Source organism: Bemisia tabaci, chromosome 6 (genome assembly GCF_918797505.1).
Source record: "Bemisia tabaci chromosome 6, PGI_BMITA_v3".
NCBI lineage: Eukaryota > Metazoa > Arthropoda > Insecta > Hemiptera > Aleyrodidae > Bemisia > Bemisia tabaci.
In genome coordinates this window covers 13,906,940-13,979,028 of record NC_092798.1, presented here as the reverse complement: position 1 = coordinate 13,979,028, position 72,089 = coordinate 13,906,940, and the positions used below count along the sequence as shown (strand labels likewise).

Here is a 72,089-nt window from a genome sequence, read left to right as displayed (position 1 = left end):
GTAACTTTTTTCGGTGTACCTTTCAGGTGTTTATCTGCGTTTCTTGATTTCTGCGCATCTCTCGAGTGGCAAACGAGGAACGGACGATGGGGATCTGGCTTCGTGCTGCTTTTTCTCCACTGCCGTGTCAAGGAGGAACGCCGTATGAACATTCGAGAGTTGCCAAATTTCCCCGAATAAAACATGTATTTCTGAAGAAAGTTATGAAAATTTTGCTTTGAAAGTTTCAGGAGCTCTAGGTGACATTACGAACAAAATTATCTAAAAAATTGGAAGAAAAGCATTCACAACCAGTGTTCGAAACTCACCTTTGAGTTTAAGGAGCCATGTGGCGCATCAAGCCCGATTTTTAGGCGCCATTGAAGATTTTTTAGGGGCAAAATTGACTGTTTGCCTATATATTACGGCGCATTTGGTGAAAAGTTAGACGCAAGATGTTTTCATAACAGAACTAGTAAGTAGCTGTAACTTTGGGAAGACAAAAGCACTAAGAGTGATATCGTGAAGAATAGAAAAACCTTTCATTTGTAGTGCTGGAAATTCTGAGTTTTTTTTAATTCAAATAGATTTGTCTTTCTTTCTTTATGTGACTTCCTACGAAAATCCAGATTTTTAGGGGCCGCGTTGGCGCAGAGCCTTCATTTTTTAGGCGCCATGGCCGATTTTCAGGCGCATTCTGGTGCGTTGACGCCTGTGAGTTTCGAACACTGTTCACAAGTTTTCCAAGAATTTCGTGTTTTATCGAAGGAAATTTGGCAACGCCTAAAGGCTTATACGGCGTTTTTTCCTTAGCACGGCAGTCCACATGTCCACGAAGCTGGAAACGAAATAGGTCATCGCGGATGATTAATGGAAGCGAGGTGGCGCGCCAGCCCGTCAATCCGCGGCTGCATCCAGCGTTTCCCAGACTCCCGAACGTGTGCATAATGACATTATCCACCGTAATGTGCATAATTCCCGGAGACGCTCCGTCCCGAAGGCTGCATCGGCCCGAGTCTCTGCACCTTCTCAAAACGCTCGCATCCGAATGCATAATCATTGTCCGCGGAGAACACGCTGAGATCCTCGTTCCCCGCTCAGTGTCAATGCGGTAACCTTATTTATCGGTTTTCAGCCGGGTTTTTTTTCCCCCGAGCGTGAGTGGGCTCGAACGTCGTGCGGAGCAAAGGTCGCTTCCAAATTGAGTTTCCATGTAAACACCGAGAAATGAAGGATAATCCATCGCTCGTCCCACTGGGAAAAGTCAATGGTAAAATGTACACGAGACGCTTACTTTGGAGGTTATTATCATACGTACGTGCAGGGGAGAGGGACTGAAGGACCGAAAATCTCAAGATTTTTTTTTTTTTTTTTTTTTTTTTTTTTTTTTTTTTTTTTTTTTTTTTAAAAAGTGTGCACATAACATCTCCCCAGAAAATCCATTACAGAAGTCTTATATTAATATGATCGAAAGTAAATTTTCTCACAAGAAATTGGTGTCAAAAAAATTTAGATTAAGTTACATTAATGATGAATATGTTCATATGTAAATTATTAAAAAAAAACTTGGTCTAAAGGTTTGGGCTAAACGGTGATTAAACATAATAATGGTCAGGATTGATTTTGGTCTAAATTATTTGGTCGCATCTATATCATGGAATACTAGAGGCTCGTGGCCACTGAAAAAAGAGCGACACGTATAAAAAATAGCAGTACAATTATGTTCAAGTTATTTCAGAGTTAAATGAATTCAAAAGCCGATGGGTGCATGCGAAAGAAGGCGTATTTATCTCTAATTGCAACTTTATGCACCACTTTTAATGTTTCATTTTTGATCACCGTTTTTAAACAGCTACACACAGTTCTTCTGAAGAGTTTCCTCGCAGTTTCCTGAATGATCTCAAATATAAGCATCGGAAATATCGACGCGCTTTTTTCGTTCCTTCTGTTTTCTTTTTATTAAACCAAAATTCATTTTACGCAAATGAAGTTTCAGAATCCTGCATCGTTTAAACATCGTCCGCGTTTCTGAATCGTTGCAATTAAGATACGATTAAGTGACCTTTAAGTGAGGTAAAAACTGGACAGGAACCGTCAAAAGATAGACGCGTTTTCCTAGTTTTGCGGCGATTTCAGCGTTGCGCAAGCCAGGGAAGGAAGCACGGTTGAGTGTCGAGTCATCTTCATAGTGTGATGCGACTTCAATCCAATTGGCGGCAATGTGCCTATACCCGTAGTCGAAAAGTTATGGCAAATAACTCTCGCAGTCTCGCATTGCGTTTGGTGAAATGCGAGAAGTATTCATGCAATCTTGTAGGCGCTAATATGCGTTTGACGGTGACCGCACTGTTTGGCGCAATGCGTGAAGTATTCCTATAGTCTTGCAGGCGCTGCTATGAGTTTGATGCCGACCACACTGTGTTTGACGCGATTATTCGATACTAGTACGATTATTAGATACATTTTGATACTCTTTTGTCAATTCGCGATTTATGCCGATCAAAAAAGAGGTATGCTTTGAGATTTTGATGGGCAATAATCAACAGCTGCATGATATCCCGTTTTGATCTTGGAAATGCAGCTGAAGCATGGCGGAATTATCCTTGTCCAGGGTGGCAAAATTTCATGAAAAATAAAATCTTGAACTTTCACGTGATATATCTCATGAAATTTCAGAAATTTATGAAAGATATTGAAAAATACCTGTTCCTTTTCATGTTTCGCAAAATGTAAACATTGTGACTTTCTTCTTTTTTGTGTGTTTGAGTGCGGATTGCATACTCTGGCCCCTAAAAAATATGAAATATTTCACAGCATCTTGAAATTTCTTGAAATATTTCCCTGAAATTTCATGAAACTCATCATCATTCATCATCGTGAAATTTCATGAAATATTTCCCTGAAATTTCCAATCTTTATCTCTTTCTTACGTTTCATGCCACCATGTCCTTGCCGTCCACTCGTGTCACAAAACCACTCCTCGATAATGATACGTTCACGCGAAGATTCTCAGTCGAAAATTAAATCCGGCTCCATTTGAAGTTTGCTCTGCCTCAGATCGTTTTTCCAATTCGAGGACGTTATAATAATTATGGGCCCGTGCAGTGATGAAGTGTCTCGACGCGCCTGCGTTTCGCCCACCGGACACCGTAACAACTGTTATCCGATCCACCTCGGCGAGGCGTCAACAGTTTAATTTTGTCGAGTAAAAATCAATTCCTGAAATCAATTTCCAACGGAACGGGCTCAGTGGGATCCGGAGTTCAAGGTGTCTTATTATCGATTGCGAAATGCATCCCGGGAAGCTACGAAAAAAGCTGTGTGAATCATGGACTTACAAGCTTCATCGCTCCTCTGGCGTAAGGACGCATTCCACGTGAGCCCCGTGTTACATATGAATCCATACTCTTTGGGGCTCATGCACAAATCGAGATACGTCCTTACGTGAGAGGAGCGACGGTTTCAGCATCTGGGGATGTGGGTGACTCTCCAAGGCGTTGAGCATGGGTCCTGCATCTATGAGACATTTGAACTTGAACTACTAACTGTGGCTTCAAAACGCGAGATTCGCTGGAAAAAGGTAGAAAACATGAAACGAAACGTCGTATCCTGGACGAAAGAACGTCGTTCAAATTGAGGCGTCTACTTCCAAAAGCGGCAATTTCCAAAGCCCTGTCTACAAATTGTGCAATCATTATAATTATAAAAGTGAAAGAACGGGAAAACCGATATGCTTATGTTTTCTAGTGGATTTTCTGTTATTAAGCGAGAAAATTTGAAAAATTTAAAAACAGCTGGACGTTTTGGTCGCTCCTCACAGAAATTAATATGATTACACAATTTTTAGACAGGGCAATGGAGATTGCCTGGTTTGGAACTAGGGGCCTCAATTAACTAGATGGATCTCTACTTAAGTAGATGGATCTCTATTTAACTAGATAATCGTGATTAGACCAATTTTCAGGATTTGTCTACAGCACGTATTCGACAATTGTGCTATGACGACGTCCAATTTACAGATTAGCGGAAAAAAGGACTCGGATAAAATTCTTGACTCCATCCCAGACTTACCTGGTATTTCCTCGATGGTCGCCTCTCCTAACTTATTTCTATTAACATTCCTGAAAGCAGCGATGACAGCCAAGAGATAAGATGACCGGCAAGGATGCATGACGGCGAAGAAAAATGACTACTCCGCCATCAAAGCAAAGACACAGAACGAATCACGATTTTTCCAGGGGAGTGCATGTTACGATTGTCCATAATGCATCAACCTTGAGCGGGCGACTGTAAAGATCAACTGTTAATTCACGAATCACCAAGTGTACGTACATACTTACAAATATACGTACATTCAATAACAATCTTGCATGCCTTCCAACTAAATGGCTGAACTGGTAGTGAAAAGAATCGGCTGCTCTTTATCCATTAGTTTAATTGCACTGCGTTTAACAGAGAGGAACTAAGCCCCATCAGCTATTGTCAAATCTAGCTGGACAATTTAATTTGTTTCAAGAGAACGTTTAGGCAGATTCCATTGAAAATTTTTAGGAACTTGCTTCGAACTTTGCAAAAAATTCACTGAAATTTGCATGAAAATTCACACAACCGTTTTCATGTAAAAAATTAAAGTGCCCATTTACATTAGGCAATAGCTGATGTGGCTTGGTTCCTTTCTGCTTAACGCGGTCCAATTCCAGACCCAAAACCGTCCTCAAATTGTGCAATGTATTTTTCACATGCATACGCATTTAATGAATCTTTCATGTTGGGAACTGGTTTATAGTGCGTAAAGCGTTACCTCCTTTTAGCTCTCTGTTCATTTCTATGGTGCTGAGAGAGAACACAGAAGGAGCATTTCCATGTTGTGAAGCTCCCTCTTCTGGGCCTAAAAATTGGGTTTGGGAGCGGATTCTTCACAGAATATGCATTAAGACTAGTTTAACTTGAAATCATTGATATCCCAATCATCGAATATCAAAAATGTGCAGTTTTTTTTCAAAAACTGCACTTCTCTGCCTTGTCCTCCAAGCTCCTCATTTGAATCAGTGAGTTCGAAAACACACCAACTCAGAAAAAAAATTGTTCAGGAAACACCTAAAACTGGGCAGCGGGCGAAGAAGTTAGTTTAAGAAAAACCTTTTTGGTACCTAAGAAAAAGTACTTAGAGACATTGAAAAGCATTAAGTTGAAATCGATACACCATATGCTTGATGATAGAGAATTAAGCGTTTAAAAATTTCCGAGTTGGTGTGTTTTCGTTCTCACTGACTGCTACTTTCAGATACTGATTTTTCATTGTCTATCTGCCCTGAAAAATGTATATTTTTCGACCTGAATATTTATATAACTTATTGGTACAAGGTATACTGAACCGAAAAAGAAAACCGCAAAGTCGGATGGTCACCCGTTTTCGTTGAAAAGGCCAAAAATTGGTATTTCCAATGAAATACCTCGATTCTTCCCTTTTCCCGTCGCTGTTTCGAGCACTTCCGATTACAATTTCGAAATTTCCTTTTGCGTGCAGATACTTCTATCCATAATTGTTTCGAAACCGTAAAAAAGTGAAAATCGAAAAAAACCCGAGTTGGTGTGTTTTCGAACTCACTGATTCATTTGAAGAAGAATAACGAGCAAATTGTCACACTCGTGGAAGAGCGTCGATTCAAATAATATTGACTTCTCCAAAAACTTATGACCCTTCTCCAGCATTCAATCAGTATCAGCTCACACCGAACTTGAAAGAATGTTCCGACGTGTCCGAGACACGCACTCATACATAGTAATTACCTCAACCCAACAACGTTACATGTGGTAATATCGGCTCCCTGTCATTATGATGATACGATTGATTCATTACTGATTTATGCCTCAATTTTCAAAACCTGATCCAACGTTCGAAACTAGCCGTGACCGCTTATCGGTCGTGCCGCGGAAAGGGCCAACTTTGAGTTCGGTGTGGGCGACCTTTCGCGCGGATGACGAAATTGTGGAAATCTCCGAACCTATCATTAAAACGCACTCATCTCCGCCGCGGAGGTCGCAGAGAATCGAGCTTTGCGACCGAAAAACACCTAGGTCCGTTTTGAAATAAAACCACGGCCACGCAAACGGACGCTGAAAACAGGCCTCGGCTGATAATGCAGTTAGGTTTTTTTCCCGGTTCGAATGGTGACAAAATATAGCTGTCTCGGAATTGATGTGAAAAAATGTGGGATTTTTTGTGGGTGAAACGACGCGTTTTTTTGTCGGATTCATAATTGCACTTGCTGATTGTTCTCAGACCTACGCTGTCGTGCTAAAGAGGAGCGCCGCACACTGGACCGGGTCAATAGAAGTCGGACAAAATCTTGAAGCTTTGAAATCTTATACTTTCGAAAACATGAAACAAAAATGTTTAAGAGCGGTTCCGTTGGTTTTTTGGTAAACTTTCCTTGCAAAAACACGTCTTAAAATTTAATTTGTGACAAAATAAACGTGGAAATTTGAAATTTTAGTCACAAATTTCCTGTCCGATCTCTTTTATAAGCTCGTGCCACTGTGCGCCGCATAAGCCTACACACTTAGCCAAACTCTCTTTGATAAACTACGAACTTTAAGGGAAACTTGTGAATGTTTTTCTTCCAGTTTTATGTAGAGATTTTAATTTGCGCTTTAATTTAGATAATCTGCATATATTAATGGATGATATTCGTTAATTTCCTCCAAAACAAATACTATGTCAGGGAAAATTTGACAACTGTCGAATCTTTTACAGTTTTGTTCTTCCAACAGAGGTAATTCTAAAAATCTAACGCTAAATAGAAAACCGAAGAATGTCAGTACAATATTTGTCAGTTAAAACTGCAAATTCAGAGATAAGTCCTCTTTTTTTTCATTTTTTGTTTCCTCCTGTCAATTGTTTTTGTATTCGTTCATTTTTTGCACCATCTTGGATATCGTTTTATTGCAAGATCTTTAATTAGTCGAGTTCACACCGGTATTTATCAGTTTAAATACCTCAACTCGACCGCATACATGCATAATAAAAAAAACTTCATCTGGACGAATAAAAAATATTCATAAGCGGTACTCAGTGGGTCGTTATATCGTCCGGTGATTCATTTTTTCCTCGTGTGCTATGTTACAATATCACAGGCAGTGTTGCCAAATTTGCGTTTTCCCAGTTTGCACTCTTATACTAGAAGATAAGAAAACCCTTCAAGTGGCAACAACCCTCTTAAGTGCCGCGTGGATTGCACAATAAATTGAGACGTTCAACATCCGAATTTTTTAACACTCTCGCTTTATCTCAAAGCATGCCTTCAAGCTTGAATGTGTTTATTTTTTCTCTCCGAAGCATCGGCACCCTCTCTTTTCTTCTATCGACCGGCTTGAGCTAGCACCAATCCCCTCTCACGGTCGAATATAATGTGTGTGTTTTCTATTAACCTACTTCGTTGGATAGATCAAAAATGGAAAGGAAGGAATCTTTAAAAGTCGGATACTTTGATTTTATGAATGACTGAAATGACAAACACTGAAAAAATTGGTGTTCTGCACCAATGATATGCCTGATTTTGACTCCAACGCACCGAGAAGATTGGTGATTTATACCAACTGAATTGGTGCGCATTACATTAAGTACATTCGCGGTGTGGTGGTCATGGGTGTAAAGAACTAACTAGTTGGTGTAAAAATCTATTTTTTTTCTCACAAAAATTCCTCGATATCATGTCATCATTTACTAGAGTCAGCTGGAGTAGACTCTGATTTTTTTTTCTTTTTACCTTCAGCCATGAAAATCCTTGGCTGACTTCAAGACCGACCGAAAATTTTTTGAGACGGATAACGATCCAATTTGCATTCGCGTGCACTTCGGCTCGTTTTACTGCATTATTGTACTACCGCACTGAAAAAAAATTCTCGGCGTTTTTACCAAGGTCCGTTGGTACCTTTACCATCTCACTTTTTTTACCAATTACTGGTAATTTTACAAAGACAGACTGGTAAGCTTACCTAAAAACCGGTATTTTTACTGTTTTTTCAGGTAAGAATACCACTTTTATTGGTAATCAATTCCCGGTAACTTTGCCATTTTATCTCGGTAATTCTACCACAGTCGATAAAAAATATTGGCGTTTTTACCGGGGTCCAGTAAAATTACCGAGAAAGTCAATAATTTAACCGAGATTTCTCGGTAATATTACCAATTCCATAAATGGTAATACCAAGAAAAAACTGGGATCAAATAGAACCCTGAATTTTTAGTAATTTTACCCTTTCCTTAGTAAACACACCGAGATTTTTTTTTCAGTGCGTACAAAGGAAAAACGCCGCATGAATATTCCACATTTCCACGGATAAAACATGTGTTTTTTAGGAAAGCTATGCATATCGTTCCTTGAAATTCTCAGACACTTTAGATCAAAGGACGAATCTTCGAATTCTCCGAAAAATTCGAGGAAAAATATCCACAATTATTTCCGAAGAGTCGCGAATTTTTTAAGAGAACTTTAGCAATTTCTGAAGGCTCATACAGCGTTTTTTCTTACACTGAAAAAAAATCTCGGTGTAATTACTAAGAAAAGGGTAAAATTACTAAGAATTTAGGGTTCTATTTGATCCCAGTTTTTTGCTGGTAAAATTACCGTTTATGGAATTGGTAATTTTACCGAGAAATTTCGGTAAAATTATTGACTTTCTCGGTAATTTTACTGGACCCCGGTTAAAAAGCCAATATTTTTTATCGACTGTGGTAGAATTACCGAGATAAAATGGCAAAGTTACCAGGAGTTGATTACCAATAAAAGTGGTATTCTTACCTGAAAAAAACAGTAAAAATACCGGTTTTAGGTAAGCTTACCAGTCTGTCTTGGTAAAGTTACCAATAATTGGTAAAAAAGTGAGATGGTAAAGGTACCAACGGACCTTGGTAAAAACGCCGAGAATTTTTTTTCAGTGTAGCACGGCAGTGTAGATGCCCACGCGCACAGTCTCGGATCACACTTAACGGGCTAATTAAAGCCGCGCCATGTAGGATTATCGACAGGTCGCCGATCATCATCATCAACAACAACAACAACAACAACAACGCAAGCGCGCTTCATTAGCAAAAGCTCCGACTCGCGACTCGCGCGGCCAGTTTTTCTAGGACTTGACCATCCTTTGTCCGGGAGTCGCACCCAAAGGACGTGGAAGGGGGGGGGAGGGGGTGCGTGGATTAACCGTCGGATGGCGCAAGTCGATGCGCCACGTCCGACGTCCGGACGGACGAACGGGAGGTTGACCGGCGGGACGGCGACCAGGACGGCACCTTGACCTGCTACATCACGCGCCACCATGAGCAGAAGCGTGCTGGCGACAAAAATCGCATATGTCCGTCGTTGCCAGCTCCGGCGAGGCTCGAGCTCAAACGGACGCCTCTACCCGGAAAAATGAGTGGTTTTCGGATCGTGGATGAATGCGGTCCATTTTTGAAAGTCTGAGAGCGAAAGGGCCGCACTGGAAAAAAAAAGAAAGAAAGAAAAAAACACATTGGATCTAGAGTCCAGACTCTTGAAAACATTGACGAGAAAAAGGACTCTTGATTCGATCAGATTTAAGCTTAAATTAAAAGGAAATGCGCTCAAATTAAGAGGCTTGGCTCTTGAATTAAGCTTAAATCTGATCGAATCAAGAGAATTTTTTCTTGTCGATTTCTTTAAGAGTCCGGACTCTAGATCCAATGTGTTTTTCTTTCCAGTGTGGTTTTCTGATCGTGGATGAATGCGTCCATTTTTAAAAGTCTGAGGGCGAAAGGGCCATGATTGGTAAGGATACAGGAGGGTGTGGATTTGATCGACATGAATCGATAGGGGAAAAAACGTGACCTGATCGACGGATGATTAAAAAGCCCGTGTCGATCTCAATTCGATCGACATGAAATGATCGAAAAATAAAATCGGGAACCGATCCACGGCGATTCGATCGAAAAAATCCTATGGATACTCAGGAGACTTTAACGCACGGTTAAAAAAGTGAGCATTTTGGAGGGCATGGATTTGTCCGACATGAATCGATCGAAGAACAAAAACGTAAACCGATCGGCAGCAACTCGATCGACAAAATACCTACAGTGCTTTGGAGACTTTAACGCACGGTTAAGAAAGTGAGCGTATTTGGACTGCTTTCATTAGAAAGGAGCCAAGCCACATCAGTTATTGCCTAAAATTACTGGGAAATTCAATTTTTGACATGAAAACGGTTGTGAGGATATTTGTGCAAATTTCAGTGAATTTTCTGCATAATTCGGAGCAAATTCTTCAAAATTTTCAAAGGAATCCGCTCAAATGTTCTCTTGTAAAAAATTAAATTGCCCAGAATTTGGCAAAAGGTGATGTTGCTTGGCTCCTTTGTAGCAAACGCGGTCCAATTGTAGTCGTTCCTTAAATTACTGAGAGAAAAACGTTGTGCATGGGACTTGAGGTCCAGGCCATATGGATCTCTCAAATTTTCGGATCGTGTATCCCTTGAGGTTCAGCCTCTAAAGGTTGGGTCACAAATTTGAAGTACACTTCGATACTTTGACCGAAATTTCGTTAAAACGGGCTTTTTTTTGGCGAACAAACTGCGTAACACGCCACCAATCATTTATCAGCCGACGAAAATTAGTGCGCTAATCTCCGAGAAGAATATTTTTTTAAAGCTATCGGTCTTTAAAGGTCTTTATAGGTCTTCTAAATCCCCAAACCTGGTGACATTTGGACGGTATTACGCAAAGAAGACTCAAAATTTTCGGCACATTTCAGAGACGGTATATTTCTCGTCGATTTTCTTATGCACATAAGTACTTTCATTAATAGACTAAAAAGTCAGTCCCTTTTTGCGTAGTACGCAATAACAAAAGCTCGGCTTTTCCCGTAAGTCTGGCGGCCCCGCGGCGAAGTTTCGTTGCAACAACGGCACCTTGACCAAGATGGCGATGAATTTTTTCTCTCTTTATATTCGATTCCTGAGGAATTTGGCGCGCGCGACCTTGCTATTCAGACGCCGGCCGCGGCGGTGGTGGTGGATGTGGGGACGCGGACCAGAAAAAAATTGGACCGCTCGGAGTGGACGCCACGGCGCGTCGCGACGCGGCGACCCGCCACTAATGGCCCGGTCGACACTGAATCGAAAATTGCCGACGCGTCTAGCATTCCCAGCGAAAGTGACCGAGGATCCACAACTTTACAGCAGAAGCGGATCCAGCAATTGAGATGTTGCATGTGTGAGGAATTTGCGATTTGACTACTGATTCTTATGTAAAAGTTCGAGAGAAACACGATGGTGCCACTGGTTTCCTCTGAAATCAACTCCCAAGCTCAAGAAAGCTCTCAAGTTGAGGCCAAAATGGAGGGGATATCCCACGCTCTCCTCAAGGGCCAACTTTGAGTTCGGCGCGCGGCGTGGGCGACCTTTCGCGCGGATGACGAAATTGTGGAAATCTCCAAACCTATCATTAAAAACGCACTCATCTCCGCCGCGGAGGTCGCATGCAGGAATCGAGCTTTGCGACCGAAAAACACCTGGGTCCGTTTTGAAATAAAACCATGGCCACGCGGACGGACGCTGAAAACAGGCCTCGGCTGAAAAAGCAGTTAAGTTTTTCTTTCGGTTTGAATGGTGACAAAATATAGCTGTCTCGGAATTGATGTGAAAAAATGTGGGATTTTTTGTGGGTGAAACGACGCGTTTTTTTGTTGGATTCATAATGGAGATGAGAGGAGAGTGAGGGATTTGCGATTTGACTGTTAATTCTTATGTAAAAGTTCGCGAAAAACACGATGGTGCCACTGGTTTTCTCTGAAATCATCTCCCAAGCTCAAAAAAAGCTCTCGAGTTGAGGCCAAAATAGAGGGGATATCCCACGCTATCCAGAGAGTCCACCTCTACATCAAGACAAACTCTCCATGCAAAGATAGGGAGCAAATACATTGTCAGGACTGCCACTTTATTTGGGGACTCCAACTCTGAAAACACGGCAACTCTGCTAATGTATTTGCTCCCTATCTTTGCATGGAGAGTTTGTCTTGATGTAGAGGTGGACTCTCAGGGTAGGGTGGGATATCCCCTCCATTTTGGCCTCAACTTGAGAGCTTTTTTTGAGCTTGGGAGTTGATTTCAGAGAAAACCAGTGGCACCACCGTGTTTCTCTCGAACTTTTACATAACAATCAACAGTCAAATCGCAAATTCCCCACACATGCAACATCTCCATTTGCTAACACCAGATTTCCTCCATTTAAACCTATGCTAAATAATCGATTCTAGTCAGGGTACCTGGCCCCTCAAAGAATCGATACATCTCCAAAGATTTAAATAGAGAAAAGACAATGTTGACCATTTGCTAGATCCGCCTGTGCTTTACGGATTCTTGGATTATGTGAGGAGTTATCGAATTGAATACTCAAATTCCTCCAGAAAGAAATGAGTGATACAGCTATGTGCTTTGAATTTCAGTCGACAGCCTATTGGTATGCAGAAGCAGAAAATATACGACTCTGATTCAAAGTGCAACCTTCTTATAACGGAACCTGCCTACGGTGGAAAACAGTTCTTACAGATAATTTGTTCAGATTTTTGCGAATTTTCTCTGGCGGTCGCATATAAGTGGATCAACTCAAAATGAGAACCTGCTGCAAAAAGAAAAATTCCTCCATTTCCCGAAATTTCCACATGACCTGGTGTCAGTGGACTTTCATTTTAAAAAAACAAACTTATAGCAAATTTATAGACTTGTAGAAAATCAGCCGCCCTTGTAATGATTGAAATCATAACTCGATTGTTAGTATCACCGCATCGGTTTCAACTTTCTTCAGGCTAAAAGGTCCCGTATTTTCTCACGAATATTCTACCACTGAAATGAGTTGATAAGTGGAACTGACTTATCTCTTCCCCCTCAGGACCATTTGATAGTTGAGTTGATCCATGGTCCATTCTCTCGGACCTTTTCAAAGTAAAGTTTTTATTGTTCCTATCAAAGTAATCAACGCTTGCATCATTAACGAAATGAGCATAAACAACTGGAATCACTACATTATTTACGGTCGAACCATATTTATCACTGAGCAATAGTTTGGTGTGGGTTGAGTAGTAAATCTTGAGTCTACATCTAAAGGATTGAGTCTCGTCTAAAGTGACAGATGTGCTTAAAAATTTCTTAGAGTCTACTCAATTATTTTAGCCGCTGCTACACGTAACTTAATGCTCATAAATTAATAAAATCAATAATCGAAAATCGGAAATAATTTGGATGACCTCAGACACTTGTGGGCGACCCGAGGAGCGTGCTCAAAGTCAGACGCCCGATGTAGAAGTTAGGGCGAGACGTGTGCACTTGAACTTCGAAGTCCGGTGCGGTGACGTCATAAGTAGCTTTTTCGATCGCTGCAGTGCAAGTGACGCAATCAAACGATTCTGAACTTTGCGGATCCTCTGTTCTCATCGCGTCGCTCAATTGGCTTAAAATGTATGTTTCATAGTTATAACTTTATACATAAATCGACTCCAAATTTTTCTCCACGGCGTAATCATTTTTTTTAAAAATGTTGATGTTCAAGTTTGGCATTACTACAATGGAGAATTCGCATGCAAGTTTTTTATTATTTCATCTGAAAGTGGTTGAAGAGCTGATTTCACAGTATTTTGTATACTTTTTTCTGATTTAGGAAATAGTATAAAAATTGATTTAAGAATGAGAAAATGCATCGCCTAGTCATCTGGCGGCATTTCCCATTTGAACACACGCATTTTAGCAGATTAGATCATTTTGTCATACCTTCTCCAATAATTGTTCAATTCATGAACCAAGGGTATCCTCGTGTTTAGTTCACTCAGTAGTTTCCACCTAACGCACGAAATTCATCGAATTTCAGACACCTGCAAATTCTCTATTACTCAATTTTTTATTTTATTGCAGTGCGTGCGGTAATCGACTCTCTTAGATTTCCTCGAGTTACATAAGTAATTATTGAAACAATTCTTGAAGAGCCTTCTCCTGTTGCCAAATTGGGCTCGTTAGGGAAAAAAATACGTCCCCTATAATATGCTATTTGAGGCTAAGCACGAATACTTTTGGAGTTGGCTAGGATTTTTCAACTTTTCACCAGGATTTTTCTGGTAAACATTACGTTTTTTCGCGTAGAATTCTGTTCTCATTCATCATTTCAAGTGTTTGCCTCTATATTCTCAAAAAATTCTATTCACGGAGATTTGTTTCCTGCTTATTTTTACCCTTTTTCTCCAGAAAATTTACGACACGAAATGTGTTTTAGGCCACTTATAGCGTGGACATCAATTTTCTTAGGGCTAGTTTCCCCCTTGAAAGCGCATTGCTATTGCCTAGCATAACGTTAAACATTATGGTCTGACAACCGTGGATAGGAATTACAGACGGAAGTGGTTCTAACGGTGATGAACCAGAACGGTGGCAACAGAAGTTGGATCCCAAGAGAACGCTCATGACCTCGACTCAGTCTTTCAGTAATTAGGTTGGGAATAAAGCGACGCAATAATAATAATTGATGTATTCATCGGAAGAGAATAAGAAAAAGAAATTTCCATTTTCATTCGGAAATTTTCTTTGGGATGCAAAAGAAGTGAAGTGGCTGAATCAGGTCAATCAGAATTCAATGAGTGTTGTATATTTATTACCTTCAATTCTTTTTTATTAAAATAAAAATCATCTGAAGTTTTGATTGTTCTTGATAACATTAAACACGCAGCCGCATTTAAAAAATAGCCACACCTGGCAATATTCATTCCATTTCGATTGCTAAGGAACAATATCGCCTGTCTGCAAACTGACAATTTTACAAGACAAAAAGAAAAGTTTGCCATTTTTGTAATTTTAAGATTCGGTTTGCAATTTTATGTACATTATATAGCGCCATACAGCTCTATTAGTGGAATTGGAAAAACTAAAAACATTAACTTCCGTATTTTATACTGTAAAATGCGGCAATGTTGATAACTCATTTTCGCCAAACAAGAATACATTTTTAAAAAGTTGTATCGCTCCACGGAACATTTCTAACATCATAGAGGGAGAAAAAAAGGTAAATATAGTTAATGTTACAGTGATTAGTGACGACAGTAAGGATGAACGTTGAAAGAAAATAAAAATATTAGGTATGACACTCTACTTGGAGGTTGATATTCCTATTTAAATTGACTAATCGTTATTGTTCCTAGAACTAAACAACACGAGGCAACTTTTTCTCCGAACTACACGTACAATTTGAATGTCCGAAGGTAAGGTAAGAATTTTTATCTCATTATCTGGAACTTGGAATTTACCGCTTGATGAGTCGGTTCAGGGCAAATGAATTTATAGTTTCCGATACACTCATTCAGAGCAGTAGAATGTATGCAAATGGCCACATGAGTTTTGAGCCATACCGACGGTTTTTTTCATTATCGGCCTTTATCTTGCCGGAAATTTTTCGGTATGCCTTCAAGTTATCCTTGTAAAAATGCGAAGTTCCAGGAATGCTGATAGCACATCAATTGGTTTGAGCCACATTCTCCGTTTTATTATCAACCTTTGTTTTTGCAATTTGTTGATCGAATTTACAATTTCATTGCCTGTGCACCTAACAAATAAATAAAATCCTCTGCGAGTTACTCATTAGTCTGAAGGACTCAAAGTGCTGTTTCACATTTCTGCCTAGTGGTGCATGTATGTTCCCCGGTAATTTTTGCACGATGTTTATGAGTATGCACGGTTTTAAATGTAAAATATTCCCGTACTGGATTGACGCATATTTATTGATAAAGAAAAATTAAATGTCAAATCTAAAGCGTAAAACGTAAACTCAGAAACAAAAACAATTCTATCCTAAAAATTCTAGTAATCTCAATAATTACACTTATAATCTTGACTTTCTCAACAAAAAAGAAGAGAAAAATCACTTGTTTAGGGGAAAATATTCATAGGTTAGCGTTATTCTTCGTTGCGGCATTGTCAAATGAAACGTTATTCATCGGCACTGTATCCCTAACTAGAAAATCTTCGAAGTATCGCTGAGGTGACTCTACGTGATGACTTCGGCGGTAGAAAGTTTTCCAGTCCGCGGTCAAAAATTCATCCGGCAAAGTCACCATGGCGGTGGAAAGTTTTCTGGTTAGCGTCAAAAAGTCATCACGTAAGGTCACCTTAGTGGTATGAAATTTCCCGGTCAACAGGAAAAAGTTCATGCGTTGATGTCACCTTTGCGGTACTTCCGGTTTGGTTACCCAATCAGCCAAACAACTCTTCGACCCTCAAATCCTGCAAATTTCAAAAAGGAAATCCCGTTAGTTTACAGACAAATGAATGATGAGTTTTAATAATTCACTTCTTTCTGATTATATTGATCTCATTTTCCTATCAGCTAATATTTTGGGATGAAGATACATTACTTTTCCCAGCCCTATTTTCATTTTTCTGAGATATGTATGAGATGTTCGTGTTGATTTTCAGTTGTTAGATACTAGGGGGCTACGTCACCTGGCTGCTACGTGGTTCAGCCCCTAGAGGGCACTCCGCGCCCTCTTAACCTTCCCTCCCCCTCCAGCACGAGCCCCGTGAGTTGATCTCTACTTTTCTATCTTTGCGTTAAAGTCTCCAAATTCATGTTTTGAATCCATTTGTTTGCGGTGGATTTGGTCAAGGAAATATGATTCCGCACGGTTTTCAAAGCAGTTTTCATATAGTCATATAACTGGGATAATACAAATCTTAGACAACTAGGTACTTTAATCCCCTGCCCACTACGCAGCCCATCCCCTAAAAGACCTCCTTGTAGATCTTCGGTCCCCGTTAGTAAATCTAAATAGAGCGGGTTCATGTTGTGGACCTTCCTATCGATAGCTGCAAAAAATCATGAAAATTGGCTCGATAGATTTTTAGAAAATGAATATTACCATTGTTTAAATGGGTGAATTCACAGCTTCATCACGCAATCCTTGAAAACATTCGGTCATATTTAAAGAATTTCCATGTTACTTTTGCAGTGTTCTTACATTGGGATCGTTGGTTTGCGAAGCATCATCGGTGAAATCGTCCGTTGAGACTATGTCCGATTCAAATATTAAGCAACCCTCACAGAGGCCATCGATTTCGACCAGAAGAGGCTGAGTTTTATTTAAAATTTCTGAAAAATTGAAAACTTGAATGAAGCGAAGATTAGGAGCTCTGTTGATACTTTAGGTGTAGGTTGTATTCTATTTGTATGTGTCGCAGGCAATTAGCAATCGCCGGCAATTTACAAGCCAGTGGTGAATAAATATAGAAAATAATAAAATTCAAAAATAAAAGAACAAAATTAGAGTGCTGATTATGTTGCCTATAATGTGAATAGACCCTTTTCCATCCTTAAAAACATGGTAGAAATGTGCACACTCAGAAGAGCGTGCAGTGAACTCCGTGACTTCAGTTGGGTTGAGATCGGACAGGCAACTAAACTAACATCTTGACAAAGCGTAGAGTATCACAAAAAATGAAGGCGCTTCAAGCCGAGCTGATACTTTTGAAGACTACAACCCTTAAAAATTGCATTATCCCGATGCGTATTATTGCGATTTATTGAAACAACATGTGAACCGCTTGCAAACTGCCGGCGATTACTAATTGCCTTGATGATCACTTAAATTGACATCTTCTATGACTTTGATTCGAAGTTGTTTGACAATCAATTTGTTTTGACGTAAAATGTATGATTACCTAGGAACATTAAAGATGCACCGCTTATTAGAAGCTCTTCGGTCAGAGTCAGCTGGAAAATGATTAAAAACACGATTATTATTAAAGAAATGGAAAAATGATTACTTATGCCTAAAGGAACTAAAAAACACCAGATTTTAGAGATGAACAGGTTTCACTTAATTTAATTTGACGAGTCAATTTTCAACTCGATTTTCAGGCGCTCCTTCATGGGACGGAGGGAAAACTGTCCCCAGTGTCCCCCTCTTTCGCACACACATAACACATAATAACACTCTCTCTAACACATAGTAATTTTGACCGTGTTTTATGCAATTTTGACACATTTCTATACAGTTTTTGGGGTACTTTTCAGTTCAACCATCCTTCTTCTTGCTATAAGCAAAAAATCCTTCAATTTATGTCTGCTTTTTTCCTTGGGCTCGCTTCAATGATATCGCTTCGGATATTTTACACCGTGAGTTTCAAGTTCTCGTTATGAATGATAAAAAGCATTTGACATCCTTGTACCCAAAGTGATATGAAATTCATTTTCATGGGAAATATGAGATTGGCCTTTTCAATCTAACTTGGTCAAATAGTTTAAGTGTCATGAGATTATTTTTAAAATGTAACTTAACTTCATTTTAAAAGTAAGTTACAACTCGCAATTTCTAGTAAATTCTAAGATACAATCAAACTGACCTGAAAAATTAGTCAAAAGTCCGGATTCTTTGAAAAAAAAAGTTCAATTTTTTGGGGAAAAGCCTCGCAAAACATATTATAAGTGACAGAAACTATAAATAACTTACATTCCTAATTCAATTGCATTTATCAATTAAATATCGTGACCGTACTTAGGTTACTTAAGAGACTGATTTTAACTTACGTTCACGGAAAAAACAAGACTAGTGTTGAGCACTACTGGCCGTTTAGTGGGGAGTAGTTGAGGGCTGGCGTCTAAGCGCTGTACAGCTCAACACCGGAAGGCAGTGCAGGTGGGCACTGAACATGAGTAGTGCTAATCAGATGCCGCGAGACGTAGTTGCGCTTAACAGGTGTAAATTCACCCACGATACGTCGGAGTCATGATAGCCTGGTGGTAACGCGCTGGTCTTCCACCGGCGCAACCTGAATTCGATCCCAGGCGGAGACGTTTCATATTTTACGCTCGCTCCAAAGTCACTTTAGGGCTTGACACTACTTCTTCCTTAGTGACCCAGCCTCGAGCTGTTTAGTGCCCAGCACTCCTCTGACTTGCTGGCTCCATTTGACCTAACCCTCGTTAGTGCCCAGCACTAACATGTAGGTCCCAACCCTAAACTCGTTTTTTCCGTGTTAGAGGTGACGTCATTATCATCAAGAATAAAATATCTCGTAGGTACTGCGGTCACAATTGAAATATAGGAAATACCTAAAAAATTATTACACAAAGAAGTGAGTGAGGAAAAGAGTAGGATAGCTACACAATATTTGAAATGACTCCAAAATCACGATGATCACAATGAAAAAGTCTAAAATTCTCTTCAAATGCACAGTTTCCGTTAGAAATTTACGCATTTTTGCAGCATGTCAAAGAACATAGATGGGTTTTTTTGGTTTCACAACTCCATACAAAGTTCAAAATGACCGCCGTCATTTGTCGCTGTTTTTCAAATAAAAACAAATAATGTGGCAATGACACGGATCTGTTATTTTTACTTTCCTGCGTTTCGAGTTGAATCTAATTAGTAGAAGTATACCTCTATCCTCTATTGTTTTACTTGAGGAACTATGTCACGTGACGGCGACCATTTTTATCCAAGACGGAGTGACTCATCTGTATCTCATTGTGTCTTTGGTGAATGTTAATGCAGATTGTGAAGTCACAGGTGCATGTCAGACGTTCTTGATGCACTTATTGTGACTTTTACGCCATTTCCTTGAAAAAAATTACTCCTTTTTTGACTCTAAGAAAATTTTAAAACAGACTAATTGCCGAAGCTTTCGACTAATTTGAAGGGACAGAGAACAAGTGCATTGTAAAAAATGTAAACAATCATTAGCGCACTTACTTAAATGAAGAAAGCAGATTGGAACTACTACAAATTTTCTAAATCTGGTTGCATTTTCCATTTTACAATATCGCTGCAAAAACATTTGTCAGTTTACCCGTATAAAGCGACGAACAATAATGTTTCTTTGATTTACCTCCTCACAAAATACGAGTACAAAACAATCCACTTGTGACAGTGCAGTGTACAGCAAGTGTGAAATAATGTTCAACATTGCTGACCACCTCTTACGTTCTTCATAGACCCTATTAGTGGTGACGTCACCATAAGGATTCTCCATTTTACCGGAGTGAATCCAAAAAAGAACAATGGCATAACCTCTTTCAATGCTACGTATAAGAAAAAATCGATATGTATCGCTTTTCTGTGACGTGGCACAAATAGCGTCCATAGGTCCATTAGTCCCCGATTTTTCAATTAGCAAATCCACCTCGCATTGAGTTACACAATGGAGCAATTTTTTAAAGCAAAATAGGATTTTAATTTAAGTCTTTAAAGACCCTCTGTGATACAAGGATTCAACGAAATCAACGATAAACTATTCCATGAACACGTGCAGTTTGAACCACGTCTACGTCTCTTTCGTAATTAGCTAAGAACAATATGATTTAAGAGTTTTTTATTTCCCATTGTATGTATGCAAGCAACCAATTTCCCGTCCCGATTTTTTCCGTCTTTTAGTTTTTCTCCACAATATAGAAAAGTATAGTTACTCGCGACTAATGAGGTCTGAGGAATTTTTGGACGGGATTTTTTTTAGAGGAATCGATTATTAATTGAGTTATATTCGCATAGTCACTCAAACACCAGTGGTCAAGCAAATTCGAAAGGTGAATATTTCCGCTGGCTTCTGCGTTGAGAGGATATATTTTGAAGGCAGCCAGTACACGCAAAACTTCCATAGTACATAGTGAGTCTTATACCGTGGTACAAAATAGTGTCTCATAATACTCTAATTCGAACTTGGTCATTCCCCCCTTTTTCTGAGATTTTGCTCGCAGAACGTGTGGGCAATTTTTATTTTTGCAAGTTAATGATAATATTTGAATAATTGCTCTCATTGACAGCTATGAATTTATTAATTTCACAGATGCTAAATCTATCGTGTTCTTGTGCGTTTGATTCCTTATACTTGCAATAGTTCTCCGGTCTGTCCCTGCCCTTTCAAAAATGCCTGAATATCTCCGTGCATTCTTATACTTTATTTATTTAATTCTTGTTTACGTCTTAATTAATTTAATTATTTTATCATTTGTATTCGTATATTTCCTTCTGTTTATAAATCTGCCACCTCCCTTCCTTTTTGTCCCAATTTTTATATATTTTTCTTTCTTTTTCTTTGTTTTTTATTTTATTTCTTCCTACGTATAGTCTATTTTTCCAGTCAATTTCTTTCATTTTAGTTTAGTTTGTAATTTATTCGATTTTTATTTGTGTGTGGAAATTTACTACTTTTCACTTTGCTCTCATACTCTCTCTTTCACCCCCAAGAATATTTCTTAATAATGCTTATTGTTTTCGTGCATGCTTGATACCGGTATGTCTATGTAGTTTGTAACATTTCTTTACATAAGTTTATTTTTGAAATAAAATGAGTCATATTTTAATTATACTACTACATTACGTCTCATTAATAATTCCCTAATGTACTTTTGTCAGCCTAATACCTTAATATATTTTACAAAAACTGACTCAGTTGCTCTTATCTAGTTTGTGCAGTCGTAAATTTTCTTATGCACTTGTATTCTGCTTCCTAAATACAAGAAAAAAAAACATTTAACTCAATCCTTAACTCATTTGAAGTTTAACACTAATGGACCACTAGACAAGGTACGAATTTAAGCAATCTGATACATGTTTCTCAACCAGAATTTCACGCAAAACACGATTCACACTACGAAAATTACCGAAATCAACTTCTAACGAAGATATTAACGTTTTTATTTCACACTGATTACGAGGAATTTGAACTGCCCACTCACAAGAAACTCAAAGCTATACGTGAGTCAAATCGCGCACTACAACGGTTTCCGCAAGCTTCTCACTCGAGCAATGTTCATTTTCCACCATGTGTTGTTCAAACTATTGGTAATTTGCTATAGCTGAGCCAAAGTGTCAAGATTGAAGTTGAAGATTTTTACATCGCAGAGACTGTCATGATAAACATTTAGTGCGCGATGTGAATCACGTAGAGCATTGAGTTTTCATTAGCGGGTGGTTTGAATTCACGCATCAAGAATCATTAAATATCTTCGTCAGGAGTTGATTTTGGTAATTTTCGTTGTGCGTATCGTGTTCTACGTGAAATTTTGGCTGAGAAACATGTCTCAGAATGCTGGAATTCGTACTTTGTCTAGTGGTCCATTACGTATTTACCACATAATGCCGTGAAACTCTCGCTCATATGTGTAAGACGTGAAAGCAAAAAGTCTTAAGTGCACAAAACTTCAAAATAGAGTTTTTGATACCACACCACGGAAAAGAGTTTTCGAACAATTTTGGAACAAAACACGCATACAAATATCGAACCGAATCAAAGCTACGGTGCTTAAAGATTGCATGTTGAAAACGTACTTTTGAGAAAAATCCTTTTGAAATTCAAATCCACCATGCTCTGGGCATAAAATTGTCAGGTTGATTGATGGATTTGTCATTTGGTACAGTTTGCAAATTAATATTTATCAAAATTATCAGCAATCATCGGCTTTTTTTTAGCAACAAAAGGAAAATTACCAACGGCAGAGATTATCCTCATCCAGTGACATATTTTCAAAAGTTATCCACACTCTTGAAATATGATATTGAACCGGAACCGATGGACTTTTTAAGTGCTTTAAAGTTCTGACTAATCTTAGGGCTAATATTAAAACGCTCCTTTGGACACATGTCCTCCATAGAATATATGGTGAAAATTTTAGTTGAATCATTTGTCATTGACCAAAGGAAAGCAAAGCAATCTTGGGAATGTTGTAACAAATTAACTAACATTGGCGTTCAGTGACCTTTGAATACTCATCGGCTTTCAACTTAAAGTTGAAAGCCGTTGACTTGGCTGTTTCTTTAAAGATGTACAACGAATGGAAATAAATGACAGTTATTTTATTTTAATTTATTAGACATGCTACAATACATATTTGCTTTTGAAAAGTACGTATAAAAAATAAGTGGCAACATCCTTTACATCAAAGGAATGCTCATGAAATACATTCTTACAACAATCGGTTCATTCAATAAAGCATTTTACAGCGTCTACTTATAGACGTGGACGCTATCTCACACACTTATAGGCACACCACTAATGACAACTTCAAACAGAGAAATTCTAACGACCGACGGCAGTTGAGCCCCAGCCAACGGAATCTTCTGATTTTCCATCATATGGACCCTGAAAAATAAAAATGAGCCGTTACTGTAAAAATGTACTGCATTTTGTAATGCGGAACTACAATGTATGACTCATACATAAAGACACATACCTGCATAAAGAAACTAATGGCACATATGCTGTTTCTAAAATTAAAGAGAAATTGTAGTTTCTAATTCTGAAATGTACACTATACGGAAAAAAATTAGGCATGCAGCATTTCACATTTCTGGTTAATAAACGGCGCAACTAGAGAATATGATTACTTTCATCGAAATTATCGTGAAAGTAACAAGATTTTTCCTTATTGTGACAATAATTTTGAAGGAAGTTAGCATAGTGTCTGGTTGAGCCGAGCCAGAGTATGGTGAACCCAACTTTTTTACCTTGAAATTTAGTATCTTTTTTTAAATTCTCAAACTAATTTTGCAAGACGGTTGTAAAATAAAAATAGAAATACGACTGAAAGCAAGTGAATGTTTGTAATCGTTAACTTGAAAGAAATTCTCCCTAAACACATTTTAGACCAAAATAATTTCGAATATGAAGGAAGGATCCCATCTTCCAAATGCTAAAGGCAACCTTGAAGCAAAGCAGTTATAGACACTAATACTATCCAATCCAAGCCAATATATTAAGAGGATATCTTGGTCAGTGAGGGTAGCTTGGTTACAGGAACGCCAGGCTAGTCAGTGGAAACTCAAAAAAATAGAATCAATGGGCTACTTCAAAAGCAGTTGAAGATTAAGTTGATGGAATCGCAAGAGGTACATGTATTCAATTATAACCAGCCTAACTATATACATGTATCCAATTGTGTCGAAACGGAAAAAAAAGTAAGTTATTTCTTCTACACTCAAAAATCTCCATTTAATCTTCATAAAATACGTACATCGCCATGGGTTGCAACCTTGCCATCAGCCATAGCACCATCCTTGATGACCATATCATAATTATCCATCGTTGGAAGTTCTCTTTCTACTTTATAGATCGTGCAACCCTCGCAGATTTCATTGATCTCCACCAGCTGTGGCTGTGTTTGATTCATGAGATCTAAAGACATTTGAGGCATGAGTGGCGTAAGAATAATTTTAATGCTACAAAAAGGACCTACACACTCATCGGACATAAGTTCCACGAAGTGCCTTCAATTCTGAACATGCAACACGCACATCCGTGGAACACGTATAGTTGTATCAAGGCGCCACGACCAACTCACGTCGAGATACTTGATACTTGGAATTAAAGGAAACCAGTGAAGAAAGAAAGAAAAAAAATAAAAGACCTGCTCTAAATTTCAGAGCTCTGCTCATTCATTAAATCGATGAATTAATTAATCTTATTTTTATAAAATCTACAATTTAAAACAGGTCGATAGCTACCTACAGTTTTTCATATTTCACTCTTGTTTTAATTTTTGGCGCTCAAGTCTTTTTAAAAATGACTGATTCGATTTTTAGCCTTGGATACTCTGCCCTGTAATTAGAGTGCAACAACTGATGAGTCCCATTCAACTCTGAGGAAGTGAGGAAGGCAAAAGCGCCTTCAATTTTGATCATACAACACGCACATCCGTGTAACACGAATAGTTGCATCAGGGCGTTTTAGTCATCTCGATCTGATATTTGTACGATGGAATCGCCTCCGATTTTTGAATATGTAACACGCACATTCAAAATACTAAAAATATGGGAAAAATTAAAAACTTGTAAATTCCTAAATAATCACAAGAAGTATGTACACTGCAACGAAAAACAACAAACTGAAATAACTAGCGTTGATTGCGACTAATTCCACAAGTTACGGCACAAATGTACTTTAAGAAAATATAAATTTGCAATTAGACCATATCTGAGTTAATATTCTCTCCTATTTCTGACACTTTTGTAGCAAAGAGTATAAGATATTTTCTACGTACCAATTAAAAATTCTTCCGCCATCATACGCTAAAAAAGAAAAAAATATATATTTCAGTGCTTATATTTTTCGTTTTCCTACAAAAATGTAAAAACAAATTGAATTATTTGTTTTTTTGTTTTTTTTTTTTGTTTTGCTTTGTACAATAAGCCATGACAATTTATTTCGGGTAACTTTCATAAAATATCAAAGGTAGATAAATAAACTCTATTCGTTGAAAAATACACTTCATTTTGAAATAACATCAGTGAGATATGCAGACATGAAAAGTTTAAGTATTTAACAAACTTTCATTTGTAAGGCATACTTCAGTTCTAACGTAAAGAGTTAACCTTTTTCCACGTAAATTTTTACAACATTTTACAAGTCGATTCATAAACGTCAATCCTACGCCATAAGAGAATCAACCAAAATCAAAACTCACCTCCGCACAAGCGTTATCCTCGCTTCCGCGGTTACCATGCGTCATTATGGGAGCTGCGTTTGCAATCGATGCGTGAGAGAGAACTATGAGTTGAAGATAAAATATATGATTAAAAATACGAAATTCAGTGTGATTTTGGGAGTATTAGAATATCTGTTATAAAAGTGATGGGTTGTACCTAAAAATCTACCGAATCGCTAAGATGAGCGAGGATTGAAGTGATGTAAGGAAATGTTCTGAGATCAATCAATCGTGCTGAGGGTAAAAAGTTAGTCACAGCGCTCAGTAGATCGAGTCAATAGGAGGTCGGACAAAATTTGGAAACTTAAACGCTCATAACTCTGTTCATACACACCCTTGAGGTTCTGAAAGTGGTTTCAGTAGATTCCTCGTGAAATTTTCTTCAAGAAGCACCCTTAAAATTTAAAATGTGACGATAGAAACATCAAAATTTCATGTCCAACTTCTTCCATAGACTCGTTCTACTGTGTGTCGTACTGAGCAAATTTGCTTTCATCTGGAAACTACTGTATTTTCTTTTTATTTACTCTTGAAAGTCAAAATCCTCTCATAGAAATCATGAAACTTACATGAAACACAAAACACAATCTTGAATGGACCGCGTTTAACGGGAATGCTACAAGTTGCATTTACTTTGAATTTGAACCGAGTGCACGCAAGTTTCGACTAATTATTAAGAATTTCAAAATCATACTTACTCAAAAACACAAAACAGATTAAGACAGCTGCCATTGCAAGCCCCGACGTGAGATTCATATTGCCTATACTCTTTCCGAATACAGAACAAATTTGTGTAAAAGGCTGTCTTTGATTTGGAACTATACAAAGTTTGATTTTTTATATATATTTTGTCGGAGGTTCTAAACTGTAAAATTATCAGGCGACCGTCTTCTCTTATTATGGACTGTTCAGAAATTATTCTTTGTTCCAAAACAGCGCGTGGATTTTCAAAATTCATTCATTTGACTTTTCTTTTCAGGAAAATTAATTTTTTGGTGATTCATCAAATTAACAGAGGTTATCACGCTATTGATTTATCTATTACAATGGAAGAAAATTTTATAAGTCATGCCTAAGCTTTAAAACCTCCATTGTACTCAAACAATCGATTTTTAATAGTTCCAATTTCAAAGTTCTTGCGTTGAAGTACGAGAATCACTATCTTCGCGTTTTATCAGCATATTCACGCTGCTTTCGCACTTGATTGGGGGTGTTGATGGTTACTTTGGTCTCGGGAAACATTAAAAGTATTAAGTGAAGTGTCTAAAATATGGAATATATTGAGATTCAAGAATTTTCTCATTTTTTTACGTTTTCTCCAGATTTTTAAATCACTCGAAAAAAAAAACACATTGGATCTAGAGTCCAGACTCTTGAAAACATTGACAAGAAAAAATACTCTTGATTCAATCAGATTTTGCTTAAATCAAAAGGAAATCCGCTCAAATTATGAGGCTTGGTTCTTGATTTAAGCAAAAATCCGATTGAATCAAGAGTATTTTTCCTTGTCGATGTTTTTAAGAGTCTGGACTCTAGATCCAATGTGTTTTTTTTCCCAGTGATCAACTATCAGGCAGCAATAGTGATTAAAATGGTTATTTGCAGCTCAATTGCCTATTTTGGTTGCGAAGAGGCTGTAAGCTTCAACTCATGTTTTTACTTTTTTAAAGGAAAGCTAACCAATAGTTTTTACTGAAAAATTCTGTGAACTTTTTTCCCTCATTTTAAAAAAATTGTAAGGAAACGTTTTGATTAGTTTCCCTTCAAGAGCATATAAAGTAATCGGAGATTCTCAATAGTTGCCACTGAGATACGCATTTGCAGTATTTAGCCATCGAAATATCAGTTGGGTGTTATTGAAACGCAAAACAAAAATATTAAATTTGCCAAGAGAGAAAAGTTAAGACGATTGTAATTTTCAACAGGAAATTTTCCGATACTTTAAAAATTCAAACTGTTTCTTACAAACTTTTTTTAACATTTTTAAGACATGTATGAAGATTATCTACGGCGGTTTTATGGCCTGAAGGTTATTAAAACTTGGAAAAAATATTATAATTAGACCTCAACCTAGTGAAATTCTAAGTTTCAACAATGTTTTACTGAACAACGAATGTATTCTTCACTTATTTTTTTATTTTCTCATTCTTGCTGCGGCAAAAACATTTGAAGTATCTTTGACACTAATCTGATGTATCTCGTCCGCAAATGTTAATTTATTCAAATGCTAAAGATTTAATTCAAGAGAAGTCAATCGAGCGTATGATCACAATCACATCTCCATTGCAGTAAAATATTCGCATGTCAACATGGGCAAACATAAGAGGGCTAAAAAAGTACAAAAGGATATAAACTGAAGTGGGTCGATTACTAACCTATCTCAAGCAAGGACAAGATAAGTTTGTCGGTGTGCTTTTCTAATTACATCTTCAAGGCACGGAAGTTTTTCAGAGAAATATTTTGCGCACTAATTACCTCCGTCGCTGAAAGTCTGAGGCGACTTTTCTCCTCGTTTTTCTATCAGATAACATTAACATGAAGAGTAATTACAGAAAGAAATTATCTCGTGAGGCATTTAATTTTATTACAGCGCTCATGGCCCACTATATATGTACAATTTTTGTGCGAAACTTTTTCAGCTCACAAATTTAGTTTTCCAACTAGACAGTATTATCTCATCCCGGCACACAATTTGAAAACGTTTTTATTTTAATTAACTTCCTAGAGCATTGAGCCAAAACGAATATTTTTAAATTATTGATATGGACGAAAGCTCAATTACTACATGTGCGATTACCTCATTTTTATTTTTTTAAATTCATTTCACTTTATTTCTTTTTGAGAAAAAATAATCCATCGGAGTTGATGATCTATCTCAAAAAATTAATTTAAAAATTTATGAATTTGGTATGATCGACGGGATTGTGTTTTCGGAGTACTCTTCTTTTTTTTTATTGATGTTGCCAATATAACAGAAAAGTTTTTGAGTACTGAACTTTAACTTTTAAGTTATTCAATTCTAAAAATAGTCAATATTTGTCATATTTAGTTTCCATGGATTTACATTTTCAAGAATAATTCGAGTAAAACCTCCTGAAACGGACATGTAAACCTTTAAGTGTGTACAAGATTTATCGAAATATTTTACGGATTAATAAGATAATGTGAATTTTAATCAGAGCACACATGCACATAGAATGGGAACAGAAAGATGAGCGACTCCGCATGTTTATCGTTGTGAAAAATATGAAAACGAAGACGAGCAACTATTCATGTTCAGCTGCAGTATTTGTGGCCTAATCGACGATTTGAAGGAAAACAAGTTTTGTCTACTCCACATCAAACTGAGAGTTCTGGTTTTGTGAAGCAACTTCAGATATGCTCTACTCCCATATCTGTGACTGCGACTTCCTATTTTGAGCACTCAAAAAGTTCCACATTTTCATGGCTTCATTAACCATTTGGGCGATAAATATCATACTTCCACTGCATTCAGCCAGATGTTCCTGAATTTCAGAAACCTACATATTGAATTTTGACGTTGTAAGATGTTCAACATGGGATCTCTTGACTGCATGCAATGTTGTGCAAAATGCTAACCACCCAATTTTCCCGATGTATTCCAAATAAAAATAAGAGACCAAATATTTGCCGAAGCCTAGCACTTAAAGTATTCATCCTCAAAGAAAACTCTGGTACAAACGTTCTCAGACCCTACAACTGCACTGCATTTTGTAAGAAGGAACCACAATTTCTAGCTCATCAAACAAAACGAGTATCTGCATAGGGAAACAAATGACACACACGTTGCCTCTAAAATGAGCTAAAATTTGTAATTTCGGATTGTAATATTAGACTTCAATTATAAGCCCTAATTAGACTTTGATTCACCTCTAACGAGAGAGTCCATTCGCAGGGTCCAATCATAAAAATTATCAGCAGTTATTTTAATGGAGGGGTTACAGAAAGGTTCACGTGATTTTAGTCCGTTTTCTATTGCCACCAAGTGCCAAATTCTAGAATAAGAAATAGTGCATATATTATTCTATGACCAAATTGACCACACTCAGTAGTGAAGAACCCCCATAAAATACAATTTCGCCGAGGAGTTTACAACACTACACAATGTCAAATTCCTGCGTTCTCCACATCAGTAATAATAGAAGTACACCAACATGTTTTAAGGTGGTTTGTCAAGCTCTCTACCGTGGTTGAACTAAAAGCGATTTATCGTATCGATTAGGTAAAAAATCTCGGCGGATTTTGAATTTTAAGCGAAAAAGGACCATAGCCTCTGCGCATAAGCCTAAAGAATCGTTTCAACCAAAAAATTGGCAAAATTCAGAGAATTGGTAGCAGAATCCTTTTAGCAAAAAAACCTTTCGATACAGAAATCGATACCTGTATCGAATGCAAGGGTTTTTTTTTCAAAGAGGATTTTACTTTCATTTCTCTGAACTTTGCCACTTTTTTTTTGGTTTAAATGACTTTTTAAGCTCGCATGCGCAGGGACTATCGTCCTTCCTCGGGATAAAAATTCAAAATCCACAAGATTTTTGACACGATGCATGCGATATAGTTCGACGACGTCAGTGAGCTCGACGAATCACCTTAAGCCATTGATGCATTGCGTGATTCACATGACAATGTCCAAGAATCTTAATTCTAGAGATCAAAACCACACGCTTCACCCTCGCAATCCGACCATCGGAGACGGAAAAAATTGGATACGTGCATCCTTCGGCCTCCGCAGAATTTTACTGATCCGGTGAAAGAATCCGATAGAATCATGAGCCGTGATGAATCGCCGTCAGGGGACCTTGGGGGGGAGGAAGGGGGGGTCCCGGGTGGATCCAGGTAGACGGTGCTGCTCTCACCGAGCCGGTAACTGCACTATCCACTCGTTCCGTTTTTGGTCCAGTTCGAAGCGAGCGATCGAGACGCGCACGTGTTCGTCGCGTTCGTCTGCCGGTCGTGTGTCCGCGTGTTTTCGCAGTTCGGTGTGTGACAAGCTGGTGTGTTCCGCTACCGTCTTACGAGATCGATAGGTGTGTGATCGTGATCGGATTTTCGCGGTTTTTTGTGAAAGTTGTGTTTTGGTTGTTTTTGAGTGTTTTTGGTTTTGTCTTGCCGCCCCTCTCGGCGTTAAGGATACTTGGCCGGTTGTATTTTCGCCCCTTTTTTGGAGGATTATTGGACTTGAGTCTGCGAAAGTTTCAGTGAGTATTTTTATCCTGATTTGGCAGGATATTAATTTTTTTTAATTTGCATTTTTTTTTAACTTTTAACTTTTTAACTTTTAGTTGTCAAAAATTTTGGTTTGTGAGGAAAATGTCTGTCATACTTAAATATCTAGACCATTCTTTTAAATTTAAACTGAAATTCTCCTCATTTTTATGAAATCTCACATTGTCAAATATGACTTGGTATAAGCAAAAATATTCTTGAACTTTTTCATTCGAAATTGAAATTCACGTCATTTCAATGAAATGTCTTGAAAAAACTCAAAAATAGCAAAAAAATTCTTGAATTTGCAAATTTAAAAAAAAAAATTGGCTATAATCAAGTCGCACTTGACAGTAAGAAATGTCACCAAAATGACGTAAATTTCAGTTTAGAATGGAAAAGTGATTCGGTGATCAACTATTTTTCATCGCGAATTTTGTTGAATCATCTTTTCAGCATGTTGGTGATTATATGGGGGGCGACAAAGCATTCAAGGACTAATAAAAATTCGAAATTTTTAAATGACGAAAGATTTTGGGAGAAAGAGACTCTCCTCAGTTACCTATCCCAGCTCATCACAAGCAACAAAATTTCAACTGTTTCCACAAGCACCACTCGAAATATTAGCTCATCTGGAATTTCATCTCATGAATCCTACCTTTAACCTCTCAATTTTACAATTGTCAGAATCAATCCACCGTATTGGTTGAAATTGATGATATGAACGGACGTATGGATACAAGATGCTTACTGAGGAAAATCTAGCTCAGCATCGTTAGGGAAGTGCTCTACAACGAGAGTCTCAGAGTCGTGAATTTTATTTTAGTTGATACATACCTGGAAAAAAAAGAAAAAATCAAGTGAGTCAGGTAAATGTATGCATCAGTGGACCTAATTGGATCACATTGAGCAGAAATTAATTATGTCACATCAACCATTGCCAGACCTCTTAGGACCATTCATTTTTTTAATAATCGACAATAGTAGTGTAGACTCTTTGAAAATTCCTGAGGATTTCATAGGTGACTTGAAGCAACTTTCCTAAAATTTTCAAAACGAATCTTCACAAATGTTCCCCTCTGTAAAAAAAAAATTGTTAGATGAAATTTAGCAATTAGATTCGGAGGATCCGGAATTAATCACTCGTTTGTACTAAAGTACAAGTATTTTCCGAAAAGTAGGGAGTAACAGTAGTATAACAGTATAACAGAGTATAACAGCCAGAAAATGGTAGAATTGAGAAATGAACTTAATGTGTGTCATACAGGGTAATAATCATGAAAATGTATTTCCGGCTGATTTCGGCGCCGACTGGAAGAATGTGGGAAAATTTGGGAACATCAACCAGAGGTATGATGAAATCAGCCAGATGTATGCAGGTATGGGTAAATTAATCATACCTCTAGGTGCAACAACACTCCTAGCTAGCGTCATAAAATCAGCCAGGAATACAACTAAAAATTATCATACTTTTTTCGCTTAAAGTGCTTTATTAATGCTTACACTGTTTGAAATAATGGAGATTTAAGAGATTAATAAGAGATGTTCCATATACATTATAAGCATTTTATTCCTAGCGAAAAATGTTAGGGGTGAATTTGTACTATACAAGGCATTCCGTTATTTTTTAAATGTAGGTAAAGACATCGTAGGTAAAGACATCGACATGTCGTGGGAATTGTTCATCGGAATGCGATCTAAAAGAGAGCTATACTCGTTTCAAATTTTTTGCCACTTACCCAGAGCACTAAATTCAAAGACGATTATACTCCCCCCCCCCCCTTATACTTCATAATTACAGACTTGTCACGGAAAATCCAACCAGATAGGAATTGATTCAATAATATAACTTTTTAAAATAAATTGAGCGTACAAGTTAATTCAAGTAGACATTGGCTTTTTTAGGAGAAAGGAAATCTATATAAACTAAACGAAAAACACTAATTTTTTTCATACCTTTAAAAAATCAGAAATTTTCAATGCGTCCATCGTGTGTCACGTGTAACTTTAATTGTATGGGTTGAAATATATTGCAATACAGCGGTCGTTCGATCATTCAAAGCTCGTTAATCCGAAAAGCTCGAAAAGTCAAGGATGAGGACGACCCCTTTGGAAAAATCAGGCTAAATCGCAAAAAATCAATTGAATTTTTCCCCCTCGGCAATTTGAAATTTTTGGTGGTCAGAAAGCTCTCTAATCAGCTCCATAATTTGAAGGAGTTGGACCGATTCTGAGCGCTTTTTAATTCGCATTGGCTGGGTGTGATGGTGTGATGCTATAAAATCCCGCTCTGACTATTAATGCAGTTACCCTAATTCGGTCCACACTTGCAGCTTTTTCTCTAAGTAAAAAGTATGTTTTTTAGTTTTGTGCTTGACATGTAGTTAATTTCAAACCCTGTCTATAGTGGTCCATTCTCAAGTAAACACTCGCGCCATTGCGATGCAATTGAATCGTTCACTCTAAAAATATTTAGGCGCCAAAAAAGAGCAAAAATAGAGCTTTTAGTGGTTCGGTAGTGCTTTGGCATGGATGCATCTTGTTCAAAATTGACAACCAGAAAAACATATTTTTAATGCATGTATGTGTAAAAACTTCCGAAAAGCCATGTCATTAACAAATAGACTCAATAGCGCTGAAACGCTAAGAGGTGCTCGCTTATCTTAATTTGATCCGATTTTAATCTTTCACGCAGTCATTTCAAAATTTCAAGAATTGAGGGGCTGAATACTTGTTCTTTCAGGCCAAACATGTCTCTATTTTTGAGATTTTAGTAAGTTTTTGCACTTGTAAGCGATCATTAGCAATGTCACACTGGAAAAAAAAGTAGCTTGGATCTAGAATCCAGACTCTTGAAAACAATGACAAGAAAAAATATTCTTGATTCAATTGGATTTTTGCTTGAATCAAAAGGAAATCCGCTTAAATTAAGAGGCTTGGTTCTTAATTTAAGTAAATATCCGATTGAATCAAGAGTATTTTTTCTTGTCAATGTTTTTAAGAGTCTGGACTCTAGATCCAAGCGACTTTTTTTTCTAAAAGTTATCATCGTATTTTATATGTTGAAAAAGCGCACATGAAATTTTCGTGCTATTCATGGCTTGAAATACTAAAAATTTGACTTTACATGCGGATAATTTTTTAAAACAAGTACGTTGACTCTGTAAAATCCTCAAGCGCCCATTTTTTTATTCCTCTTCTTCCTTTAGAATCTTAGGGTCTTGAAACAACCACGCAATCCCATTTTAAATTGTATAATCTTCTTACTTATTCATCTTTCTGACTTCCGAGATTTAGAACGGATCGATCAAAACTTTTCATTGTTTTCTCGAATTCTTATTTCTGGAGCTTAAGTCAATCTGAGAATGGCCGATTCAATTCAGCTCCTTCGGCTCTGCGGGCTGATTATTGAAATTAATAGACAAAGCGATAGACATACAAGACAGAGGAAAAATGAAGCTATTCTATTGGTTAAAATGTGTGGTTGGATTGGACAAAGGAGGTAAGTATTAGACTAACTAACGGCAATCGACGAGATACCCGACGGTTAGTCCGTCATTTTACCCCTAAGTCTATGAGAAACACCCGTCTCAACCAATAGGATCGCTCCATACTCTCTATGTCCTCTTTGTCAATCGCTTTGTCTATCAATTCCAATAATCAGTCCCCATCGGGTCGATTATTGAAATTGATAGACAAAGCTATGTAGACAAATAAGACAAAAGGGATATGGAGGGATTCTATTGGTAGAAGCGGGTGGCTGCAAAAGACAAAGGAGGTAAGTAATAGACTAACTAAAGGCGACGCACGAGAGACCCTACAGTTTGTCCATTATTTTCTCTATAAGACGCACACTGGGACAAAAAAACACATTGGATCTAGAGTCCAGACTCTTAAAAACATCGACTAGAAAAAATACTTTTGATTCAATCGGATTTTTGCTTGAATCAAAACGAAATCCGCTTGAATTAAGAGGCTTGGTTCTTGATTTAAGCTAGATTCTGATTGAATCAAGAGTACTTTTTCTTGTCGATGTTTTTAAGAATCTTGACTCTAGATCCAATGTGTTTTTTTTTCCAGTGCGCCCTTTTCAACCAATTGGATCGCGCCGTACTCCCTATGTCTTCTTTGTCTATCACTTTGTCTATCAATTTCAACAATCGGCCCGCTGACCCCTTCATTTTCGTGTTCGCAGAGCAATGTCGACATTGCCGCAACGTCTCCGCATGCGACCGGAGTCGGAGAACAAGCGCATGAACTTGATTTTGCCCTCGCTGCGAATGATGTCGCTTGGAAGCGTGAGAATTTTCGGGAGCGACAAAATCGGGCGCCGCCGGGGAATCGCTTTGACGGGTGCTTCTCAAGAACGCGTTGCCCAACTCCCGCGATCGTAGCGTGGATCTCCTTTGAACCCTGGGATATCGTCTCCCCGCCGACACAAGCACGTAACTGCGTTTAGAGACGAGCCGCGGTGGACGTAACGGCATAGACCACGAGAAAGTCGAGATACGCTGTTTGGTCGGACGATATGATGTACAGCGTGATGAAACGCCGAGCTGCGGTCTGAATGACGAGGTGAGAAACATGTCACCCTCGTCCGCGCTGCCAAACGGTCCGTCTCCCACCCTCGAGGATCTCAAGGCCTCTCCCGAAGATGTTCCAGATCGGGACGAAATGTTTTGAAAACGTATAGATCGTATTCGATTCATCAAACAGTGGGCTGATTATTGAAATTGATGGACAAAGCAATAGACAAAGAAGACAAAAAGGATATGGAGGGATCCTATTGGTGGAAGCGGGTGGATGCAGTGGACAAAGGACTAGGTAATAGACTAATTAACGGTAACCCACGAGAGACCCGATAGTTAGTCCATTATTTACCCCCTTAGTCTATAAAAACCACCCATTTCAACCAATAGAATCGCCGTATTCTCCTTATGTCTTCTTTGTCTATAGCTTTGTTTATAAATTTCAATAATCGGCCCGCAGGTGACATTGTATCGATATAGATTGGTTCAACTTGTAAACATAGCCTCAAAAGTCAATTCAGAAATATGAGGGAACGGATTTTGAACCAAACGATACTCGAAACAATATCGAATACGATCCATTCAAAATATTGGCAATATTTTGCTCGAGTTTAAAAAAAGGCCAAGATTTCTGCAAAACAGGGGGTCTGTCCTTTGTATTACGCAGCGCACTTTTCCAATTTTAACCCCCCCCCCCCTCCCCCTATAACGCACCTGTAACACAGCCTTACACGCCCCCCCCCCCCCCAACGCTGGCCTTTCCCCGTTGACTCTTTCCCCTGAATTGATTTCAATAAAATAAATCTGAGAGGCATAGTCAAATGCGCACTCGTTTGCTTGTATGAATTGATTTGGAGCTCATTGCATACAGAGGAAAGAATCGCATTTCAAAATTGTTTAAAAGAAATAATTATTACTTTTCCTGCAAATTTTCCTGCGAAGTACTTCAGGTGTCGGACCCGAACTTTGGCAGTTTGACCTCAAATTTTTAGATGCGTGATGCGAAAACTTCAGAGATTCATATGACTTCAACTTCGGGCCTCATGCACGAAGTTTTCTTCTCCGTAAAAAACTTCAAAATCTGACAACATTGTTCTTATTTGACGAGTGGGAACGATCCCTCGTGAGTCGGTCTGAACTTTTGCAGCTCAATAATTTATTCTGAAATGTACTCATCAGATATGAGCGGGTATGCGATCTGTCTCGCATCTTTGAGCATTTTTCCAGGTTTGCATATACAAATCCAAGTATCTTGAAAAGCTCAATCATATCATACTACTTTGCTAAATAAAGCGTGTCATATATTTCATCTTTGAAAACGTATTTCAATCATCAGGTCATCAAATTGATAAGATCAGGTCATTATCGCTCTCTAGACAGCTCGTTTTTCAAAATTGTCCCGATAATGTCCCCTAAACCCTCTTTTTGCAGCTTAGGAAGCCTTTCCGAGCCCCTTTTTGAAGTAGAATAAGCCCCCAAAACCCCCTCCGATGGGGCGCCTTTCTATGCCCCCCCCCCCTCAAACTCCTCTATGGGATGTCCTTCTGAGCCTTTTTCACGAGAAATTCCGAGTTTCCGCCATTAAATAACTTCATTCTACGCTTTCTAAAAACTATGTTCTTTTTCGTTTAACGTAGTCCGTTCATCCTTTCCGTCACAATTCGTCGTCTCTCCCACGGAAGAACGTAACTCTATTTCAATGTTGCCAAACTCCTCCGCCTCAAGTTGCACTAGTATTTCCAGGAGAGTTTTACGAATTCCTAATCGAAAATTTCACTGATCATTCTTCTGACCTCATGCAAAAATCAGAACAGTTCTCAACAAAAACTGTGCAGGTGCAATGTGCATTCTTGTAAGAAAATTGAATTTTTGTATACAATTTTGCAACCTTGGTACGTTCCTTCGTTTAAGAAACGACGAATTTTAGTCTAAAGCACAAGAGGAGACGCGTAAAGCTGGACGAGAGAGCAGAATAAACACTGAAAAAAAACTCCAGGTGTGGAAGCCGCGTCCTTACGGACTATGTAGACACACCGTCCGCGTTCCGGGCTTAGAGGCCGAAAGTTCCGGGTGTAGCACCCGGAGTAATGGAAGCTACGGCTCCTGCACCCAGAGCAATCAAAGCTACGGCTCCATCACCCGGAGCAATCGAAGCTACGGCTCCAGCACCCGGAGCAATGGAAACTACGGCTCCAGCACCCGGAGCAATCAAAGCTACGGCTCCAGCACCCGGAACAATGGAAGCTACGGCTCCAGCACCCGGAGCAATCGAAGTTACGGCTCCAGCACCTGGAGCAATCGAAGCTACGGCTCCAGCACCCGGAGCAATCGAAGTTACGACTCCGGCACCCGGAGCAATCGAAGCTACGGCTCCAGCACCCGGAGCAATCAAAGCTACGGCTCCAGCACCCGGAACAATGGAAGCTACGGCTCCAGCACCTGGAGCAATCAAAGCTACGGCTCCAGCACCCGGAGCAATCGAAGTTACGACTCCAGCACCCGGAAGTTCCGGTATCCGAGCCCGAAACGGACGGTATGTCTATACAGCCGTAACTTTTTTTTTCAGTGAAAGAAAGAAGAGGACAAAGTCGGCCGGCGGCGCCTGCGCCTCAGACTGACGTAACGCGAAAAGCTTTAGTCCCATTACACATTAACCAGTGTAAAGCCGGCCGACATTATAAAATTACCGAGTCCGGTTTTCATATTTTCACGCTTTCTTGAGCCCCGCGCATAGTTTATTCATCGATTTGATACTGATTTATCCGGGGCCCCGCCCTCACGCACTCGCGCGCCGGCTTCAATAGGCCACGAGGTTGCCTAGTTGTTCGATAAAAAACATGAGTTGTATGGAGAAATTTAATTTTTCAACTCAACCCGGCAACCTTGAAGGCTGCCTTGCCTGATTTTGGCATGGACCGCGGAGTTTTCTCTAGTTAATGTGTTGGAAATGGGAAATAAGTCGTGAATTTGGCAACGTGGCCGGGGTACTAATGCGTGCGACTCGTACGCGTGTCGGCTGATGTATTGTCCGATTAATTAAGTTATAACGTCATTTAATGTGTACACTTATACGGTGGCGCTTGGCGAGGCATTGAATGGGGACTGAATATTGTTCTGCTATTTGGACGTATTTATGTGCTAAAAGGGACTATGTTGCACGCAAATCCTATGCACATAGTTCTTTTTAGCCTAAATACGTCCATAGACTGATTTAGTAGCTACGTCATTCGATATAATATCGAACCTTTGGTTCAAATGTAAACAAATATAGAACACTGTTTCTGATTCGCGCCCTTTGCATCATGGTGGAAAAATGCGTCCAAGTGTTTCTTACAATCGAACGTTCTCGTATTTAATAAGTCTTTAATTGACTTATGACCGGCCACAATAAATCAACACAACTAACTCATGGAGAATTCACACGTGAGGTTATGTTAGTTTGTTTTGGTTTGAACCAAGAGTTCGATATTATTTCAAATGACGCATTCACTAAATCAGTCTATTTGCGAGACAAGTCTGCGGCCTGCAAGTTAGTTTACTCATGTAAGGTCTGATGAAAAAGGTTGAGAGACTCATCGAATTCGTTCCCTTTATTCGACTACCGTGCAGATGTATTGACATATATCGAACGTACTAAATGAAAGAGGGCTGGCAACCTTTTTGTAAAATTAATCTACATCGAGACCACAAGAATAAGAAAAAACTAAAGATCCCCGATCAAGGAAGCAAACATAACGACAGCAACATTTTTCTAACTTGTCCACAGAAGCGCCTATCACGTCTATACCCATTGCTTATGCATGTCTACGGAGACTTAAACGCAAACATGAGAAAAATAACCATTAAACAGTATAAAGCGTAGATGATGTCAACATTTTGCATTAAAGAACTAATATATTTAATTACTCCATAAAAGCATCTATCTGGATAAAGGAACTAATGGCTCATACGTTGTCTCTGAAATGAGTCAGAAATAGTAGTTCTACATATAGCAAAGTATATTTCACCTGATTTTTACGTGCACTTGTTAAAATCTTTCCTAGAAGTTGCTTTCCAAACTTCCCGTTGGAAAAATACCTTTCCACTTAAAATGTTGAAGGAGAACTACTAACAATGAAACTCGTCAACCATATGTATCTCGTTTCGGCGTTTTAAAATCTTAACCCCTGTTTTTCTTTTTTCTTCTTCTTTCTTTTTTTTTCATGAGAATAATAATGCAATATAATTCCTGGACGTTTCCTTAGAATTTGCGAAGATTACAGAAATTTGTAAGAATTGACGTTGGGTAATAAATAAAGTATGAGACGCTGCAGATCTTCATCTGCAACATTGCAAACCGAGATACGTGGTTTGAGCGTTTCAACATCGATATGTTGTCACCTTCCAGTCGAAGTATCATATGCGCCATGCAACGTTCCAAAATTTCTTCAGCCATTTTATTTTTTTAAAATTGTTGGTTGAGTCTGTTTGAAAATTTCTCTAAATTTTAGCGGCAGAAAGAAAATTCAGTGAAATTTTCAGACGGCCACGTCGAAAAATTTCTCTGTAAAAAATAAAATGACGGGGGAAATTTGGAGACATCGCATGGCGCTCGTGATACTTTGCCGGAAGTTTACGATATAACGTGGTGCTTGATTCATACTTTGCTTCAGTGTCCATTAATTTAAGTTCATTTTGGACTTTAATGATCAAATTGACAACGTTGATTACGTAAGGCGGAGTGGTTGGGTACGGTACCACGATGACGGGGACGAAATTCGGTTGCGGGTGACGTCACAATCCCGTCGGCAGACGAAGACGTTCAACGCAGGCGTTCGGGGCTGCAGACAGTCTGACAGACAAGAGCCAGAACCTTCAGAAGGCCGTCACACAAAGGATCACGTCATTGGAAGAGGTCGGACAAAATTTGGAAACTTTAAAAGCTTATAACTCCGTTTATACAAAACTTTGAGGTCTTAAAAGTGGTTCCATTGGTTTCCTCGTAAAAATTTCATTCGGGTGCACTCCTTGAAATGTAAAATGTGACGAATTAAACATCAAAATTTGCAGTTTTAGTTAAAAATTTTATGCTCGACCTCTTTGATTGACTCGATCCACTGTGCGTCTGCTCGCCCGACTCGTTCCTCCAAATTCCGTGCCTCGCTGAGCCCCAAGTTGCCGGCTTTTGCAAGGGTCTCCCGATGATTTCGTTGAGCGTTCGACGAAATTAAAATTTCGCGGATAAATATGGCAACCTTGTCGCGGACCAACGCTGTTGAATGAAAGTGTACTCTTATGATGATGCGCACTATTCACTGTTTCCCCTTCGATGTAGTAAATCTTCACGAATGAAATTTCAAAACCAGTGAAAGCCATCGAAAATATTCTCTGAGTTTTACATCTATTTTCAAGACCAGGAATATTTTTTTCAGGCACGAGGTTTTAAATGTATGTGCTTCGTTATCCAATGTTTTTACTCTTCCTGGTGTTGGTGACGCAAGAATATTCAAGTTCAACTTGAAAGAAAAAAAAGAAAGAAAAAAAAACACACAAAATGTTTGAAACTTCCAAGTTGTCAGCAATTACAAATAAATGGGACAGTTTGAACTTGTTATTTCGTCGTTTTCGAAACAAAAGAACGCAACTCTGTTCGAAGGTTGCAATATTGGTTCAAATAAACGTATTTTTTTACAAGAATATGATTGTGCAATTTCTGTCCGAAATTTTACTGAAAATCGCTTATCATCCGCAAAAAAAAACAAGCAGTGAACTCCAACACAATGTGTTGATAAGGCGCGTCATTAACTCGCACATATCAACCCCTTTAGTTTTCATTTACAGAGATTTCAAAAAAGGCAAGCAGCACAACAAGAGAATTCACGATCCAGCACCTTGACGAGACCGTGTATTGTGAATCTAGAAAGCTATTCGAAAAATTTAGGTTTTTTGATCCGCCTCAAGCAAAATCTTATCAGATTCTTGAAGAAAAGTGCTACGGAAAAATTTAAGCGAAGAAAGGAAAAATTCTGTCGAATTCCTAGAAGATAAAGTCGATTTAAAGGTATTTTGGGGCTAAAATACCCAAATCACCGGTATTATAAATCCCGTTATATTATTAAAAAGAAATTGACTCGATATAAATGCAATTGTATTAAATATGTCTTGATTTTGTTATTTTAAACGTCTTTTCATGCAAAGAAGCTCAACCATGTCCATGCTTTATTCATTCATGAATTGAAAGTAAGCAATCCACATCCCGAAAATCTACCGATTTGCCGTAAAAAATCGCAGAAACTTGATATACCAGGTCGATGTACCCACTCTTTGAATTTACCAATCAATTTAGTGAGTGCACGTAGGTATGTGAAAGTCAAAATGCTATAGTCATTTTGGGTGCATTCATTTTTCATGAAACAATTGTAAGTAATTTCAATCCCGAAAAACCATAAATTTCCCGTATAAAATCGAAAAAATCAAAATATGTCAACTCCCTGACGTGAAAATTATATTCTACGTGTGAAAATACTTATGTATCGATATGCTGAACAGAATGCCCGCCTCTCCTCGTAATTTACAAACCGTTCCTATACTCATCTTAAAATTGTTCTCAGAGCTTTGTGTTATTATCAGCTTCCATTTAAACCCCGGTTTGATGGCCGAATCGGCTGCCCAAAAAGCAAGCCATTTTTGAAGGGCTCTATGAGAAATTCGTGATATTATCAGCTCTCAGGAAATCACCTCATGGGTAAAATTGCTGATATAAATCGAGTGCTTAAAATAATCGTATTCAAGAAACTAAGGCATTAAACTATGGAGTTAATTTCGTTTTAATAATATAACGGGATTTACTTGTCTTCGGGTCAAAACTCATACAAGGAAGCCCCTTGCAAGAGGCTAATTTTTTGTAATTTCACTCAATTTTTTCTCCTTTTTATAATTGAATTGCTTGTCACATTCTGATGGTCAATCATATTAAATTGTAATTTAATAATCCCCCCCCCCCTTCATTTTATTTTTTGTTTGGAGAAGTTTTGTTGATTTCTTCGGATTTCGAATACTGTAACTTCTCTTCTATTTGGCCGATTTTTATGAATGAGACCTCTTTTAATTCGTGTTTTAACGGAGAGTAAGGAAAAAATTGCTAAAAACTCGCGAAACAATTTTTTTTGAAAATCGGACGAATCCTAGCGTGACGGTGAAATGGTTAATGAAGCGTAAGTAATTGGGCGAGGGGCTGAGGATCCCGGCATCGCTTGGCAACCGTCATTAGCTATTGTTCGTCGAGACGCCGACGCAGTGAGCAGGAGCGTGGGAAAGAGAGGGGTAAGTGGATTCCTGTATGAGCCACGTTTAGCTAATGGTCTAATGAGTCTCGAGGCTCATCACAGATTGCACTTACACAGATTGCACTATCAGAGCACGGGTACCAACTTTTGAAAAGTATAACCGAGGTTACAGATCTGTCAAAGCAACGTTTTGAACAAAACGGAGGAGTTAAATTCTCATTTCGAGAGTGCCGACCTGCTCAGCCATCCTCGAATCAATTCGCTTGATTCTGCTTATATATGCATATTTTAAATCAGCGCGTCGCATTCTTAGGCTTTTTTTGAAAAAACCAAGTAACGTAGACTCTTGGTATTCACTGCACATAAACTAATGAGCCCCAGAATGAGAAACAACTTTAAATCATAATTATTGATGGATAAATAAACTTTTTACACGCTTTGGAAAATCTCAGAAGTTTGCGGTAGTCACTTTTCGGTAAGGAACTAAGGGACTCGGTTATTGTATCGAGCAGGGTTCGAAACGATCGCAAAGGCGGTATACTACGTATACGCGCCAACAACTTAGCGCTGAGCCCTAACACTGTAGGTTAAGCAGCGCCAACTAAAGTCAGTGGGACGGGACCCTAAAGCCGGGGCTCAGCTACAATGCCTTTAGTTGGCGCTATTTTACCTAAAATATTAGGGTTCCGCGCTAAATTGTTTTTTCTGTGTAAGAAAGGAACATTTGTGAAATTATCAATTAGGAGCGCCTAATAGTTTTCCAATAACAATACGATCTGCGAGTAGAAATTTGCAGAGTTGACATGTCGTGATGTCCTCTCGGCTGGAAAATGATGAGTTCAGGCCTTTTACCCTCGGTTGTACATGTACAGGAATTTCACTGATAGTGAGACCTCCAACTTAAACTCATTAGGACTCCGTCACGCAAATAATGGAGCTTTCACTGACAAACACGTTTCGTCGCCCTCCCGGCATAAGGGCGTAAATACACTTCGAGATGAACCCTATATTCCACGTAACTCAACGTTTTCCCGGGCTCAACGCCAAGTGTAGTTACGCCCTTTTGTCCGCCAAGCGACGATTTATGCCCGGCACATTTCATTGAAATTTTAATTAATTCCCTATTTTGCCTCTGATTTCAGGTATACCCTATTGAATCTAAGGATTGTCACCGTAGCAGGATGCTGAAGTGGCTGGCCGCGCGCAGCCTACGCAAGCTCCCTCGTGGATGAGTGGTTTTTTAATTGTTCCATTCGTTCCACATGCTCAGTTTGCCATTAACGTCATTCGCAGGTGCGTATTTGAAAAAAAAAAAATTACTGATACTGAGATGGTTGCAATCAATTTTCAACAATCGTTCAAGGAATTTTAGTGTATGTAAATAAACACCCAATTTGATCGAGTTTATCAGAAAGGAACCAACCCACATTTTCCAGAAAAAATTGAGTTAAGAATGTCTTTGAATTCCTCTAGTTGTATATTTTCTCCTGCCAAAAACCTAAAAGTCGAAAAAGAAAATCAGTTTGTGAAGAGAGGGGTTCAAGTTTAAGTTCTACATTGATTCTTATGGAGGATTAAAACTTCATGCCTTCTTTTCTCAGTTTTAACTTAATGTGAGTTGGTTCCTCTCTGATAAATTCAGTCTAATAACCAAGGAATACCTAGATTAGTATTCTACAAGCCTCTCGGAACGACACACGCCCCAAAAGTCTAATTAAGCCAAACCGAAATTATGACACAGAGGCCTACAGTTTGTAGATAAAAAAAAACGCATTTTTGAGAAGGAGTCTTGTAAAATTCTAAGTTCGTTTAAAGTCTCGTATCAAGTTCTAAAAATTTGTAGACATAATGGATCGTATTAGCCAAATTTACGCGGCTGCGTCACGTATTCAATTTAGAAATAAATATTCAACAGTGAAAATGGTACCATAAACGGGAAGAAGAATGCAACCCGCCATGCATTTACGTTCGTACATGAGAGAGGGCAGAGGGGTAAAGAGATCTCTGGAGGACTCACACGTATCCAGGCAATCAATGTCCGGGTTTGGAGAGATAGTATTGACTATTATTTTTTTTTCTTTCAACCCTCTGTGGCATTGCGTTCAGAATTCGTAACATCATATTTTTGAGGTTTTTAAAATTTGAATCTTTCCTCTGCCACATGATTTTGCAAAGGACGACGGACCGGTCTTATGGGAAAAGTGGGCCCGGTTAAATCGGCTGGCGTTTTGATATGTTGTAGGTCTTAACCTACTGATCAAAAGTGTCAATGGGCATTTCTCCCTATCTCGAAGTTTTACCCCCCATTTTGGGGGTCAAAGTTGCCGATTCGGCGTATAATTGGCAGTTTTGACACCCGGGTTTATTGGTCGCCTATGAGATTCTTTGATGGTTTCTTGAGTCTTTTGTATCCTCTGAATAGGCTAGAGACCATCCGAACTCAAAAACTGACAATTTTGCCTTATGGGTAGGGGGGGGGGGGGGGTGTTCACGCCACCGATTTCAGAGTCGGCGAGCCGCATTAAACCGATTCTTTCGCCATGTTTTGGAGAATTTTTTATGCAAATGATTGCGACTGCATCTAGAAAGGTCGACTAAGATGCAGCTCAGAATATACCCCCGGGCGGGAAGGGGGGGGGGGGGGTGCGACCGAACTCGAGCAGCGTAACTGGCTTGCGCGGGACGGATCAAACCGATCCTTCTATTATGTTTTGGAGAACTTTTTTGCAATTGACTCAGGCTGCTTCTGGAAAGGTCTACTAAGATGCAGCTCAAAATATACCTCCCCCCCCGGGGGGGGGGGGGGGGGCGGCGAAAACTGGGCCGAAAAGCCGACCGAACTCGGGCAGCGAAACTAGCTCTCGCGAGTTGCATCAGACCAATGATTTTGTCATGTTTTGGAGTTTTTTTTTTTTTTTTTTATCCCAATGAAATAGACTGCATTTCGAAGTGTCGACTGAGATGGAGCACGGAATATGCTGTATGAGAAAGGAGGCTTCTCAATCCGCACCCACCCTCGCAATAGGATCTCTCAGCATAGGTCAGTGTGGCACTGACACTAGTATAGTGGCATTTTTTACCACCACCATCACTCATACATAATTCCGAGGGTCGTTTTAGCTAACACGCATTTCCGACTGAGCCCAATATTTCTATAAGCGAAAGCTAATGGTGCAGATGATTCCTACGGCTGAGACGTATATAACGTCGGTTGATTTCAGAAATATATCATCTAGGTGATTTTTTAAATGAAATCGCACATTATTATCGAGCATTAAACAATGTCAAGAGAGGCGAGGAAGAAAGCAAAGCATTCGCAAAAAGGCAATATATGCAATGCAATCAGTTCTGAAGGTATTTGACGAGTTCTGGGTTTTTCATTCTTTCTCCTGGAGCTCCATAAGTAATGGATCAAATCCTGGAAACTCTCAGTGCAGAAAGTGAGGCGAGCTCGCTGAGATTTTTTTACGTAATCAGAAAATCTAAGAAAAAAACAAGGTCATGTACTTCTTCTTTTTAATTTTTTTTCTTTTCAAAAGCAAATAACCCCTCCCCTCGTCGAAATTCTGAAATGCATCAGGATATGCTGAAAATTGAATGATGCGTTAAATGGTATGAAGTTTTAATCGTCCTAGCCACGTTAAAAAGTGTCACTCCACTAGTGTCAGTGCCACACTGACCTATGCTGAGATATCCTATTGCGAGGGAGGGTGCGGATTGAGAAGCCTCCTTTCTCATACAGCATATTCCGTGCTCCATCTCAGTCGACCTTCCGAAATGCAGTCTGTTTCATTGGGATAAAAAAAAAAAAAAAACTCCAAAACATGACAAAATCATTGGTCAACCTATCAACTCAATCTCATCAACCAATCAACTCATCAACCGATCAACAATCAAACTCGGGCAACTTTCGCTGCCCGAGTTCGGTCGGCTTCCCCCCCCCCCCCCCCCGGGGGGGGAGGTATATTTTGAGCTGCATCTTAGTAGACCTTTCGAGAAGCAGCCTGAGTCAATTGCAAAAAAGTTCTCCAAAACATAATAGAAGGATCGGTTTGATCCGTCCCGCGCAAGCCAGTTACGCTGCTCGAGTTCGGTCGCACCCCCCCCCCCCCCTTCCCGCCCGGGGGTATATTCTGAGCTGCATCTTAGTCGACCTTTCTAGATGCAGTCGCAATCATTTGCATAAAAAATTCTCCAAAACATGGCGAAAGAATCGGTTTAATGCGGCTCGCCGACTCTGAAATCGGTGGCGTGAACACCCCCCCCCCCCCTACCCATAAGGCAAAATTGTCAGTTTTTGAGTTCGGATGGTCTCTAGCCTATTCAGAGGATACAAAAGACTCAAGAAACCATCAAAGAATCTCATAGGCGACCAATAAACCCGGGTGTCAAAACTGCCAATTATACGCCGAATCGGCAACTTTGACCCCCAAAATGGGGGGTAAAACTTCGAGATAGGGAGAAATGCCCATTGACACTTTTGATCAGTAGGTTAAGACCTACAACATATCAAAACGCCAGCCGATTTAACCGGGCCCACTTTTCCCATAAGACCGGTCCGTCGTCCTTTTCGTTAATTTTTTATTTTTTTGAATAACAGATTTCCAAAAATTTTAAACTTTAAATAAAAATGTGTAATGCAAGCTACAAGATAGATAAGTGTATCCCAGAATCTGATATCCAAAATTAATTCATGCCATAGAGGGTCAATTTAGAAATTGTAACTGTACAAAGTTGTAATCCTTTGCAAAACTTATCTGTAATTATAAAATTTCCCAAATACAAAAATTAATCGATGCATAGTGAGAAAAAAAATCGTTTTCAAAAAAGTTTTCAAATCTTGCATCCGAAAACTTAAGGCTCACCTGCTGAAGGTCTGATTATACATCTAAAGTACTTCATTCATATATGATTGACTTTCATCGAGAATGCTGATGCATGCTGTGTTGATGCTTCTGATGTATTAACTGAACATTTGGACCTCAAATATTTTGAAGCACGATCGGAAAACTTCATAGATCTATACAAACTCAACTTCGAGTCCCATGCACGAAGTATTTTTCTCTGTCTGGGAGGTATGTCGCTTTTGATTTGAGTGAAAAAATGTGCCTCTTAATTCGTGATGCCACTCTACTCTTTCTAAACAGTCAATGGGTCAGTTGCGCTGTGTCTTTGTTCCGACGATTACAGATTATGGATTTTTGCTACTAAAACGAGTATTTTGGCCAGTTGTGCGTCAGACGAGGCAGCCTTTGTGGCCTTTGGAGGAATTACGATGGTTGGATTTGATTTGTGCCCCTTGGTTTCAGACGGGAGCGGTGATTTACGAATGGGTGAGGCGGCGGGATGCTGAAGTGGCTGGCCCGCCCAAGGACGCCTCCAGATCTCGTCACAGATGACCCATTGGCCACAATAGCTCCCGATGCCCAGCCTCACGTTTACGCCGTCAGCAGGTAACACTCAATCCGCTCTTACTCCTACACTTTTCTTTTTGCAGAAATTTGGGTTGAAAATAGGGGTCGAACCCCTCGGCCGCGTGGCGGCCCAACAACCCTAGGAGGATGCACACTTGAGTCAGTGGCGTGGCGCGAATTGTGATGTATCGTACTGAAAAAAAAATCTCGGTGTATTTACTAAGAAAAGGATAAAATTACCAAGAATTCAGGGTTCTATTTGATCCCAGTTTTTTCTTGGTAAAATTACCATTCATGGAATTGGTAATTTTACCGAGAAATCTCGGTAAAATTATTGAACATTCTCGGTAATTTTACTGGACCTTGGTAAAAACGCCAATATTTTTTATCGACTGTGGTAGAATTATCGAGATAAAATGGCAAAGTTACCGGGAATTGATTACCAATAAAAGTGGTATTCTTACCTGAAAAAAACAGTAAAAATACCAGTTTTTAGGTAGGCTTACCAGTCTGTCTCGGTAAAATTACCAATAATTGGTAAAAAAGTGAGATGGTAAAGGTACCAACGGGCCTTGGTAAAAACCCCGAGAATTTGTTTTCAGTGCGATTGTTATGCCATTTAAACCTATGTTAAAGAATCGATAATTCAGGTGTTCGCTGCGAACACCCTGTTTATCGATCCTTTCCATAGGTTTAAAGTAGCAGATCAATCGATTTATCGCAAATCACGCCACGCCACTGACTTGAGTGAATTAATCCAAATAGGGCTGGCTCATGTTCTCACCTTCCAGCCGAAGTATATCACAAGCGCCATGTGACGTTTGGGAATTTTCGCCGCCATTTTATGTTTTTGCGCTGAGAAATTGTTTTAAAAAGCTGTTAGATAATTTCACTGACTTTTCTTCGTGTTGCCGATAAAATTCAGTGAAATTTTCAAACAGATTCAACCAACAATTACTCTGTAACAAAATAACATGGTGGCGGAAATGTTTAAACGTCTCATGGTGCTTGTGATACTTAGTAGAAAAGTGACGATGTAGGGACTATCGATAGTCACAATTTTATAAAAATCAACTCGGTGGATCTTTCAAATGAACTGCGACGAAAAATGAAAATCTACATTGTTTAGATAGGAGAACTTCAAACTTCATCACGTAAATATGGAAAAAAAAAGAAGAAAAAATACATGGGTCGTATCGTCGTTTCTCGGGCAAAGGAACGTACCTCGATTGCAAGGTTGCAAAATTGACCAAAACTAATTTTTTACAAGAATGTACGTGTGAACATTTTTCCCAAGACTTCTCTGATTTTTGCGTGAGATCAAAAAGACAAATCAGTGAAATTTTCAGGCAAGAGTGCGTAAGATTCTCTTCTTATGAGTTCAGTACACGAGAAGAAATTTGGCAACATTTAAATATAGATACGTTTCTTTGCAAGGGAAGGGACGATATTTCCAAAATCAGGAAAGAGCTGGTTCATTCAGGGACTATTACTTATCGATGACCGCAAAAATCGTGGAAATCGGTCCAGTAGAATGGTAGAATGACCTGTGACGAAAACGAAAATGTAAGGGGTCAGAGAGCTCCTGGTAATGATGCAAAATACAACAACAATAACCGCATACTAGGATTTAAAAAAAAATACCTGACTGACAAAAATACTTTGTTACCATTTTCGAGAGTGCAGATATACATCTGTGACATCTTCGCACTCTTTCTGTCGGATAGTCACATCTTTCGACTCTGTGACTTGCATTCCTATAGACAATGTGAGAATATGAGATGATGTGTCTACGCCGGGCAGCTTTCATATTCTTCAATATCGATCAGTGATAGCAGCTGATTCATTCCCACTCATTCTAGCCAATATCTCAATCATTCTAGTTATCAGCGCTCCTCCATCTTTATAAATCTAATTAGTGGTCTGACAGCCATCGGCTAAAGATTTTATTTTTAACGCATTACCAGCGGGGGTGCCAACTGTCACTTCATCGCAGATTTTCTTCTTGCTGGAACGACGTCCAAGTAAATGACAATTTTTAGGATCTTACGAAAAAGGACTCTTGATTCAATCAGATTTAAGCTTAAATCAAAAAGAAATCCGCTCAAATTAAGAGGCTAGGTTCTTGATTTAAGCTTAAATCTGATTAAATCAAGAGTATTTTTTCTTGTCGATGTTTTTAAGATTCTGGACTCTAGTCAAATGTGTTTTTTTTTTTCCGGTGCATTTTTAATAATACAGGAATACTCGCTCAAAAACGGAAAGTAGTAGCAGACATTTTGAAACACCGTGTAATCGAGACGTATCTTCTCGTAGTTACTATATCACGTTGTCTGTTTTACATGAATCAAATAGTTTTCAGTTACAATGAGGCGGCGGATCAGACTTAGCTTGTCTTTTTCCTTCATTTGATCCAAATGGAATGCGAGTTGTGAAGAAATAATTATCGATCATGCAATCCTACTTACAATCACTTGGACAATCCGTAATCATACCCAGCGAATTTGTAAAATTAATGAGTGACACATCAAAAATCGATCTAACTTTCCTTGTGTAGTGTCTCCTTGTTGACGGAATAAGGATTGTTTTTTTTATAATAAAGCCTTATGAAGATACAGCAAGTTGTGCCTGATTTACGGCATGATCAGATGACCCAGGCAGGAAAGTACAACTCACAACTTTGTAGCGTCACCTGGGATTAGCCGGGGTGTTGCGATACCTACGTAATTAGTGAATCAATGACAAAAATGAGCATGTTGGAGATTGAGAAACGAATGCCCCGAATTATGAATTCATTAATTCATTAATTCATTAATTCATTAATTCTTAGGTAAATATATAATACTCAATCATAGAAACACATTTAATTTCATTGGAAGTAACACTGCAAACGTCACGAGTGTACTATGGTGTTTGCATTGGCCGAGAAAAAAAGTTCATGCTTAATTGGCGCGAAAATGTATAGACTGGACTCTCATTATTAGCAATTTATCAGCGTATTTGTCTGAGTAACTCTAATTACGATGGTTGGTCTAATGGTTAAATAAACTCATGCAGTTGTGAAATATTAATACGACAATTATTATAGACCATTTTACACAAAGAACAGATCATATTCATTGGTGATGATTGATTTTAATCAGTTAAAATATTAACCCATTCTCCGTTTAAAACGAACTATTTGGAAGGGCAAAATTATGAAATGAAGGTTTAAATTTTAGTAGAAAATTTGAAAGACAAATCCAAGGGGAAAAATCAACCTGAATTTCGGTATTAGCGCATTTTTTTAATAAGTTCTCAGCAATTCCTTTGAAACAAAAGTTTTTGTACAGAAATACACCAAAACAGGCTCTCTCAACAGAAACTGAAGAAGCTCATTTAAGCTGTGTAAAAAGGAATATTGAGTTCTTGAATACATATAAAATTGTTTAAATGAGTTTTATGATATAACCTATCATCTAATTGGCACACGCTGTTTAAATTGCGGTGACAATTCTGACAAAGCCAAACTCCCGCAATTACCGTCACTTGAGAACTCATATAAGACTAACGCAAAAATGGTTAAATTTCTGAGTTTAGAGACGTTATGCGCAAAAGTTGATAAATTACCACCAGGAAGACATTCTGAACGCCCACTCAGCTCCTGAACAAACACCTAATTTCAAAGTTTGAATATTCCTCATACAATGTTTACTTGTGCTTGGACGGCACTCGAGACTCGACGAGTCAAAGAGTCAACACTCGGCAATTCGGTCCGAGATAAGAGCACTCAGCGCTACGACAGTTGCAGCTTCTTATAGAGATCTCAAAACCATCATGCTCAGAAGCTAGGAAACTTTGGCATTGTTGCATTGCAGTGCAAAATAATACCAAATTTCATTTTAAAGAGTGTCATTATAAAACTTCACTGGAAAAAAAAAAACAAATTGGATCTCGAGTCCAGACTCTTAAAAACATCGACAAGAAAAAATACTCTTGATTCAATTGGATTTTTGCTTAAATCAAGAATCAAGCCTCTTAATTTAAGCGGATTTCCTTTTGATTTAAGCTTAAATCTGATTGAATCAAGAGTCCTTTTTCTTGTCAATGTTTTCAAGAGTCTGGACTCTAGATCCAAGCGACTTTTTTTCCAGTAGTTAAAATGGGGAATCGGCAATTTCCGGAAATAATATGAAGTGCCATTTTTACATTCAGCCTTTTATAGAATTTTTTTCATTATAGCTTCGTTCCAATCAAACGTATTGAATGAAACAGTGAGTACAAAAACACACCAACTCGGGAACTCGAAAATGCTCAATTTTAACTAAAGACGGTTAATTTTTAAGAAAGTCATTGAAGTTAGCGCATCTGTTCTAACTTGGACCTTAAAGTATCTTTAAGTAAGTGCCTTTCTGCACCAAAAATCTTTTTTCTAGACTAACTTCTTCACCTACTGTGCACTTTCGTATGTGTTTGATTATATTTTTTTTTTTTTTTTTTTTTTTTTGAGTTGGTGTGTTTCCGTTCTCATTAATTCAAATGTAAGCACGTTTCTAATTTATTTATTTGCACACGGTTCTACATAAACACATCCAGTCAAGAATCAAAATCTTTATTAGAAATTGTGAAGTATATGCTTAATGTATTTGTCTAGGCTTTGACTTCCAAAAGTAACTTTTAAGTACAATATAATGAAGATAGAAATGCAGGGTCTCTAAAATATTTTATCGCTGGTCATTATTAGAGTATACATTCGGGGAGAGTTTAGGTAAATTTCGAAATATGGAGCTCCTAGGGCCCCAAAGGGCAGCCAACCCTCTAAAACGTGAAAAACGTCAGAAAAATTCCACTGTCAAAATAAATGGCGGCGAATATTTTGAAACGTCGCATGGCGCTTGTGATACTTTGGCCGGAAGGTGACGATACGTTTATAGCTGAAAGGCGAGTTTTCTCTCCCTGAAATTTGGCAATCCTAGCTGCAGGTTGGATGAGTCCGAGTGTTGGAGTGGTGGCCGAGGCAATGCAAATATTGAATAATCGAGTCAAGCAGATGCTATAACTGCCTTAACTGCCTTTGCCAGTCACGATTAGGAAACCATCGGCCACGTCGCTTGTCGCTTCCGCAGAAGAATACACCGCGATAAGTTGTCGTTGACAATTGAATCGGCTCGTGCGAAAACCGCTAATGTCCATTTTTTTCAATTTTGAGATTTTTGGGTTAAAATACTCTCGGAGGTCAGACACACTCATTAATGTAGTGAAAATATTTGTTCCTTAGGTTTGAAGCCCTTTTCAGGGGGGGCCGTGGTCCGAATCATGCGAAAACCGCTAATGTCCATCTTTCGTTATATGCCTCATAATACTGTACAACAAACCGAAATAAAAAATGTCTCCTGGACGACATTAGATGATCTTTATGCATTTTAAGGCGCTAAATCCGAATATGAACTCCGTTTTTTTCCATCACCCTCCAATTTTCCGGAAAAGCCGATTTTACTCGGAAAAATGATCATTTTTGGGCATTTTCGGTGTTTTTCCGACTGTTATCCCAACTGTAAAATTGGAGGGTGATGGAAAAAAACGGAGGTCATATTCGGATTCAGCGCCTCAAAATACGTAAGGATAACCTTATTATGCCCGAAAGGCATACTGAAAAATATGCGTTTTCGATGATTTAGAACCGACCATGCACGAATCATGCGAAAACCGCTAATGTCCAGTTCATTGCTGGTAGTCCCGTGATGAAACTTGCTTTAAGTGCCGCAATTGTCAAGAATTTTAGTTTTTCAACTTTATTTGAATAATAATCTACCGTTTTAATATCTTTAGAATGAATTTTGAAAGTATCAAACGGCTCCAAAACTCGGCGATTTTTACGAATCATGCGAAAACCGCTAATGTCCAGAGTCCTTTTTTTTTAATTACTCCATCCCAGACTGAAGAGGAGCTGGAAACTGTTAGGGATCCTTTTCTACAATCCACTCTTGTAATAATCAACTTCTGAACATTTTTTAATCCCGCATTTGAAAGGCTTCTACAGTTTTTTGCAGTTTACTCAAAATGAGAGAAAATGGACATTAGCGGTTTTCGCACGAGCCGATTCAATTAAGCTCGGAGAAATGCCTTTTTCCTTTGCCTTTGCCTCGACTCCCGCACATAGCAAAAACGGCACAATTTCATTCCAGATTTCTCTATTTTTCTCGCTTATTCTGTCGTGCTAAGGAAGAACGCCGTATGAACATTCGAGGGTTTTCAAATTTTCCCGAACAAACCATTTACTTTTAAAGAAAGTTATGCGTATTTTCCTGAAAATTTTCCAATTTCTTAAATAAAATTGGGCACAAAATTGTCTGAAAAATTGGAAGAAAAATATTGAGAATTTTCCCAGTAAAATTCGTTGGTTATTAAAACGAATATGGCAGCGCCTGAAGGCTCATACGGCGTTTTTCCTTAGCACGAAAGTATTGTCCTGAAAGCTGATCCCTATGCGCTCTTAGCCCGAAGTATACTGATGTATCTCCACGGAGACTTAAACGCAGACATAAGAAAAACAAACGTTGAACAACATTCGGGCGTAGAAAAGAAATTGGACTACATTTTGCAATTAGGAACTACTTTCCTCTTCTGCCTTTTGCTTTGTTTTTCTTTGGAGAACTAATCAACGTATAATTTCTTGAAAACTTTCTTCATTTCTTTCTCTGTTAAGAGAATTCGCTGTAAGAATTTCAAAAAATAAACTTGGCTTGTTTTCCTTCGAAGATTATAGAAGAAGCAGAAATATCGAAACACCGCAAAGGAGATTTGTAGTTTCGTGCTTCAGCCTAAAACTCTACGTGCACCAAAGGGGCCGTTTGAGTATGATAACGCACTTTTTCTGATTCTTTGACCCCCTCCCTTCCTGTAACGCACAGTAACGCAGCCCTACTCCCTCCCCCTTTTAAAGTACGTATTGGCATGACCCCCCCCCTTCCCATTTTCAAAAAACCAAAAAAAACCGTTCATTCGGGAAGGGCGCGGTATTTTCAACTTCTTGTGGCAACGTCTAAGGGCTTGTACAGCGTTCTTCCTCAGCGCGGCAAAACGCTGGGCCGATTCCGGTGGATCCCGGTTCCCGAGTTGGAGTCCCGGCCCGGGCGCCGCGACGCGCTCTGCCGTGATAGCGAAGAGGCAGTATAAGTGCATTCCCGTATGAGCCATGGTTAGCACATGCTTTTATGTGTCTCGAAGTTCATTCCCTTCGTGCACTTACTGCTCTCTTCGCTATCACGACAGAGCTGTCTGACCCACTGACGCGGCGGCGGCAGCGTTATTCGTGTCGGCGGCGTCGGCGTGATGCGCCGCGGCACGGCAAGGTGCAGCGTTAACGTTATCGTTGGTCAAACTAGGGTTAACTCGCTTTCGTAACTGGATAAGCATTTTTCACCGTCCGAGATATCAACCGCAGCCGCATGCACCGCGTTCGTTGCCAAATTCCCTGACCGTGTCTTCGCACCCTCCGGTCTTCTCTGTGGAAACCGAGGGGGCCGTTCAAGTATTACGTAACGCACTCGGGGGGAAGGGGGGTTGCACTGGCGTGACGGTGCGTTATAAGCGGGGGTGGGGAGGGGGGCAAGCCATTTTTGCGGAAACACGCTCATTTACAAACATTCTTGGCCATCTTGGATTGATGTAGAAATCTGAAGATTGGCAGCGGTACGTCTCTGCACTGAAAAAAAATTCTCGGCGTTTTTACCACGGTCCGTTGGTACCTTTACCATCTCACTTTTTTTACCAATTATTGGTAATTTTACAAAGACAGACTGGTAAGCTTACCTAAAAACTGGTATTTTTGCTGTTTTTTTCAGGTAAGAATACCACTTTAATGGTAATCAATTCCCGGTAGCTTTGCCATTTTATCTCGGTAATGCTACCACAGTCGATAAAAAATATTGGTTTTTTACCAAGGTCCAAAATTACCGAGGAAGTTCAATAATTTTACCGAGATTTCTCGGTAAAATCACCGATTCCATAAATGGTAATTTTACCAAGAAAAAACTGGGATCAAATAGAACCCTGAATTCTTGGTAATTTTACCCTTCTCTTAGTAAATACACCGAGATTTTTTTTTCATTGTGGTGTTTTTCGCATACACAGAAGTGTTTTACGCTCTAGTGTTTTTCGCGATACACAGAATCGATCCATTCTCACTCGATTGCCAGCAGTGAATGACGTCACACGGAAATCCTCCGCGGTGAATCCTCATTGTGACGTCACCGCGGTACCGTGTTTAAAACCGGTGTCTTCCTCTTTCCCACGCGGCGCGAGGATCCTCGCGAGTCGCGAGCCAGCCTTTCGTCCCCGCGTCGCACAGTGGATCTAGTCTTCCAGAGAGGTCGGACATGAAATTTTCGACTGAGACTGTAAAATTTAATGTTCAATTCGTCACATTTTAAAGTTTAAGATGTGTCGAGAAGAAAATTTTACGAGGAAACCAATGGAACTACTTTTGAAATCTCAAAGTTTCATAGAAACAAAGTTATTTAAGCTTTTGAAGGTTCCGAATTTTTTCCGACCTCTCCCATCGACTCGATCCACTGTGCGTCACCCCGAGAATCGACAGGTACTAAATAATCGGAGTGTACTGCCGTGCTTAGGAAAAACGCCGTATGAACCTTCAGGCGTTGCTAAATTTCTTTTGAAAAAACACAAATTTCCTGGTAAACTTATGAATCTCTTTTCTCCCAATTTTTCAGATAATTTTGCTCGCAATGTCACTTAAAGCTCCCGAAACTTTCAAAGCAAAATATTCATGACTTTCTTCAAAATACATGTTTTACTCAGGGAAATTTGGCAACTCTCGAATGCTCATACGGCGTTCTTCCTTAGCACGGCAGTGTAGAGCTCAGCATCCTTCGTCGTTGCCAGTTTACAATAATATTCCTCTGATTTACATCGGTTTTGCGGGAAAATCGATCACGAATCGACAACACGTCTTCCGCCAACCCTGGGACGCGAAGACCCGCGGATTTTCAACTTTCTCCGACTTTTGGGATCCCCGGGCGGTGGCGCGGGCGGGCGTCGCGGTGAACCAGAACGACCGCCTCCGTGGTCCGCCGGTCGGCGAAATCGACTCTCGATCGCGGCGTCCTTGGTTCGACCGAGACATTTCGCGCGTCGAGGTGGCCCTCTCGTAATAACTTGCGGATGAGACGAGAGATTACCTAGCTCGCGGTCTTGCGGCGGCTGATTGCTGCCGAGGATTCGCCACCTCTTTATCTATTGAGGCTTCCAGAAATTTGGCAACACTGTGTGTGTCCATTTAAACCTATGGAAATATATCGATTCTCGGGATCTAGAGTCCCTTTATACTGAGAGTCAAGACAATGTGAATCCATTTCTGATTGGTTCCCGTATTTTAGGCCTTCACTGTGTCACAAACGGGAATAAAGATTACATTTTCACCGATTGCAAAGATTATATTCTGGAATGGACCAGGGAATTACGGGTTCGGCAAGGAACAAACGGAATGAGAGAAGGAACGGAGAAAGGAATTTGAGAATGGGTCAATCAAAGATTACAAAAAACGTTCAATTTCTGTAATCTTTATTCCCGTTTGTGACTCCATGAGGGGTGTTGTCTTGACTCTCAGTATAAAGGGACTCTAGTGGGCATTGGCGGATCCCACATCAGCAACTCCATTACAGCAACATTGTTTTTCTCCATTTAAACCTATGGAAATGTATAGCTTTCTGGAGGGGCCAGGTGCTTCGACAAGAGAGGAATTCGCTTCGTACCGTGCAGAAAATTCACTGTTTGCACAAACATCCACACAACCGTTTTCATGTAAAGTATTAAATTGCCCAATAAAAGGCGATAGCTGATGAGGCTTTACCTTCTGCTTAGTGCGGTCCAATTTAGGACCCTTGTAATTTTGATTTTGCCTTTAATTTATCCTTAATATGAAACAACTCCTTAAGGATTCAACCTTCAAGGATACGGCTGAACCCTGCAGCCACGACCTTAAGATATTTGAAACGTCGGCATCGCGAGACTGGCGGAAGCTGACAGCGAAGACAAATGAGCGCAACCTTATACAGATGCAATTCGTGAAAGGACCAATACAAAGGAGGCCCACCCCCAATGAGCTCTTTTTACGGCCCCGTTAACCTTTCCCGAGGTCCCGATCAGTTGGCGATATTTCCTCGCGTCGCGTCGTGAATAATTTTTACGTAATTTTGATCTGAGCACGCCAATCGGCCCTGTGCAAGCGCTGCCGCAGTCGAAAGAGAGAGCAGCTAAAACCGATGATTAATGAACGATTCGAGAGGGATTGCTATTCAGGTACGCTCAATCCACACTCCTCGATTGAGTTGCCTGAGTTCTTTTAAGATCCCGCGAAGGCAAACCTGGAAACTATGGAAACTATGATACTCTTTGCTGCCGTCCAAAGTAGCCAATGCCGTAGCTCCATTCAACACTTTTTGAATTTTTTTCCGACGAAATCCTGTTTTAATACGGAAAATCTAACAAATGTTCATTCATCATTCGTCGCGTAATGGAAAATTTGCATTCAAATGTTTTATTGCTTCATCCGAGAGTATACTTGAAGAGCCGATTTCGAGGTAATTTTTACAATTTTGTTCTGACATGAGAAATAGTGGTAAAAAAAGGTTTAAAAATGAGAAATGCACCGCCTGGTGACATCATCTGGCGGTACTCCCCATTTAAACTTTATGTTATTGAATAAAATCATTTTATCATATCCCCTCCAATAATTGTTTAATTTATGAACCACGTGTTCAGGCCACTAATAAGTTTCCACCAAAACAGGAAATTCATCAAATTTCAAACACCTGCAAATTCTCCACTCCTCTTCCTGTCTTGCTATTTTCCCTCCAATCCGTTTCCTCTTTCTTTCAATTTCTCTCTTCCTCCCTATCTTCTGGTATATTGTGCTTCCTAAGCTACACTGAAAAAAAATTCTCGGCATTTTTACCAAGGTCCGTTGGTACCTTTACCATCTCACTTTTTTTTTACCAATTATTGGTAATTTTACCAAAACAGACTGGTAAGCTTACCTAAAAACCGGTATTTTTACTGTTTTTTTTTTAGGTAAGAATACCACTTTTATTGGTAATCAATTCCCGGTAACTTTGCCATTTTATGTCGGTAATTCTACCACAGTCGATAAAAAATATTGGCGTTTTTACCAAGGTCCTGTAAAATTACCGAGAAAGCTCAATAATTTTACCGAGATTTCTCCGTAAAATTACCAATTCCATAAATGGTAATTTTACCAAGAAAAAACTGGGATCAAATAGAACCCTGAATTCTTGATAATTTTACCCTTTTCTTAGTAAATACACCGAGATTTTTTTTCAGTGTAGAAGACCCAATACAGTTTGAGCAGGGTTAAACGCTGGCATCGTTTGAAAAAGCAAGAGGCTTTCTCAGCTGTCATCATAAAACATATCTCTCTTACATTTTTCAACGTGAAGTGTTCGTTACGCGCCCGCCGTATGCGCGGCGCAGGAACTAATCATCTAGTTCCTTGCGTGCGCGGCTTGTTGAACTACATGTGTATCAGTAGCGAGGCGTCAATGATCGATTATCGATATTTCCCCATTTGAAGCTATGGTAAAGTATCGATTATTAAGGTGTTCGTTGCGAAAACCTTGTTTATCGATCCTTTTCCACGGGTTTAAATGGCAGATCAATCGATACATCGCAAAGCACGGTTGGGAGAAATTCCTCTCCGTCGGCAAACAATACCCTTTGTCTTCACCAATTTGCCACAATGACCGACTAGCCGACTGACGCTACCGTCCACAGGACTCTGTCGTGCGCCCAGCCAATTATCGACATTGCATCACATACTTTCGACGAAAACCTCTTAACTCCTGTAAAAATCCTATTAAAATATGCTGGATTTGATTATAGTGGCAACATGTGTCTCCAGACCTCTGAATGCCGGGATGTCCCACACCGTGCTAAAAAAGAACGTCGTATGAGCATTCGAATGTTGCCAAGTTATCTCCGATAAAATATTTATTTTTATGGAAAAGTTTTCATAATTTTCCTTGAAGTTGACTTGAGAAACTGTAGACGAAATTTCGCACAAAATTATTCTAAATATTGGAGGAAAAATATTCACAAGTTTCTAAAAAAAATCACGTGTTAATGAAGGAATTTTGGCAACGTTCACAGGGCCACAAGACGTTTTTTCTCAGCACGGATGTCTTACTGTCATCATATCGCCCGCTCTTATATAAGCGCTTGATAGAGCCAGAAGTATGGATTTTGGTGTTTCAACAAAAAAAATTGCCGGGCTTAAGTCATAGCAATTTGCGAAAAATTACACCACTGGATGTGATTGTGTTGAAAAGACAATGTTGCGTGAGTGTCAAATTGAAGACAAAACCGGCAAAAATGCTGTTAATTGGCTCTAGTTACTTTGAGCTTTCTGTTGATTAAAATCGAAAATATTTCCTGGGGCTATTTGTCAATTACCCAACCGGAGATGAGCGGTATCAAGTAATATTGCCGTGCGCTACTCTTGTGGTTAAGCCACCAACAACTCAATACTCTTTGGTTTTGGTTTTGGTTGCGATGGAATTCGAGCAAATGCCTGTTAAAGTAAAAGACTACATTGGGGGCTTCCTGTAAATAATGATAGGTACTTTTCGATATTTCCTGACCCTTCCCGCCACAAATAGTTCATTCCCTCACGGGTGGACGACTGGAGAAATTTTCTTGGAAATTTCGATGGCTTTTTCTAGAAAATTAGAGCGAGAAGAAATTACTCCATTTTCCCCACGGTAATTTGCTCGTTTCTCGTTCCTCGTTAAAAAAAAAATGTGCTTTGCCCTTTTGAAAAGCTCAATGAACTCACGCTCGAATGCAAAACATCGAGTTTCATGGCTAACCTCCTTTCCTATAATTCTATTGCTAAATTCTTTCATTCGAAAATGTCAACATCTTAATTTAAGAAGGGATTTTAGGGGTCATGGATCTTCCTTAGTTTAAAACTTTGTTTCCCCCTGGACCCCATAAAATCTTATTTGAGCTTTTGATATTTTGGAGCTTACAGCTGAATCTATCGCCAAAACGTATGGGGGCAGCCATTTTTTATGAGTTTTGGTCCAATTACGAAATCAAGGAAAGAAGGATTTTCAATACAAAAAGAAAAAAAGTGGGGCAGTCATAGTTTTGACTGGGGTAACTTTTCGAAAGAAAGCAAGTTATAAAGGCTGATTTTCATCCATAGAGCAAGCTTGTATAGTCGAAGAATTGCACTTTAGGATAGAGTACCTATGTAGCGAGAGTATGGGCAAGTCGGGAATTTTGAGGTAAGGTGATGGAGCTCTTAGGGCCCAAAAGGGCAGGCAATCTATGAATTCAAATTAGCCAGAGTGATTTTATTATTACTATTGTTACGATACGTCGTTTGTAAAGCACGTATTTGACTTAGTTTTTGCATTGCAGGAAAATGCTCATGTATAAATATTATTCTCCATTTTGGTCTAATATCGGAGTTTGAAGATTGGCAGTGACATTTTCAAAGATTACCTACCCTTTTGGGCCCTAAGAGCTATACTTATTTCGACTTGTCCATACTCTCCCTATATAGGTACTCTACCTTAGGACATACTGTATCATAAAACCAGAAACCTATACATCGCTTTGTAATGAGGATTCTAGTTGTAAAACTGGTCTAGCCGAGCAATTCCTGATCAAAGAGCGAGCTGATCGTTTGCAATCGGTATGTAGTATGTAGCGAATCGGCAGCGTTGGGCGGTGAGTAACAATAGCCGCAATTAGGGCGTCTGGATCTCTCAAAGACTCCGCTCCACCCAGCCGCAGGCTCGTTCGCCGATGCGATGCTCATCTCGAAAATCAAACATGCCTTTTCACTCCGATACAATTGATTTATTGCCCACTTAGGACCGACGAAATTTCTCCCGCGCAATCACCGACGGCATCGCGCTCAATTCGCACCTCGTCTCCTCGCACATCTCCATTCTCACACGAGACGCCGAAAGCATGGAATTGTATGGAAAATAGGGCTCAATGCGCAAAGCAGATACGTCGTTATGTCAAAAGAGCGAATGTGCGAGTGCGCGTATACGCGCAATTGCCAGCGCTTTCTTTGGAAATTGGACGTATTCCTGCTCAACGGAACTTGGTGCATTGAGACATGAGCCCTGAGACCTATAAGAATATACGCATAACGGGGCTCACGTCAATGCACATAGTTCCGTTTGGCAGAAATACGTACAATTGAAGGTGCGGATGATCCGTTCCGCTGCGTTTTTTCTCACTTCTTTTCGGTAAGAATTGACAGGAAACCAATTCGGGAGGAAGTAACAACAGGGAGAAAAAATCGATGCATTCGTATGGGAATCGTAAATGGATGGTGATTTATGAATACGCGTTGCTTTATTCGTAACGTTGCAACCTTCACCGTAAAAAATTATGTGCTGCTAACTAGCGTCTTTCATATCATGACGTCATCCATAATTCTGGAGGTAACCACATCGGCAGATGAAATTACGTTCCGCAAATGTAAATCAACTAATTTATTAGTATCAATTTTACATTAAAAGCACAGTGGCATAATGTTTCCTTCTTTATTACAATTGGACGTATTTCTGCTGAACGGAACTATGTGCATTATGACGTGAACCCCGTTATGCTTATATTCTTGTGGGTCTCAGAGCTCATTTCTTAATGCACACAGTGCCGTTTGGCAAGAAAACGTCCTATTCTCAGGCTCTCGAAAAAGTTTGCTATTCTTTTCAATATTTATTTTTATTTTTTATGCTTCTGCAAAATAAAGATACCGTAGAAAGAATTTTCTGTGTCCAACATACATAAATTTATTAGCAATCAGTAATATCCATCAACATTTTAAAGGAGTGCAGCTAGATGTGCTCTGGTGACTTAAACGCAGGGGTAGAAAAATTTGAAATTTTAACCTGTTTGCCTTGAAGTGTCATGGGCAAACGATACGAAAATGAGTCCATTTCGTCATTATTTTGACTGGTGAGATTTTTTTGCCCCTTCGATGGCTACTGGTGGATTAAACGGCCTACGGCCTCTGACAACTTGATGAGTGTTGAGACCATAATATTAATGTCGAATGGCCCCACGGCAGTGTGGTTATTGGGCGATGACGTGAGTCTCTCAGCTGGACATGGCATGTGCCAAATCAACGATTTTATACTACTTAATTCAAATAATGCACAAAGGGTTCAAAATCTGAATATAAGTGACAAAACTGGCATAAAAGCTAGGACCAGATGCCCGATCAGTGATCAATAGTCGCATCATTGGAGATTCGAATGGTCCTCAAGTTATCGAGCAGCGACGTATCTTTCACGGTATGTTGCCAAATTTACGTCTTTGGTTCATCGGAGGGGTTTTTTCTTTAAGAAGGTTCTTCAGCTTTTTTGAGAACGATTCGATAGGCAAGCAAAGAGTTGATCATTTCTAGATTTTAGGACATATTCTAGATCATTTCTAGATTCTTGAAGTTTCTTTGGAGAGTCCATGCATCATATCTTGCGATAGTAGTCGATGTAGTTTTACACAAAATTTTTGAAAATGTTTTGAAAAAACTACGACTCAAATCGTTCTGCTTCTCAATTTGCGATACTCTCTTGGGACACTTTTATAAATCTTTTTCCGAATGCTTAGCATTAAAATTGATCGCACAAATACCTGAAATATTACAGCGTGATGTGACGCTCGGAAATTCGTAAGAGATGTCTTAAAATCTTGAAATTATCGTTGAATCGACCGACCATAGGATCGTCCTCAAAAATTATGAAGAGCCATCTAAAGTACTTTTCAGGATGTAAGTTTAAAAAAAATCTATAGAAGAAACATTTGACTTATTCCACTGATTTATTCTTTTGTATAATTTGATGAAAATTATTCAAAATTAATGACGAGGTTTTTTAAAAGATTGTGCACAAAATGGTTCCTTGTAGAATGGAATCACTGTTGTTGTCAGCTCGGCCTCGAAGGTTGCATAACTAGCAATAGCTCTGTTTAATGGTGAATCCCACGTTTTTATGGGCCATTCTTCCGCCAAGATCTCAATTTGAAGAGTCGGGGGAGTATGCATGCAAAAATGGACATGTTTACGACCTTAGGAACAGGAGATTCAACGTTTGAGCTTTGGTGGAGCTTCATTGCATTGTAAATAATGTGAAATGCTGACTGGTTAATAAATAAAATAGAAAATATCCTCATTTGAACTTAAACATGGAAAACACTGAAAAAAGTATTGTTTGCGGGCTGTGGATATGTTAATCAATAATAATCAATATTACTACCTTAATTATGGTAATGCCGGAAAAAAGTGAATATTGAATTAGCATTTATACTGTTCAAAACATGTGCGACAAGTATAAAATGCTGATTTTACATTTAAACAAATTCTAATTCAACATTGAAATTGTTCATTAAACCGTGAAGTAAATAACTTAGCAATTTTTCCTTTGTAAAATCAGCATTTATACTTTCTGCATATTTTTTTAACATTTTAAATGCTGAAACAACATACCATTTTTTCCGTATGATGGCAAAAATCTTAATTTTTGGAGTCCTAAAGAGTCTCCGAAAGACGTGCCTATATATTTCCTATCAGAACTTCAAAGTATAAAAATCATGGTGATCGCATCAAAACGGAGAATTAGCCTTTTGATTTAGTCTGAAAAGCATAAATTATACAAAGAAAGACACAAGCCCATTAGTTTTTTTTAGCGTTATTAAAATATCTTAACCCAGAAAATTATAGGTGCTCGCTAAAGTTCAAAAAGTATACAAAAACAGAAAAACCGGCAACTGACTTTAAGATGACCCGTATCAGGAGTAAATGTCATCGATAGATAGACGAACCAAAAATGTGAAGGTGAGATAGAGAGCCCAACCCACAGTTCAGTGGCGTGGCGTACTTTGCGATAAATCGATTGATCTGTCATTTAAACCGATGGAAAAGGATCGATTAACAAGATGTTTGCAACGAACACCTTAATAATCGATTCTTTACCCGCTTTAAATGGGGCAATATCGATAATCCGCCATTCACGCCTCCCCACTGTTGCCGCTCAGTTGTTGAGATTTCGACATCAAACTGTTAACTTGTTACAATGTTCCTTACATGTTACCATCCGTAAGAAGATTTTGAACCAGTCCTGGTTTGTACTTTCAGATATTTTATTTATCACCCGCGTGTCATCCTCATGCGTCAACATAACTCAGTCGCTAAACAAGTCCGTCATAAGGACATAAAATGCTAAATCGATGGATAGGTCATAAAAATATCAGACGCGGTTGGAGAACAAACAGCACGGTTTCGGTGAATGGCTTGAATGAGTGATAGATTTTGACTCGTAGGAAAGTTGACTGCCGTCAATGTGTGAATGAACTTTCTTGTGCTCTGTGCTCTTCACCGTAACGAATTATGAAACGCTCTCCCCAACGTTTGGAGAATTCACAACTGAAGTGAACCAAATGGATGGTGGGTTGAGAGGCCACTTCCTTCTTTTTGGCGTCGACCTGAGCTCTGCTGTCGCGAGTACCTATAAAAATTATTAAGAGAATTAACTTAAGTGTAACTCAATGTTTATACTTCATAGGATTCAGTCACTTTGGACCGGAAGGGCGCACGGGGGATCCAGGGGCTTCTCCCAGAAAATTTTCAAAATTTAAGTCAATTGAGTCAATTTCGTCATGAATACTTTCCAAATTAAAGCGGTACACGGACTTAATGTCCACTTTTTTTACGTCCACAGACTTTTCGTCCACAATCTTTACGTCCACAGTTCTAAAGCCCACACTATTGTTAAGTCCATTACTTACCCGGCCGTGCTATGTAAACAAAGAAAATAGGAATTACCGAGTATTCCGAACCGCCATTTTGGATCGAACATGTATCGAAAAAGTGACCGAAGCTCGGCGCACACCGGGCTTGGAACTCGACGAGCAGAACATGGCGCCAGCTCTCCCATTTAAAACGTCCACTAAGTTAAGTCCACAAATGTAAAGTCCACTAAAATCAAATTCAAGCGTTATATTTTAGTCCGTGTGTAAAATTATAGTGACATTATCAAAATGAGAAAATTAAGAGAGAATAAGGTGCTGTTATCGTAACTCATATTTTAAATGAAATGTTAATTTCTTGTTTTGATTCATCTTTTCAAATTGTCTTTGGTAAATACTTGGTTTCATTTTTATCCTTGAAATTTCCGATATAAAATATGCCTTAAATGTACATTCTTTTTTTTAATGAAATTGATTACTTCATTTTAAAAACATTTACATTTTTAATACGTGGTTTGTAAATTTGTAAAACCTTTTCCAAGCAATGGCATCGATATGAATCTCAATGAAACGTAGTTGTGATGAAAGAAACTATACAAAAATTAATAAAAGAGGAAAAAAACTGAGAAGAACGCAATTTTTTGTTTTTAACTTATTTGTACATCGACCCTCTTGAGTCAAATGTTTAGTTGCGTCAAAACGTTTAGTTGCGCTTACACCACGCTGCAGCACAGCAAAAGCCCAAAACATAAAAGAATAAGTTTGAATGCTTTGGAAATCATTAAATTTGACACGGAACTACTCTTATATTTACAAAAAAACACATTATATTTTCCAGTAGTACATATTTCTTTTTCATCAGTTTAAAAGGGAATAAGCAATGCAGAGAGCGTGCAAACATTTCAAAATCATGAGTTGAAAAACGCTGACTCCGCGAGTTTAAATATTAGAGCCTAACACAGAGCGGAGCGGCATGGCGTGTTAGAAGCGCAGAACGCGCACTGGCGCCTACAAACCTAACGGGATACTTCACGCATTGCGCAACGCGTGAAGTATCCGGTTAGGTTTGTAGGCGCTTATGCGCGTGTCACGCTGGTTGCCTGCCACGCCGCAACGCTTTAAGCAACTATTTCGCGTCAGAGGCGTTGCACAGTATCCTACAAGATTGGAGGCGCACGAAATAACTAGTTGAAGAGGACTTTCAATTTTGACAGCATTTGGACATCAATTTTGGACATATTCATGGTTGGACATTAAATCATGTGGACTTAATATAGACTGGATTTAATGTTTAGTGGACATAAATAGCGGTGGTCATCCATTTAATGGACGAAAGGTAGGTGGACATGAAGTCCTGGAAGCATTTAGGCGTCTTTCCTCGTTCTTCCTCCGTTTCTCCCTTCTTTCTCTCCTCCCTTTTCCTTTCTTATTTCTTCCGGCGAACGGGGGGGGGGGGTATTTATTATTTATTTCTAAATGAGCAATGCCAAAAATGTAACTTATTTTTTTTTAAAGCGTACCTAGCAATTTTGGTGACCCCTGCTATTATTCGTTGACAAAAATATCATTCTCAGGAGTTGTAACATGATTTTTTTTCTGAAGTTTCTGTGCATTTAAGATGTGTAAATAACATAAACGATGCTTCTAAGTAAAGGCCCCAAATAAGCACACAGAATTTAAATATTTAACAAAATGCAGCTGGTTGAGGCACATTTCTGACTGCAGCTAGGTAGACGCTACGTTGACCTAACTCAAGCATAGATTTACATTCGGATTATATTTGGTCTTTCATGTGAGCATTCAGTATTACCCCCACTTCGACGGCGAATTTTAATCGGGCGGGAAACCTGCTTAATTATCCGCGTCATAAAAACCCAAAGTTACAAAACCGAACAGCATTAAGTTCAGTAACCTCCTTAGAATGTTGTTGGTCCAATTCACCGAGAGTGCTGTCACCTGTAAGGTCACAGAAGATTTATCAATAGATACATAACTCTATGATTAATTTGGTCGATTCGCTTTGTTCAATTGACTCGAGCCGCATGTTAATTAAATTAAATGCATGTGATGGTTCATTCTTACTAAACTCTGTATAAAGAGCGATTCTCTAAGGGCCCATTCTTGACGGATCCTCAAACGTCCCTTAATTAACAGCTTCTCTCTTCAGGAGGCCGCCTTTGACTTATATGAAAAATAAGGAAGTATTAAGGAGATGTCCAACATATTATTACATAGAAAAGACTATTACAACTAGTCTCGAAAGAAATTCAACAGTATAACTTCAAACCCTTGCAGGGGATTAGAAATAATTTGCCAATGCAAAAAATGAGCAATACCACGGGAAAAAAGTGTCAGAGGTTATTCTCTAAAATTGTGGTACTACTCCAATTTCTTGGATGATATGGATATTCCCAATTAATTGTGGTAGTACCGCAACATTTGAGTTAGTAACCTGATTTGTAGGGGTGCTATCACAATTAATTATTGGAAACGTCCATATCATCCAACAACCTCGTAAAAATTTTCCAGCATTTTTACAAACTTTTAGATTGGAATGATCCTGACTTAAACTTTTCAAAACCGGCAAAATTTTTTTCTCTTCTTCTTAAAGACACAACACTTTTAATTTTTAGAAAGGGTCTGTTTTAAAACTTACAATTGTTGAATTTTACTCAATATTCTTTAAAATTGCTCTTTTCATCATGTTACGTCAAAAATCTCCTTAAACCTTCCTCGATTACAATACAAATCGTATATCGATGGTGAAACTACCAAACCACGTATCTCGGTTTGCGACGTCGCAGACTTCCTGTCATACTTTATTTTTTAAATGAAAAACTACTTAACGTCCAGTCTTGAAAATTTCTGTGATTTTTCCTCTTCGTGCGGATAAAATTCTGTGAAAATTTCAAGGAATGATATTGATTTGGTCTACTTCAAAAAAATAAAATGCGAGCGTAGATTTTTAAACACCGCAAACGAGATACGTGGTTTGGTAGTTTCACCGTCGATATGTGACCAGTGGCGAGGTGTTATTGATATTTTCCCATTTGAAGCTGTGGTAAAGAATCGATTAATAAAGTACACCCTGTTTATCGATCCTTTTACGTAGGTTTAAATGGCAGATTAATCGATACATCGCCAAGCATGCTAGGCCACAGCATATGACTCCTTAAGGAAAAAAGCTGTTCAAGAAACGACTGTGAATAAACTGACCTAACACCATTTTCAACTGCACGTGCACACAACACGAGCACGGCCTAGAGTTATTTCTAGGACAGAAGACCAGTAAACTTCGTCTACTTTCCTTGTGTTTTTTGTGTACATGCCTGAGGGTAGCAATGATCTCCTGTGAGAAATCAGGTAAAACCAATTAAAAGGAGCGTTGATCTTGACATAGAGTGGGGATGAATGGACTTTGCGCGCGACAGTCGCGTGGCCTTTAGCGCGTTCACTTGCGCAAAACCGCTGGCTTATAACTCTTCGGTGCATTCTCCTCACATTATAACCTGTGAAAGGTTGCCATGATTACAAATAATATTAGAATCCAAGGCAATATATTTTCTCAGATTTTTCCCTTTTTTGAAGAAAATAAAGGAATTATTCACGCTAAGGATTCGCCAGGCTCCAACATCAGTGTTTTAAATTATTATCTGTGTTGTATGTGAATCTACAGAGCTTAACGTGTACATTTCTGATGCGATTTTTACGGGAAATGATCGTTTATTGTATAGAAAAGAATAATTTCCCAAGAGACCAAATTTTATGAAGTTGGGTCGAAAAATTGGAGTTCGAGTTTTCGTTAGAAAACACTCGCTTGCAGCGATGAGAATTGAACGTAAGCGTTTTAGATAATTTCTGTGCTGAAAAAAGGGCAAATCGACGGCATAAGTCGTCCGCAACCAGGTATCTCGTCCACGGCGTTTGAAAATCTCCGCATCTATATTGTTTTTTTAAAGAAGAAAAAATTAACATCATTCCTTGAAGTTTTTTTGCAGAATTTTCCTCGCACAGAGACGAAAAATCACGGCAGATTTAAAGAATTGCCATTGAGCAGTTTATCGTTTAAATAATAAAGAATGACAGGAAGTCTGCGACGTCGCAAACCGAGATTCGTGGTTGCTGACTTACATAGTCGAAATATCCATATTCATCTATCCATCAATTGAACTCACAACATATAGCAGTTGAACACTTTATCGTGTATTGTCTCAAAAGCCCCTGGTAAAAATTGGCGATAGGAGCAGCGTTTCAAAATACCATAGGAATTCTTATGGCCGGCTAAAGAAGGCAATAGAAAATCATATAGCTGGCTGTAGAAAGCGGAGCAAATCATAAAGCTAGGCTATACGAAGCGATAAAAAAGTATGCAGCTGGGCTATAGTTCCTATCGCCGGGCTTTACACTTTATCGTCATCGGCTATAAAAGGCTATAAGAAATTATGTAGAAATTCGCGTGCTCTGGAAATCATTAAGTTTGATACGGAGCCAACATAATATTCACAAAACACACATTATATTTTCCTTGAATACATATTTTTTTTCATCAATTAAAATGAGTATAATCCATACAGGATGTGCAAACATTTCAAAATCATGAGTTGAAAAACGCTGACTCCGCAAGATTATATTGGAGCATAACACAGAGTGGAGCGGCGTGCTACCAGCGATAAGCGCGCACCAGCGCCTACAAACCTAACTCGAATACTTCACGCATGGCGCAATGCGTGAAGTATCCCTGTTAGGTTTGTAGGCGCTAAGGCGCTTTTCGCGCTGGCTGCCCGCCCGCCGCGCCGCAGCGTGCCGCGGCGCTTGAAGCAACTATTTCACACCAGAGGTATTGCACAGTATCATACAAAATTGAAGGCGCTCCAACTTATTAGGAATGGCAGGCATCCTTCAAAAGCACGGATGCTTTCCGCGCAAAATAAATCAAGATACTACGGCCCAAAAATAGAGCGGTAGTCGAAAAACTCACTAAGTCCTAGCATCCGTAATTAGTAACATGTAGCATACACTTTATCGCCTGGCTGTTGCTCAATCGTCATCGGCTATAAAAGGCTATAAGAAATTGTGCAGCCGGCTATAGAAGCTATTGAAAATCTTACAGCCGGCTTTAGGTCCATGGTATTTTGGAACACAGATTCTACTGCCAATTTTTACCGGGGGCTGCAATTCTTCAATGTCAATTTTTTTGAAACTTCGGTTTTCGCGTGAAATTCTCGGGTGACTTTTTTCCATTGAGCAATGTTATTCATATACAAATCTTGCTCTCCTCAGGAAGTCCTTCCTTCGTGGATAACCGCTGGACGGTGAAATATGCACGAATTTCGAATATCCAACAACACATTTATCTAAATCGTGAATAAGGATTTACCCTCTAAAAAAATTACAGCACCGTAATTTGTCAACTAAATGACCCTACTCCTTCATTCTAACGAGCCTGCAGGTAAAAATGGACGTAGTTAAATCAAAAGGAACTATATCCATTGTGACTTGAGCCCTGTTTCGCATGTAATCTTATGGATTTTAGGCTCATGTCAGAATAGACATAGTTCCTTTTGATTTAAATACGTCTAAATGTGTAATACTGGAAGTGTTTCTTTCCAGGAAATGCATTCTCTTCAAGTTGGTGCTCACCGCATGATGTTGTATGCTAATACTAGGTCTTCATCTGAGTGACGCATGGGAATTTTTGGTCCCCGGTGAACCATGTTGTGGGGCAAGTCGGTGTAGAAAGCCCTAGCTAATGGGCCGTCAGATTAGAAGTGATTACGCAAGTGATGTCTTATTTTTACTCGGGAATAAGCATAATTACCATCATCGTTCTAAGAGAATACATATTCGGTGTGTCTAGTCCTGTAGGCATAGCCAAAAATAAAAATAAAGAAATAAGTTATTCGTCCAATGCATTAAACTTGTGCGGTTCTATTGCATGAGGGAAAGAAAGCTAGGAGGCATCTTGTCTTAGATATAATCATTAATATTCTTTCTTTCAGCCGCTCAGCTGTTTTCAATATATGTTCATCAATTTTTAAAAGTTAAACACTGGAAGAAAGTTTGGACTTTAATTCTGTTGTTCGATCTCTTTTGGTGCTTTTAGGTATACAGATATGCTTATTTTAGTCACTAAATTGTTTTCGTGCATTACTTATGTGCTCGATAAGCGTGACGGATCAGTTAGGCATTTAATTCTTGATTTTCTGTGTTCTAAGTCATTGATATATCATCGACAAAAGTTCCAGAATCTCGTTTTGATCCAACTGGAATTGTTGGCCCCATTCCTATTTTTGAAACTACAATAATTTGAGTGTTCGGGATATTTATCAGCGATTTTTCTGAAAACGAATGCTGAATTTGGTTTTCTGGTGACAAAAAAAACCCGGGGATACCGAGTTTCATACGGATCCTGAGAGATTTG

At 39.0% G+C, this 72,089-nt stretch overlaps 2 protein-coding genes and 1 non-coding gene across 4 annotated transcripts; 1 reads left to right on the top strand and 2 right to left on the bottom strand.

Annotated features, from left to right (window-relative positions):
- Positions 1–14,616: 14,616 nt before the first annotated feature.
- LOC109043536 (uncharacterized) lies at positions 14,617–19,406 on the bottom strand. Of its 2 annotated transcripts, XM_072301536.1 has the most exons (4): positions 19,002–19,406; positions 17,686–17,737; positions 16,986–17,116; positions 14,617–16,251 (listed from the first exon to the last, which is right to left on the bottom strand). In XM_072301536.1, exons 2-4 carry the CDS (start codon positions 17,693–17,695, stop codon positions 16,222–16,224), a joined length of 171 nt encoding a protein of 56 aa, XP_072157637.1. In that variant the 5' UTR covers positions 17,696–17,737; positions 19,002–19,406; the 3' UTR covers positions 14,617–16,221. The 2 variants fall into 2 exon arrangements, 1 of the variants encoding a protein (XP_072157637.1); XR_011900047.1 differs by lacking the exon at positions 19,002–19,406 and having other exon boundaries at positions 16,887–17,116; positions 17,686–17,743.
- A 3,390-nt stretch (positions 19,407–22,796) lies between these two features.
- LOC109043522 (uncharacterized) lies at positions 22,797–26,362 on the bottom strand. The gene is made up of 5 exons (XM_072301445.1): positions 26,143–26,362; positions 25,424–25,506; positions 25,001–25,028; positions 23,975–24,135; positions 22,797–23,103 (listed from the first exon to the last, which is right to left on the bottom strand). The coding sequence occupies exons 1-5, from the start codon at positions 26,198–26,200 to the stop codon at positions 23,041–23,043; spliced, it is 393 nt and encodes a 130-aa protein (XP_072157546.1). The 5' UTR covers positions 26,201–26,362; the 3' UTR covers positions 22,797–23,040.
- Positions 26,363–30,344: 3,982 nt separating this feature from the next.
- LOC109043713 (uncharacterized) lies at positions 30,345–48,004 on the top strand. Its single transcript, XR_011900060.1, has 3 exons — positions 30,345–30,663; positions 43,607–43,757; positions 47,774–48,004. It is a non-coding gene; the product is annotated as an uncharacterized protein (transcript).
- The last annotated feature ends 24,085 nt before the right edge of the window (positions 48,005–72,089 follow it).

Coding starts and splice junctions, on each gene's coding strand:
- LOC109043536 (XM_072301536.1), bottom strand. Junction 16,252..16,985: donor CGCAAACCAACGATCCCAAT/GTAAGAACACTG, acceptor TGAAATTTGCAG/GATTTGAGGGTCGAAGAGTT.
- LOC109043522 (XM_072301445.1), bottom strand. CDS start 26,200: ATGAATCTCACGTCGGGGCTTGCAATGGCAGCTGTCTTAATCTGTTTT. Junction 25,507..26,142: donor AATCTGTTTTGTGTTTTTGA/GTAAGTATGATT, acceptor TTCAACTCATAG/TTCTCTCTCACGCATCGATT. Junction 23,104..23,974: donor AGGTTGCAACCCATGGCGAT/GTACGTATTTTA, acceptor TTTATTTTTCAG/GGTCCATATGATGGAAAATC.